The sequence below is a fragment of the Lottia gigantea genome (genome assembly GCF_000327385.1).
Source record: "Lottia gigantea unplaced genomic scaffold LOTGIsca_34, whole genome shotgun sequence".
In the NCBI taxonomy this organism is placed as follows: domain Eukaryota; kingdom Metazoa; phylum Mollusca; class Gastropoda; family Lottiidae; genus Lottia; species Lottia gigantea.
Genome location: NW_008709146.1, coordinates 702,037 through 773,502, shown reverse-complemented (window position 1 = coordinate 773,502; position 71,466 = coordinate 702,037). Strand labels below are relative to the sequence as shown.

Genomic DNA, 71,466 nt, shown 5'->3' with positions numbered 1-71,466 from the left:
GACCACTATACTACCGAGGACACGACCGAAAGCTGTCAAATAAGCCAAGTCCACCCGCCGTTGAACAGACACTTGGTCGCGGCAAAAAGGGCGGTTGTGCAGAGGTTATTATGCTCGCCCCACACGCGAGAGGTCCGGGGTTCTACCCCTGGACGAACCATTCTCGTTTGTAGCCAATTTCGTGTTTCAGATCATGTTAAATATGAAGACGGGGTTCTGTAGTGTTGCGGTTATCGCGTCTGCTTTACACGCAGAAGCTGGCGAGTTCGAGCCTCGCCAGAACCTCTCGTCTTCTTTTCCCAGCCCCTCTCTTCCGTTCTGATAGACAAAAAGTGGATAAATTTGAGACTCTGCAACCGCATCGGTGGTCTAGTGGTAGAATACTCGCCTGCCACGCGGGTGACCCGGGTTCGATTCCCGGTCGATGCACAGATATCTTTTTTTCAAAGTTCACAATTCAATCCGAAATGGCAGACAGGTTTCTCACTGCAAACAACCGCTCGCCCTCACGTCTCCGATATGGTCTAGCGGTTAGGATTCCTGGCTTTCACCCAGGCGGCCCGGGTTCGACTCCCGGTATCGGAACACATGTTTTCCCCTCAGCATTAATTTTTCTCAAAATGATCACTACTTGCCAGCAAATCGACCAATTCCGCTCCGAACAACCCGCACTATCATTGCGAACTCTGTTCCCTGATTGCAAACTTTGTTCACCAACCCCACTGACACCGCCGTATTTAATTGGACAGTCTGCGGCCAGAATAATTACTAAGTCGAACGACCTTGGGAATCGGTATAATTTTTCTTTGGTTTATAATGGAGGTCACGGTCTGGGCCCCATCACGCGGTTCAAATTTACATTGATCTGCATGGATGCCCTGATAATGGATTATAAATATGGTCTATTTATAGTAACAATTGACGTATCGTTGTATACGGCATTGGCTAAGGGAAAATTCCTATGTAACTGTCAATCAACACTTTTTCCAGTTATACGTCAGTAGTGTATTACTTCAAATTTGAGGCAATCATTTTTTTTTTTTATGAAACATGTTGATCCTAACTTATAACTAATAAATTCATAATGCATTGTATTTATTTCTTTCTTGTCTATATTGTGTAGCATGCTTCCAAAATAATAATCAGTTTATGATGAAGTTACCCTATCATAAGATGTATTAAATCAAAACCCAAAACTTAAACTTGTAATACAAATGACATTTTCAGTTACAAAATTGTTGTTTAATTTCTTTTTAAAATTAAAATTAACAATACTTACATGAATGTTCATGAAATTATTAATTATGAATAGTACAAATATCAAAATACATGTACCGGTATCTCAAGAGTACATCAAGAAAACTAAACCTCCCAATGCATGGGATAGGATCTTCCATATGCATTTAGCACCAAAGTCACACTCATAAACATGCAATAGAGAAGAGGGGTGGTAGCCATCATTAACAGGGATGCAGAAGATGATTTCTAGTATTTATTTCCATAATCCTACAGCGACATTTAGGAGTAGAGATCACATATTTGTATAGGCATCAGGGACAATCTTGGGTTCCAATCTATTCCAATTCCAAGACTGACTTCAATGGAGCTTGATTATTGCCATTTTAACAGAATACAGAGAATGGCGAATATATATCGAATCTTTCTGAAATCAGTACCCACAGTTGTCGAACCAAAATTTGGAATGGTCCAAATGGAAAACAATATTTGTATCCAAAAGACTATAAACCTCTTTGTATCCCTTTAAGAGATAAACTTGAAATGTCCTTCTCAATAGAAGTATGTAATTCTTCATTCATTTGCATTTTATTAAGACAAATTTTTTGTAAACACAATTTCATGACAAAACTTTCAATTCTCATTTAGAACTTGATTTGACTAATATTTTAAAATTGTCATATTTGTATTGTAGTTCACTGTATCGTTTTTGAAGTTCGTTTTCCCGTTCCATTTGTCTCTGGACATCTTCAGTGAGGGATTCCAGTCGTTTAGGTATAGCACCAACTTCATGCTGACGTAGATTTTCGAATGTTTTTAACTCAACAAAAGTTTGCTCTAATTGTTCATAAGTATCTGTCACTTGTTTAATCAAACCTTGAGCCCGAGATTGGTAACCACCTAATAATATTTTCAACTTCTTTTCTAATTTAGCAGCATTTTTGGCATCCCTGGTCATGTGATTTCTGTTAGTTTCAAGACGTTTATCCAGAGATTCAATACGGTCTTTCTTGCTGGCTAAGTTAGCTCTTGTGTATCTATTTTGAGAGGGAAGGTAAAGAACTTGTGAATAACACTCATCCCACACTTGGGAAAAAACATCAATGGATAAATCTCCATGTCCCATACCATCCTTGACAAATTTCATTTCTTCTTGTAACATGTTGTCAGCCTCTTGCAGTTCCTTCTCAGTGAACTTTTGGTAGGGCTTGTTTTCTAAGTAAGCCTTGTGGTGAGCTAAACTTTGATTAGCTTTACCTTGAGTTTGTTTCTTGCTGTTGGGATTAACGCCAAGCTGTGATGGTGTGGGACTATAGACAGCATCAAAATGGAGCATTGTCAACATTTCTTTCTTAATCAGCTCTTCAGCTTTTTGCAGGTCAAGTAAGGCTGCGTCATTGGGTCCAACAACTCTCAAAACATTGCTGTTGACATCAGTTGGTCTGGGAAGATCTCTCTGTACAGATTGAGATCTTAATTTCAATTCTTTGAGCCTTTGTTGTTCTAATTCATACTGGCTCTTATCATCTAGGTCAGCCTGATCTTCCACCATTCCATTTGTGTCCATCATTTCAACATGGCCATCATGCTCATCTTCAGGTACAACTATTTCATAGTCATTCTTTGGAGTAGGTAATCCTGCCAAACCTTGGCGTAACTGACTTTTCATTTCATATTGCTGGAATTTGTCAACTAGAGCTGGATTCATGTCCTCTCCTTGATTGATATTGAGTTTGTCTCGTACTGGAGTTCTAATTGGGGTAATGCCATCAGCAGATATTTCAGAACCTCCTGGAGTTCTCGATGGTGTTGATAATATAGTATTTGGTGTCTGGGCTATTTGATGTCTAGGTGTAACCCCACTAAAGTCACTTTCATGGAGAGGAGTGTTTAGCCCTCCTTTTAGTGGTGTATCAACATTAGTGAGTGCCATAATATTCTGTGCTTCTTGCAAAATATTATCTTGTGTTGATGGTGTTCTTGCTGTTCTTAGACTGACAGATCCAGGTGTTGTACTGCTGTAATCTTGAAGTAAACCTCTAGATGCAGCATCTTCTGGTCCAGCCTCCAAAGCCTGCTGTCTAGCATATTCACTAGCTTGTCCAACTTTCACCACTTCTTCTAATTCCATATCAGATATTTGTGGGGTAGGTAACACCAATTTACTTCGTTTCTTAACAGGTTCTTGAAAATTTGTTTGACTGGCAATAGCTCCAGGTAAATCATTCTCTTTCCGTTTTTTCTGTTTCTTTTTGTCTTTTTGTCTCTCCCTATCTTCTTTGACACTTCTCAATTCACCATCTAAATTCTGTTGTCGTAATTTTTTATAATTAGGGTCTAATGGGTCATATGTCTCATTTGAAGTATCATGAAAACCTGGTGCTGGCTTCTTTTCAAATGGAATCTCTGTATTATAATCAACCCCTCTTTTCTTTCTTTTCTTTTGTCGACTTTCAATACCAGCAGCTCTTAATTCTCTTCTCTTTTGAAGAGCTGCTAATCTTCTTGCCTCCTCTAATTGCTTCTCTCTGGCCTTTCTTTTAGCTTTTTTACCCTGAGTGTTTGCCAATCTGGCTCGAGCCTCCGATAACATTTCCAATTCATCTTCATCCATATCAACTGGGTCTGGCCGTGCTGGTTTTGTTTCAGGATTGGGGTCAATTTCCCCTGGCTTAAGTTTTCTAGGATCGTCTTCATTGTCTTGATCACGGTTCTGGGCTTTATCAAGTAAATACTCATAATGTTCCAAACACTGGGCAGCTGTACGTCCAATAATTGGAGCAATGGTTCTCCATTGTGTTGGCATCAATTTGGCGAGATGAAGCAGTTTTTCTTCTTCTTCTCTGCTCCATTCTGTCTTTTTAATACTTGGATCGAGCCATTCATACCATCGTGCTTTGCACTGCTTTGATGATTTTCTGTGAAGTAGTGAAGCAATACGTGCCCACTGATTTTTGCCATATTTCATTACAGCAGCTTTCAAAATTTCATCTTCGGTGTTCCGCCAGACACCACCCTTGATCATTATTCGAGGCATCTTTGTTTTTTAAATGAATATTTATATGATTGAACCAAATCGGTATTATAATTTTCTAGGAAACGTTTTCACAACAAGCATTACTTCCTTTTAACTTCCGGTGAATATGCGCATTCGTAACAGTATAGGAATTTGTGTTAACGCGTACAATCCCTGTTAAACCTCGTCCTATTATTGTTTCTTGGTACAATTCAAAGATTGGATTTTCGTAGTGTATTCTGGGTTATTGAGTTTTGTTTATTTTAAAATGATATGATGAATTACATGATCAGAAAATTTCTACGTCTTTTCCTTTGAATCGTTATTTACTGTATTCGAACACGACATGTTTAGGGATACCTTCGGAATTATCAAGGAAGTGATCATGCACATGCTTTACTATTGATTTACAATTTAACTAAATGTTTTAAGTTTTTCCGGGGCTAAATAACCAAAATTTGATTCGGACACTATTGATTATATCTTAAATGCAGTGTATCCACTGATAGGTAATTAATTCAGTCCGGGTTCTAAGAACGAAACGAACTCGCCTCGTCTTATCTTCTAAAGCAGTCACGTGTGTTCCTGTCGGCTTTTGTTGCTAAAAAAAAGTGCACGAATTTGGTGTTTTTAAACAATATCGGATAATATTCATTTGCCTGTAAATTATAATTAACTTTTGGTGAGTATTTATTTTTTAAATAAAGTTTAAATTGATGAATGGACAAAAATGTACTTTTTATCCTTGTTCGACCATTTTTGCGTTTTTACCGGTTGATTGATTGGTACCAATCCCTCTTGTTATTTTATAGCCATAGGCAAAGGCCATGTTTCGCTTGCGCCAGGCATGTAGTGATTCCCACCCCCCTTTACAGGTTCCACCCAGTGGTTTCCACCTCGTTTTAATCCTAGTGGGTTCCTCCTCTAACTAACTAACCTGTTAATCTTTGTTTATCAATTATTGTGCCAATTTCTTCTGGTGATGGATGAACAATTTGAATAGTAATGAATCAGTAGGATATTGGAATAAATTGATTATATATTCTAATCAAAGATTAAGATATCTATTAGTAAGCATATAACATGTAGGATTAGGGTTGCTCCATTCAAATTTGACTTGTATAGATCTGATTTATTTTCAAATTGCAATAGTTTTGTTAATATTAGATCAAGACAGCCTGCCATTACTTGTGAATGTGATATATGTGAAAATGGTGTCATAGAAAATGTAATACAGATAAATGTCAAAAGCAATTATCGAAAAAGGCATGTATTTGATTTCTATTAATGGATTTTATCACTAATGGGAATTGAACAAAACAGGTTCCACTTTGTTTAAAGAGAAAAGCACAAGACACTTTGGAGGTGGCTATCTATTCATACATTATTTAATGGCAAGAGAAATTAGTAAATATACACACAAAACACCTAAAACAACAAGCAATAGAGGGTTTGATTAATGACAATCAATGATAATGGCAACTGGTGAATCAATAAGGTTGATGACAATATGTATGATTGAAATTGATTATGGCAATGGAATGATTAAAAAAAGCTGCTGGTAAAAATATATACTGCTCAGAACAGAAAGGGATTGGGTTGATACTCAAGGTCAATTGGCGGAAGAGACTAGCTTTGATAGAAGACACAACATCTACTAAAATGCAATATCTACTGTGCAACTGTTGAAAGGGACTAGCATCACCTATTCCGGAATATATAAATGAATTAACCTTATCAACAAGACAGACAACTGTTATATTCCCCAATTTTCAAACCTTTGTTCATTTTTGTATAAGCTTTTATTTTTGTTACTTCAGCATAGCAGTCTAATTAAAATTAGACCAAACTTTCTTTTATTTTTAATATAGCCACTTCAGTTATGCATCAAAATCACTGGATTAACAGGTAATTTTACATAGTAAAAATTCCGTTCCCAGTAAAAATCGTGCGGATATCAGTTTCTGGATTATCAGCAACCGGATAGATGCAACTCCACTGTGATAGCCTTTCTTAGACACCATGAACATAAAATTTTGAACCAATCTGGCCTGTGCATGTATGAAATATAAAATAATCAAACCTTTCGTTAAAGGTTAAACAATTGATTTATCTATTAGAATTTTCACCTTGACTGAAAGACATAAATATTGATTTATACTTTAATGCCTGAGGAAACTAATGAAGATCTTCCATTATCATTTTTATCCAGTTCAATATTTGAGCCATAGTCATTATATTATGTATAATGTGTAATGCTGGTTCAAGTTCTATTATACACACTGAATATACTATGAAGTCATGTACCTTTTATTGAAATGAAAATGTATAGAGATTTTATTCAAAGCTTTGGAAAGGTAATACTTATCTTATATTCTATAAATTTATGTCATGATCTTGAATTGAATTAGACTGTGTGTTTAGGGTGGTTTGACAAGGGACTTTTATGTGTAAAGATTTTGACAAGATTAATTAAATGTAAAGATTTTGACATGATTAATTAAATGTAAAGATTTTGATAGATTTAAATGTGTTTTGAATAGGGTTCCAGTTTATTTGATTTTTGTGTATTGGGAGACCAAATCTTATATCAGAGGAAAGGTAAAACTTGCGCTTAGTGGTCTTAGTAGATGGTTAATTCTAGAGTAAAAATATTTATGTGTACATATTACCTGTTTATATGTTGTCATGTTTCATGTCATCTATCCTCTCATACTAAATGTTGACACACCAATGTCATCAAAGTTGCAATGGTAGCTGTTGAATGAAGATGAAGCCTTGGCCCTATCAGTATTTTAGGCAATCTGTAAGGCTCGTAAGAAAAGACAAGCCAAGATTGAGCTTTGGATATGCCCCTGGAAGGAAGCATGAATATGGGGGCCTTCAGATTGGGCTGGCTTAAATTTGTATTTATGAAATCATAGTCACAAATAGGGGATAAGCCCAACTTCTGCACTAATTGCAACTTGCAAAGCCATGATATAGACTAAATGGGCAATTTCCAACTAGATCACAGATAATATAAACTACTAACAAATATCACATACTTACTGGTATATAAATATTAAGCTAATTTACAATTCCATTAGTGTATACGAGGAATATATTTCAACTTACTTTGAATACAAGTCATGAAGTTTAATACTTAAATACTATACTGTGTATTAGATATTTTTTGCCATGCAGTTTTAGTCACATAATAGAAAAGTACAAAATAAAATACAGAATTTGATCTTTCAATGAATAACCGAAAACACAACATTTTTTCTTTTGGCCTAGAAATATATCTAAATAAAGAAAAAATATGAGCAGGGGATACTTTTTGTGAATAAGGGCAACAGAACAACTTTAAGTGAGTCAGCAAATATTTTGTATTAATATTTATGACCAATTCATTTTATTCTGTACACGATATAGTATTATTGCTCTTGATATTGCGTAACTAAAAGTTTTATTTGATACGTACGGTTCTGTTCGAATGTATAGAAACTACATTAAAAATTTTGAAAAGGTAAACTTTTACTTTCTAACTTTTGATATATTGTAAACTTAAATTGTGGGCAACCATGTCTTTCCGTAATCTAGATCTGTCAACATCAGAAATCAGAAGATAGATACCAGCATGACCTTTACAGAGATGAAGTTGTGAGCCAATCACATGCATACTTAAACCTGTGATTATTAATATGCACATGAGGTATTATTATATATAAAATATTCTAGTTAATAGAAATGATTTCTACTGCAGCAACAAGTGGTTATAATGTTAAACAGTGTTTTTTAATAGTTGATTAATATATATAATTCACATATATCTGTGTGTGTCAAAGGTGGCTTATATAAGGTCTTTCTCAAAATTGTATAAAATTTAATTTAGATATTCTAAATTTATCACAAATTCTATGCAGCATTTCGGTTTCAGGACTAATTATATCTGAACACATTTATTCTATCAGAGGAAAAAAATCGCAGGAAATTATAAAAGTTTAAAAGTCATTTCAGAGTCCAAGATTGTATGTATGTTGTTTATAGTGCCAAGATGTTATTATGGGTCAAGATTTGTGATTTTAAACAAATTTATACAAAATTGACAGAAAGTTGATTTGGTGTAGAAATTGACCATTTTCAAATGTTTGTCTTGATCTTGCATGTAGTGAGACTAATTATGGATAGTAGTATATATATATATATATATATATATATATATATATATATATATATACGATAGTATATATCACAGTAAGATACATGTTTATAATGATATATAAAGGATATCTTATCAGGACCTAAATAATCCTTCAATTTATACCACGTGTATGAAAGCAGGATGTATCACCTTGTTCAGGACATGTGATGTTTAAAACTGTATTAGACAGCTGTGGTTAGTGTGGTAGCTAATAATAGGATTAAACATCAAACTGTCATTTTTAGTTTTAGTTAGTTACTTCAACAGTGTTCAACAGGTAAGGTTGTTGCAATACAGTTATTTTTCTACTTGTTTTATATCGATTTTTGTTCTACTGTAAATTATATTAATTGATTGTTAATTAGATCAAATAAGAACTTTGTCTGATAAAAAGAATATTGAAAGTGCAATAGTTGAAATAAGTAAACACATCACTTTTTTTCCATAAAAATTGGGATTGTCATAGACTGGGTGTCGCCAATCATACCAGGATGCAAGGGTCACATTACGATACATATCGCGATGTTGGTTAATGGAATAAAAGATAACATTTGTCTTCAATTTGTCTTCGCGATGTTGGTTAATGGAATAAAAGATAACATTTGTCTTCAAAGTTTCAATTTGTGATTCCATCCACGAACTTATAAAAATTCTGACTTTTTATGGAATGAAAGGAATTGTCTAGTATCGATACACGACCTTTCGATACAATATACTTAGATTCATTGATATAACATGCCAACACTAGATTGTCATATAACTTTGTGCACATTTTGTTGTTTATTTGTTTTCTCGCACTATCTGAATTTCTTAATTAACAAATATTGTATTGTGTTTGAAACTCAATAAAGAGAAAAAATCATAACAGCATTATTTTATGTCATATAATTGTTAATTTGATATTAAATTCAATCAATCAAATTGTATGTGGAATAAAATTATATATATCGTTGACAATAAGACTGGAAATATTAATATTGGTTTTTATTGTCAGAATTATTATAGACCTATACAAGGAAGTATATGATGAGTTTGATAAGCTTTGTGAATTTTAAAAAATAAAACCACTAAGGCAAGAATTTAATATTAGTTACTAAGTTCAATGACAGTTACATTATATTCTCCAATTACATTCAATAACTCTGTATTTCCACAAAGAAAATTGTTTGTTGTTAGGGACAGTACAGGCTGTACATACATGTTGAAGATCAAAAAGAACAAAAAGGAGGTTTGTGATGCTGTTCTTTGCACACTACAGTTAGATCAATTGGGTGCGGAAAAGAGGATGTAAAACTCCATAACTTCATGTTATTATCTCAATACGAATTATTTATATATTTAACCCTTTTTTTTTCCAGTTTAATATGTCTGTGGGAAATTTAAAATTAACAAAACCAGCACCAGAATTCACTGCCCAGGCTGTTGTTGATGGAGACTTTAAAGAAATCAAGTTAACAGATTATAAAGGGAAATATGTGGTCTTCTTTTTCTATCCCTTAGATTTGTAAGTATTGATTGTATTCCACAATTAAGCCTAAAATTTGAGATATCCCAGTCTCTTGCTCGCTAAGGTCAAAGGTCCAGGGTTCAAACCTGGCATAGGTCGAGATAATAATTTATATATATTTACAAGCTTTAAAGTAATAGAATTCTACTGTGGGCAAGAAATGGATTATTTTGAAAGCTTCAACTAGACAGCTTAGACAGGGAAATTTATTTTGAAGCTCAAAACTTTTTAATTGCAGTACTTTTTAATTGATTTTATAATGTTAAAAACTCAGAAATAAATTCAACTGTTCATGATTTATGATATAGCAACATTGTTAATTATTTTAATTTCCTAATTGATTAGAACTTTTTTTTTTACTTCAATTTATATACTTATTCTTTTCAAATTTCTTGTGTCTTTAAGGAATACTAACTCTTAATTGAACATAAAACTTAACCAATAAGAGTAGATATTCATCAGTGATACCTTTTGAAAAAAAAATCTCACTAAAAATAAATTGCCTTTCTGTAAATTTGCATTACATTCTAATGATAGAGTGAAAATTGTTTACAGAAAGATTAAGTCTTTTTGTGACAAAAAGTGGAAAAATTCTAAAAATGTTTAATTACGACTTTTAACCTAAACTAAGTAATGATTATGTGATATTTACAGTGTTTGAACAATATTTACTCTCTTTATTTGTTTAGCATCATAACTTCAATATACACAAGCTTGTAAATGGCAAAGGATGAAGATTTTAGCAGAAATGTGTTAACTTTTTTTCTTAAAATATTTTACTTAATTTAGATCAATGAATCAAAATAATTGTTCATCCTTTTAAGGTGAATCACATGAAAAGACTTCACTAAACAAAATATTGATAAAGGTGTATGGGTCTCATGAAATAAAATCTACAATATTCTATCAATTCTTATTGCCTGTGAAGTTTAACGATAAAACAGGGCTGTTGATTTGGCTCTATTTTTCGAACATGACCAGTAGGGCAGCTCTAATGTCCAATGATCAATGTCCTCACTGGTGGACATCAGGAATAGGTTAAAAAATGTCTGATTGACAAAAACGCAAACAGCCCTGGGATATATCTATATATAGTCTAATTATGTACTGTCCTAGCTCATTCTCAGTAATGTGTCAATTGAATGATATCAAATGCAATTAGAGTGAAATATATATGTTGTTTTTTTATGACTGGTCCTGACTGTTATAGTTAATAACATGTTCATGTGACGTTATATTATGATATCAATAATAGCTGCTCATTAGAATGTCTTCTGCCTGTACATTTCTCTTATGCTCCATATTTACCAGATTTTACTTCCAAAAATAATAGTTAAGTAAATAACGGGGGATTAAGTTCTTTGTTGAGCAAATGAATATTTTAACAAATATACTGTATTGGTGGAGAACATTACTGAACAGATGATCCTGTTTTTATTTTCAGTACATTTGTATGCCCAACTGAAATTATCGCATTTAGTGACAGAGTAGAAGAGTTTAGAAATATTAATTGTGAAGTATTGGCATGTTCAACTGATAGTGTTTATTCACATTTAGCTTGGTAAGTGGCTAAAGAAATTCATTTATATTTTCTTTGAACAATTTGCAAATAAAGATAGAAAAGATCCTTTACTGTTAACTGACAAATATCTTTCTAATATGTCATTACTTCACCATTTTAGGAGGTTGATTTGGGTCTTGAATACCTGTAAATAGTCTTCCAAAGTACTAGAAATGTACAAAAATCACATAATTCATTTAAAAATACTTCAAACTTAGAATTTTACATTCTATTTCTATCTTTTCTATATATTACGAGTCATCATTTTAACATTCAATCGCAGATAATTCTGAACATGGATTTGAAGGGTCAAACTTCGTCGCTGAGCTGTGAACACTTTTGCTGATTAGCTTAGCTAAAAAAAATCCAGTTTCTGTGATTAGGGTACTATTGGTCAAAAAAAGGGCACATCTGTCCCTTTAAGAATTCCAAGATTCCAAATTTATTCTGAATATGATTGTTACAGGGTGAATACACCAAGAAAACAGGGTGGTCTAGGGCAGATGAAAATACCACTTTTAGCCGATAAAACATTTGATATATCTAGAAATTATGGTTGTTTGAAAGAAGATGATGGTGTAGCATTTAGGTAAGCCGTTTTATTAAGGTAAAGCCTAACAGGTAGACTTTGATAAAAAAGGTAAAAAGCATATGATTATTTGACTAAAGGATTCATTAAATGCCTCTGAGAATTATCAAATTAATCCTCATGTTTATTTGACCTCCAATATATTGAATTGAGCACATGAACATAATAAACATATTGTAGGCTTTAATTAAATTGCAACTTTGAATAATCAATTTTGAATTAAAAATTTAAATTTTGGGACATTGTAGAGCACTATATATTATTGATGATAAAGGCAATCTAAGACAAGTAACAATTAATGATTTGCCCGTCGGAAGATCTGTAGATGAAACTTTAAGATTAGTACAAGCTTTCCAATTCACAGACAAACATGGTGAAGGTAAGATATATTTATATTTTGAAATAAAATAAAAAAGTTTGTGTTTTAACATACTCTAAATAACACACATACAAAATTTTGTTTCTACATGTATTAGTTGTAGTGTTTGTTAAATTGTGTCAGTTAAAAAGAAAAGAAAAAGAAAGAAACAACTACAAGGATAACAACTTAGATTCACAATTAATTTCTATCAGCTGGTCCAAACCTCTTGGCATTGATCTTTCCCTAATTATCTGTACCCATTTACAGCTGGGTCAACTGGAATGATGAGTGAAGATGACATATTCAAGCTCATTGAACTTGCACATGATGATCTGATCAGACCCCGCGGCCGCCATTTGCTCGACTTAACCAAGCAAATGGCGTCATGTAAAGAACAAACGCTTTAGTGCTATTAAACCTCACTAAGATATTAAATTATTATAAAAAAAAATTGTGCCAACAATTGAATATCTTTAATGTCTATTTCAGTCTGTCCTGCTGGTTGGAAGCCTGGAAGTGACACCATGAAACCTGATCCAAAGGGAAGCCAATCTTACTTCTCCAAAAACAAATAGATTACTTGTATCTCAGACAATCTTGTCAACCATCCAAACTATTTAATTATCCACATTTTTATTAGCTTCAGGTCCCTATCCAATTGGTAACTGTTTATTTTTGGTTAACCTTCAGGATTTTGTTGAGAAATACAACGAAGGAAATACTTTTTTTATTTGAATGAAAATATGTTCTGAGAAAGATTTGTCCTTGTAGCTTGAATTGATGTCATTTTATTGTTGCAAGATTTGTTATGTTAAAGATACAGTTGAAGGTAGTTTTAAGTTTTAGTAGATTATTCCAAACCATTCCAGATTGAAACTTATAGAATTTAGGGAGAATCAGCAAAATATTACAAGCAATAGTAAGATTTGTGGAAAGTTTTACGAAAAAGATGTAAATTAGTTATCTTTTGAAATCTTGTGTTTATAGTGTTTCAAATGTTTTACACTTGGTTATTGGAAAAGTATTTGTGCACACGTGGTCAAAATCAAAATATGTTTTTTCTCTTAGTGAATAATACTACACAGAACTTCAAAATTATTTATGAAAAATAAAGATGTTATCACTTTTGACTGAAAGTTTTTGAAATGCGGCATATCAACCCCATATATTCTTTTTGTCCAGAAATATTGTTGGAACTCATGATTGCCTTTTGTATTGAAAATGCTATAGAATGTTGAAAAATTGATTTGTGAATCTAACATGAAGATCAGGTTTAAATTTTGGTGCTTTTCAAATATTAATCCCCATGAGTTTAACCCTATTATATTGCATTTTTAAAATGCTAAATGAAAACCAAGTTAAGGGCAATAAGTAAAAAAATAGTTCAATATATTTTCATTTTAAATGTGCATTTTATGTTTCATAAAAATCTGATGACAAATGTATTTTTCAATGGTTATATCTCACTAATTAATTTGAAGTAGTTTGACCAAAATAGAATCAAGAAAGAGCTCCTTTTACCAGCTGCATGCCGAAGTGGCATTTTTCCTTTCTCTGTATGCAAATATGTAGTGAACCAGTGCACCAAAGTCCCTGCTTATCAACAAATAACACAATTCATTTCACATGTTTACTAAATGAAGTGATGAAAACATAACAAAAATAAAAACACAGTCAATACAATTCATACTGCCAGAGCAAATCAAATAAAAACAAACAAAATAACAAAGAACTGCTGGCTTAAACAACAGGATTGATGTAAGTCTCCATAAATAGTAATGTAATAACTTTTAAGCACACACCTTACCTTAACTGTTTAGTTTCTTAATCTTCCGCTAAATAGAAAAATCACACATGATGTTAAAAATAATAACCATTTCATTAATTTATTTGGAAAGTTCAGTGTATGTCCCATTCAACTTAATCACAATCCTTAGTTAAAACCAGATCAGCCAAAAGAAAATCAACAATAAGCCGTTTTAGAACACACAAACACAATTTATAATTCTGCACCCTGTACTTACACTTAGGCCTAGCTATACATACAAATGAAATTTGAATCTACTGTGAACATCAAACATGATTAAATGAGTGATGAAGTCTATAATTTAAAAGCCTGAATGTTTCTGTAGATGATCCTTTAAACTCTTAACAAATCTGTAGAAAAGATCTTGAATTAAATTAAGTCATGCATAACTCGAAAGATTTAATATTTGATCTGTTGCTTCCTTTCGAACAGATTCAATTTTTTAGACTGCATATTCAGATCTATGCTTAAATTCAACAGAAATTGGAACATTCAAAATTCCAATAGAATATCAAGTAAAAAATTTAACATTTCCAATATGTGTAGAATTATTCTGACAAAACCAGAAATTAAACCAGATCTTTACAGTGTTTAAGAAAACTAAATGCCCAATGAATCATTTACAGTAAACACACAAAATTGCCTAATTAAACACACACAATGTAAACATCAATAATTATCTTAAGAATGTCACCTTAAGATAACACTTTGAATATATTCAACTTTATGCTCTTGGGTCAAAATTCCCTGGGGAACACTTTGAAGAAAAATTTTGTCATATCATGGATGGATTTTAATCTGATTGCATATATCTTGATATGCATGGTATATTTACACCTGATTCCATGTACATATACATCCTAAGTCTATTATGGAGTTATCAGAGATCCCAGACAATTGAAATGAATTAGATAAGGAATAATTTTGATTTTTTTCACCATGTTTTGAATTCTCAAAGATGAATGCTAAATATTTTCAATATTTATACAATTACAGTACCTTGAGTCCTTAAATAATTACATCATTTAAAATATATACCACATTTTACAATCATAACCAGACAAAATTTGGAGACATGTTCAGGCACTTTAGGTAACTTATGTGAAGAACGTTATTCCAGAATTTAAAATAACTCTGTATTTTAGGCCAGTTCTAAACATTCTGTACACTGCTTGAATCTTAATGAATCAAGAATAAACTTACCAGCTATGACAGAATGTGAAGCTACTTCTCCAAATAAATTTGTCAAAATGTTGAGTTTCAGTAAATAATGATTATGAGATCTTGATAAATAATCAATTCATGAAAGCTTTACTAATCAAGACTCTCACCTTGCTTGATTCATAGCATGATTAAAGAGCAATTGTTCATGTTAGTAGGCCAAATATGAGCACGAATTCGAAAGACAAAACTTGTAAAACAACCACCCTGTATCTAGCAGTTCAAATAAATGCAGTCTTAAACTTATAAATCTGAGCAATTTATTACACCTCTCCTTATATGATTATATAAACCTTAAGTTAAGCCTTCAATGGTCCTACACTGTACATGTATCTACAATTAATAATGTGTTCTAATAGATGCTGCCTGCAGCTGGTCTTTAAAACTATATTCAAAAATAATATGTGCATAAAAAATGTACTCAGAACAGTAACAAGTTATTTTATCATTTTTCAACCATTTAAAAATATTAACCTGAAGAAAATATTGTTGACAAAACAGATATGATTTTTTTGGATCATGCATCACAGTTATTGCAAAATAATATTTGAAGGGTACATAGATACTGACCCTTTAAAAAATGTTCAATTGCTTGCTGAATAAGATGTCTACATCTCTATAATGAAATCCAGTGCTTTTTGTGTTTTTTAATTGGTTAAAACAATAAAATAACTTGACTGAGCTTTCTATAAAATTACATCATTTTGATTAATATAAAACAGTTTTTAACTAAAAGGGATTAGAACAAACCAGCACTTTTATGATCTACATTCATACTAAAACATTAAAACTCTCAAAAAATAAAACACACAAAAAATGAGCACGAGAATAAGCTAAAAATAAAAGTGATACTGGCATAAAATTGAATTGCCATTTTAGATAAAAAAAATTTCTAGAGAAATATTAAAATGTTTCCATCATCATATTATGTCTACGTACAAAGAAAAGGAAATTTAAAATGTTCATATGAAAGAATTCCTAAAAATGGAATTTCTGAACAATATTAAATGAAATTTATAAAATGTGTAAGTGTGAAGTGTCAGTAAGTATAAAATCTAGTATCAAAATAAAGTCAATTTATGCACCGAGGTAATACTATTTTAACAACCTTCTCTCTCATCTTGTCACGCTAAGAAAACTCATACTTGAAATGCTAGCATTAGTGACACAACATAATAAAGAGTTATTTTTTGGTATGATCAAATTTAATATCTTATGCATTTTGGCAGTAGGTAAATTCTAATGTATTAAACCAGTGTAAGTACTGATGAACATATATTATGTAGTGAGTATGTGTAAGTAAAGTATAATTATGCAGTCAGAGAATTTCACATTTGAAATTCACTTAAATAAAACTTTGGCTGTGACAAGATGAGGAAAGTTTTGGCACTGTTTAAAAGAACACAATAAGATTATCTCAAAGATAATTTGGCACTTTGTAAAGATGATTGAATATCTTTATATGAATATATATTATGATATGAGCTGTTCAAAGACAGGATGGATAAGTAAATCTTTTGAAGTGGGTCTGTTGTCTGAGTTTTGTTCCAAACATCGTAATAGTAAATCTCGTAAAGGTTGAGATAAGTTGTCTGGAATTGGAGGTGGTTGCACTGAAGATGCAATCTGAAGAAAAAAATCATTGAAAACAATCAATAATAATGTCTGCAATATCTGCCAACTATTCACGCATTAAATCTGGCATTAATTGATGGCAAAAAAAAGATTGAAATGGCCTGTTTTATTCCATTTCAGTGAGATCAAGAACTTTATTTATTGTCAAACTCACCTTAAATATTAATGCTAAATGATTTGATACATCTTGAGCATTCCATGGTGGTCTTGCTGTAGCCATTTCAATAATCACACAACCTACACTCCAAATATCACAAGCTCTACCATAACTATATCCTCGTAAAACCTAATATGTAGAAATTAAATCCATTACATTACAGTCTCCCATTCTTCCAGTTTTCTGAGAGGCATGTCCATTTGCTAAATTCTTTGCATTTCTAACATACCTAAACAGTTGAAAGAAAAAGGAATAGCCTAATGCCGGGGTCCCATACATATTTTTGTCACAGAACACTGCATGGATCTGCTCGTATTCATTAGCCCAATGTCAAGCAGAAAAGCAAGTCTTAAAATATCATTTAATATTCTTTAAAAAACTCAATTATCTTGTACAAACCTCTGGTGCCATAAAGGCAATGGTTCCAAGTAATTGTCCCTGAAATTCACCAGCACCTGTTGTCTGGGAAGCTAGTCTGGCAGCAGCACCGAAATCACCTATTCTTAACTTCTGTCCTGTGCTATCTACCAGTAAATTAGCACCTTAAAAATCAATTTTCAGGCATAATTATTTATTTAAGCAAAATATCCTTTGTCAAATATATTTCTAGATGTATTGAATTAATTTGGAATCACTTTATTCTAAGAATGGATGAACCTAAATACAGTGCATTATTTACTCTCATAGAAATATGTTTACCTTTTAAATCTCGATGAAGAATTTGTTTATCGTGAAGATAGGATAGACCTAATAAACACTGTTTAATATAATTCAATATAACTCCTTCAGAAAAACTACCATAAGTTCCTAATAAATAGGCTACTGAACCACCTACAAAAATTTTAGGAAAAATTGAGTTTATATTAAAGAAAGTAAAAAGAAAGATTTCTGGGGAGACATGTAATATTGCATATTATCCTCTATTTCTCTATATATCATCAAACTTTCAATTGATCCTGCTGATAATCAGTATAGATTATCTAGAAAAGTTTCTCAGAAGTCATTCTTTTCCAAGATCTGTACAGGCATGTCTGGTATTTTGGGCGCATTGTATTAGATGACCAAGATTTTATATTTAAACAAAAATTTCATCAAATCCTTACCAGGCATCCATTCTACAAACATGTTAAAATGACAGCCTTGTTTAGTAGCACCAAATATTCTGACCACATTGGCATGATTTAATCTGGACATCATGTGGATTTCTTCTGAAATAGCTTCTACTACTTTATCTTGTTCCGATGATGAATTGCGACAAAATGAAATCTGAAAAAAACAAGAGTGTTGAATAGAATTCATTCTCTAACTTGACATAAAATATCTTTTCCTTTGGTAAACTTGCCTTACTACATTAAATGGTGCAAAAAAATTAAGATTGGTTATATAAACACTCAATTTCTCTGCTCTCAAAGTTAGGTCTGCTGTCAATTAAGGAAGGCAAAGGCTTGAATAGACTGAAACATCTATTCTCATGTTGACTTTATGGCAGACAGAAAAATCATAAGCTATGTCTTGTTGTTAAAGCCTTACTTTTATTGTTGTATAATATCATGTGTAAAGTAGTAATAAAATATTGTTATATAATAGCTCAATATTCACCTGTTTAACAGCCATGATAACACCAGTTCTAACATCTCTGGCTTGATAACATGTACTGAAGGCACCAGTACCTAAAAGTGGTCCTTTTACCCAATGTATCTGTTCCAAATATATACTAGGTCCATTATCATTCACATCATTATAGTTCTAGAAATACAAATACTAAGTGTGGTTATAATCAGCAAGATCCTTAAAGTAGCTCAATATATATTATTTTGAGCTATGTCCTCCATGACTCATTCACAGATCACAGTCACAGGTAAACAAAATTGGGTTGGATATCTTGAATGTGTATTGAATATTTGGATTTTGTAAATCACTGACCTCTGGTTGTATTCTGATAGTAATAACTTCTTCTCTACTAGTTGGTGTTAGACCAGGTACTACAGGGCATGCATCAGTCCTCTCAGAGACAGCTAAAGCTTTAGCCAATACTGCTGCTTCTTCCTTTTCTACTTCATCTTTACACGGACAATCACTAACTTGGCCTAAAATATTCATTTATAACAAAATAGAATAATATCAGGTAGACTTGTATCAATAAGGATAGTTTTTAAAGAGATTTATTACATGATTCATCTTGGCTTATATGCAGACTAAAGTGATGAAATAAAAACTTACTATGTTCTCTAGCATGATTAGGGGAAGTTGAAGGAGACTGGGTAACTTCAGTAATAAATGATACAGGTCTATCACCATTACTACAACCAGCTGGTTGATACACCATCATCTCATCACTATTTTCTTCATCAGCCTGTTCAGTATGATATACACATACCGATCCTTCATCAGGTGTGTTGGGTGCAGCAACAGCACCAGAATATGATGATGCACCATCAACTGGTTGCTTATGACAATTACAGCAACACACTTGAGAGTCTTTAAGAGTTATATTGGGAAGGCAAATATTCAAGTCTTTCTTATCACAGATTGATACGTCCTCACTTTGGACACCTGAAGATTGGACACTATCCACTATATTAGTATCCTCTTCACACATAATACTGTCTTCAATATCACCAGTATATTCTGGAATACTTTCAAGATCAATATGGACTCCACAAATACTCTCTACATCCACACCACTTACACTCTCATCATGAATAACGATTACAGGAATGCTTTCCGAATGTAGTTCAGGAATGCTCTGAACCTCATCCTCGGATAAACTCCCCATTTCTGGTTTAGGAATATTAATTGAGTCTTTCGGAATCATGCGACATACACTTCCAGATAGATTTATGCTGCCTGAGTTTTTACTCGAAAAATCTTGTGATATGCTTTGTCTGATTTCCTCAGAATTTGTCATGGGTTCATTTTCTGGTACACAACTAAGGCCATGACGATGAGGTGTTTCTAAAGATTTATCACGGCGTAATTTACGTAGTTGAGCTAAAGGTATGTGAGCTTGTATGATATCATCAAATTCACCATTGTGCTTGCCATTTAATTCAGGTGAGACAGCCTTGTCAATAACTTCTTTGGGAATTTTACGACAGCCTCTTCGTTGTGAACGATGGGTGGGTGTATTAGGTGGCACCTGAGGAATACGAGTTGATGCATTTTGTTCACTGGTATCAGTGACAGGAGAGTTGCACCGGGGAGTTGAAACCGGTGAGTCCATTGAAGTTTGGGTAGGAGATCCTATATCAAAATGTCCATTGCACTTAGAACCATGATGAAGTTCCTGAACAATTTTCTCAGATATGTTATAATTTTCTACAATTTTAGCCAATTTACGTTTGAGTCCTGTCACTGCTGAAGAGTCCACCAGAGCAAAGAGCTTTTCTATCTCCTTAATCACACTCTCTACATGTAAACTTAGTTTTGCTGCCACTATGAAGATACGTTTGGCCAAAGAAGAGATATTAGTATGAGCATTACAAACAGCCTTGATGGAAAATTGAGCTACATCAAGAATCTTGTGAGAATTAGTGGGCAAGTCAACTTGGGGTGATTCACTTTCCTCTGGTCCTGCTGCAGCACTTCCATCATTGGTGATACAAGGATAAGGACATGGTAAAGAAAACTGATCTGGAAATGTCTCGATTAATCTATCAATAACATACAGTCGTCCTAACAACCACTGCCATTGTACATTGTCGGTATAATCTTCTGTTGTACATCTTAACACGAATGATAAACCATCTACTCCAAATGTTCCTGGAATATAAATTAAAACCAACTAGCATGAATATAATCATAGTCTAGAATAAAATGTATTATTATTCTTATAATAATAAATAAGTATATTAACAATGGAAATATTACTGGGTAACTGTTAGACAAAATCTGCTTAAAAAGCAAAATAGATTGAGATTTTACCATACTTTCACTCTCTGAGCACTGAGCATGTCCATTTAGACTCTACTGACCTGGATCGACTATTTCTCTACCAACAGCTAATTCACCAGTCTGTCCTTTAGCTAGTTCTACCAATGTTGATATGGATAACTGACTAGTACGTCTATAAAGATATCAAATTTGATCAAAATACAGGAGTGGATTTTTGTTTTATATTATTTCTGCAGATTTCTACTCTTGCCATGCATGAGCTGATGTGAATCACAAATCAAATATTTACATTGATAATTATGAGCACGACAACAATATCATTAAGTTTTGTCAAACTTAAATACATACCTATTGCCATCAGTACATTTAATTATGATAGCATCCACTATAGGTCTTAATAATTTCTGCAATCTTAACATCTGTTCTTCATCTCTACATGGTGTATAAGACAGCATTGTTCTCATTGCTCGCTGTAAGAGAGAAAGCAAAATCAAGTCAATTATTAACCCAGCAATGAGGCACTTTACAAACATTTGAGGCATATTATACTCGTCTATCACTTCTAATTCTAAATATTACCAGCAAATCAACTCACCAAACTGGCAACAAAAACTCTGTAGACAGGATCAGCACACATAAAGGCTAGAATATTACAACAGGTCTCCAGCATGGTATGATTAGCTTCTAACTGGGATGATGAAACAACTACACCACTCCTTCCTTCACCAACACCCCTCATCAACGTGCCAACAACTTCTTTACTTAAATGTTTTAAGCCTGTTTCACGTATTGACCAATTCCGTGAAAACAGACAATTCACTAAATCTTCACCTAAAACCTGATATAAATAAATTACAATTAATAAAACTTATATACACTGTATGGCCCACTAAACCATATTTAGTTGAATCAATTAATAACACTCACAGCTCTTAATTTCTTGAAGTAAATTCATGGATCAGCTTGGCCAAAAAATCCACAAAATTTAGCCTTCATGGAAATTCAGGCTTTTACTGTCAATTGTAATTATACTATAAGATCCATTCTTACTTGTATCCATGGCGTAGCAATATCAGTATATTCTGATGGGATAGGCTCGGCATAAGGTAATCTCATATCACCTTCTATACCAGGATGCTGTGGTGAGGAAGCCCTTGTGTTAGGTGGTGCTTCTTGTCCAGTATTTAAGGTGCTGTAAGGATAAATAAAATTTTCAAAAATACTGTAATATATTAAACAAATTTAAAAACAGATTCATTAAAGTTGTTCTTCAGATGCGCAATTACTACCAGGTCTTTATCAACAACACAGGATTGACAAATAGAGACAAACAAAACTGTCACAATAAGTAAATTTTGTATTGGGGAATTTAAATTTTACCTTTTCATCTCTACAGTTGAAGTAGTCCAATGTGCTCGACATAATGGACAAATTAAGGGCTCACTTTGTCTTCTTCTATCCTCAAACCCTGAAAATAATATATCATTGTCAGAATAAACATCAACACAAACTGCATATTGGATACCTCACTGGCCATTTCAGTCTTTATCAAGAATCATATCTGCCATGGCTTTAGCTTTCTTGACAAATGAAGAACAACATAGGTAGCTGAATATTGCACTGGGTGAAATGCCCATTAATTGAAGATAGACTATATTTTACAAAAATTTCTGTATCAGATTTCATAATTTTCAAATTAACTTACATATTGCTATACAATGATGATGAAGACGATTTTGACAACCATTTTCACATTTTAATAAGCTTTCTCCTTCGAACATCTCTAATAAACATATTGGACATGTTTCTTCTTCTTCTCTTACACTTCTATAAGACCAAAACACAAATAATATATTCATTTCTATTTAGTTTTAATTCAAGTTTTCAGGTCTATCATTTACTTTAAATTTGCTTTACAAAAAAAAACAGCCTATAACTTGCATTTGTTTTCTTCCAGTAGGTTATCTTTTTTTGCAAAAAAAAGGAAACTTTATTTACCCAGCATCACTTTCGTTATGTAAATTTATACTTTCAGTTGAATTGGTCATAACATCATCTGAGGTAACTTTAGAACGTTTCCGTCGAATGTTTTTACGTTTGTTAATCCGGGATGATTGTTTATCATGATACACTCGAAACAGATTCTCAACCTATCAAAAGAAAAATTATGAAATTTAGTTACATAACAGAAAAAAGTGGAATCAACTGTACATATAACTCTTCACACAGTTTGTTATATTAATACAGAGTACTGATTCAAAATGAATCCAATGAACTCAAATTCAAGACATTAAATGGAATATTCTATCATTATTGCCAAAAGCTCTGTGTATTACCATACACATAGCATATATATATCTTTGTATTGCACAGTTAACTTGACACTAAATTTAAAGAAAACAAGAACAAGGAAAACTCACCTCGTAATTTTTTAAAGTCTTACTTATGAGACAAGAATCTGTTTCACTGAGTTTAAATACTCGTAACATAACAAACAATACATGTACACAATGTGGACCTCGGCCACAATTACATGTCTGAAATAAAATTGAAATTCAAAAATCATTTCAAGAAATAAAACAGCTTCAGGGATCTTTTTACCAAATGATCATAACCAGATATGACAACAAATGACTAAACTAATTTAAACTCTTTGCCAACCAAAATTATGGTTCTACCTTCAGACAGGAGTAAACTTAAGAGTTTCCAATTTTGAAATATGGAAATACAAATATAATATCTACCTGAGGTCCAATTATGACTCTAAACTTATGGTCAGGTGAATCTCCACCAATTAGAAAAGAATTGGGTCCAGTTTGCTGTAGAAGATATAATCTAGCTCTTTGAACTCTTTCTATTCTTTTCTTTGTCAATTCAGCTGTGTTGGTAGCAGATCCACCTTGGTTACTTTGTCGAAACTGAAAAACACCAATGAAAAAATTAACAAGATGCTTAAATTTGCAAAACTTCTTTACTTTATTACGCTTTAAATTCTTATTTCATTCCATTTTTCATTACACTATTACATACTAAACGTTCATGAACAACTTACAGAATTGGAAGGTGAAACCCTCTTCCTCTGAATGCCTTGTACAGGAATGACTACTTGTTGAGTAAAGGCAGATTCCGCACCGGAGGTAAGGCTGCGTCTTTTTGGGGCCTAAAATAATTCAACAATACACAAATCAATTTTGCATTAAATATCACATTAATTTCTAATGGTAATCTTTTTTCTATAAAATGTTAAATATAAGTAGGTATGATATTGCTGTTTTAATCAATTTTTTTTTAGAATTTAAAGTAAATTTAAAAAACAAATTTGAAACTATTGGATAACAAGATTCTCAGTCTACTGCTGATAACCCAAATAATCTTATAAAGCCTCTTTTGTGGCTTGACTGGCTTAATTAATTCAAGCAATTCTAGACAGTAGGAGCTAATTAACAAGGGTTCAACTTAGAGTCAATAATTTGATTTTAACAACTTGTAGTAGCATTTTTCAGTTTTGGATCATCAATTTTAAGTTTGATTCAAATATGACAACAAATTGGGATCAAATAAGAATTCTTAGGTATTAGTAGCTTTTGTGATACACATAAAAAGTTAAGAAAATCAATAATCAATAGGTTCATTAAAATAGTGTTCACTATTGAAGGTCATGGTAAATTTAGAAATCATCTGAAAATTTTATCACAAATGGGTAATTTTGACTCACATATTGTAATATGATACTCCTTAAAATAAACCCTGTGCATAACAGGGAAAAAATTTCTTATAAAAAGAAAGAATAATTCTCTAAAGGGAACAAACCTGTGCTGTGGTAGGTGATGCAGCAGACTCTTGACTATGTTTAGCCACCTACAATATTAATAGGATCACACATCTACTATATTAAGATTTTGACTACAAGTTAGACCAAAACTAGACAATTTCTATTCAGGAAAGTGACATGCAATAATACAACAAATCTGCACAAACCTAAATCGATTTATAACAAATTAACATATGGTAATATTAAATTTCCTATGTGTGTTTTTTTAATATTCATTTATTAGCAATACCTTTATCAATACAAAACTGTCAATTTTTGGAAAAAAAACAGACAATTAAAATGAGTTAGTATTGCATTCCATTTAGGCATGCATAAAGCTTCAAAAGGGTTAATAATCTAAAGCTTCCAACATCTAAAAAATACTTAAGAAACAGTTTTTTAGAGGTTTTCTGACATTCAATAATATTCAACTATAAAAGGAGGAATTTTCCAAACTTTCAGACACTGAGAGTTTCAAGAAAAAAAAGTGTTTCTCACCACTGGTCGAATCCCTTTTTTCTCTATTAAAGCTTGTTTCCATGTCGGGGTTTGAAGAGGTTTTGACTTATCTCTTAATTTGATGTCATGAGGTCTAGGAATCTTTTTGACATCTTTGGTATCAGGGCTGAAATCAAGAGAAATCTTTATATAGAATCTGAAATCCATGCAAGAATTTTTAGTATTTAAATGTATTCGCTGAAGTAGGGGATAGTATGTAAGTAATAGAGGGTGCCATTTATAATGCTCTATGTTATAATCATGAATTTAATTAGCCAGATTTCATCAGCTTAAATCTAAACTTAATCTATATTTGCACATTATGATAAGAACTCATTTATCAAAAAAATAGTCTCATATACTGAGTATTTCCCTTCATACTGCTGGAAAGGAAAAAAAAATCAATAAAACTTGACATGTCTTTGTTTTAAAAGAAAAGGACTGTCACCTTTTCAAGACAGGCTTATCTGCCCTTGAATCCTTATTTTCGTCAAAAGAATGTGAACTGCCATTTATCGTCAATTCTTCAACATGTCGTAAATTGTGCCTCCAGTTGTGGGGTCCTTGAAAATCGTTTCTTTTGTCGAGAACTTCGCAGGATGCACCTTCTGCGTCGTCGACAATTTCGGGTTTTGCAAGTGCATCAGCCATTTTTGTTGAGAAAGTTTTCATGCGAGATAGCGTTTTGTTTTGATCATAATTCGAAAAAAATCCGTGGTTTTGAAATCTGACACTTGTTTCTGAGTTTCATCTGTCACCTTCCTCCAATATCTCGCTTGAAAATTTATCCAAATTGACCTCCTAGATTAATATTTAACAGTTTTTCCGGTGCGGGAAGAGCCCGCTTTCAACGATGTTATTGTTTCAGCCTCGTTTGGAAGTTTTGCAGGTACTTGACATTAGATTATCCAGTTTTTACATTAGACACTGTTAGTCTGAAACTCTGTCTAAGTACATGCTTTTATAATCTTATAACACTGGAGAGAAATGCCCATATCGCCAGCATAGGCATCCACATTTAACATATATTATTCAATATTCAGTGTCTCGGATTATGAATTACGTCAGTCAAAGACTGGATAATCAAGTAGTTATTTTTTGGTTTACTGTTATCTTGGTAAGAAATCAGTAATCGAGGTTACTGTTATATCTGTAGAATCGTGTCAAATTACAGGTATTGCGAAATTTTCCTTTCTATTTTGGCACAGGAGCCAAAAGCTTAATCATATATATATTTTTTAAATAAAATTAAATCGATGATTGCACTTTACTACTTATCTAATTACAAGGTGACATTTAATTAATGACTGAAAGACTTTCTCTATTTATGTTTATTTTTCTAGTAGCAGACGATTTTTTTCACCTCGAGGCTATTGTTGTTGTTGACAACAAGGTAACGGGATATCAGATAAGTGTTATGTTATCTTTTTTTCTGCGTTTTTTCACGAGTGGATGATATGAATAAGGACTACGAGTACTAGATCATGCTTTGCAATTTCTTTGACACATATTTTGGTAGGTAGCTAAGCATCTTTGACAGTTTTGTTGATCCCACACACTGCTGATTTTTAACAAGGGTATATAGTCGTAAGTGTTACATTTTACAACATTGTTTTTAATTGATTTAAAATTTCACTCACCGATACCTTGTAGCAACATGTAAATAACAGTTTGACATTACCTTACACAATAAATTTCATATATTGATATTATAGATTACAACTTTGTTAATATTAGTATTCCTACGTTATTTATACTATTTTTCCTGTAGATGAAAATATTGTTGATATTATTCCTAGATTACATTACAACTTGTTGAAATTATTATTTCTAGATGACAAAATTGTTGATATTTTTAATTCTATGAATGACAACATTGTTGATATTGTTAATTGTTATTGATGGTGGATAACCACAATGTTAATATTACTACATATGATGAGATTGTTGATATTATTATTCTTATAGATGAAAATTTTGTTGATATCAGTATTCCTAATCCTAGATGACAAAAATTATCAATATCATTATTCCTTGATGAGATAAAAAAGAAATTGTTGATATTCTTATTCCTGTAGATGACAAGTCATGCAGAAGCAGTAACTCAGACACTTTTTTTAAGATGTGTGTTCATTATGCTTGAACCTGAGGGTCCATATTGAGCCAAGATTGTGACTTCAATCTGATTGTTCCTCTCAACATTGCAAGGGCTCTCATAGCAAAATATTAAAGATCCCTCTGCAGTTGGAATTTGAAAAAGAGTAAGCTAATGCGGCTGTCCTGGGAAAATTTCCCTCACTACACAGTGCATGGTGTTGCCTGTCTTCATTAGCCATAGGTGCAGAAGAGTAAAACTCCATTCATTTCATTTTACATTTTACATAGCAAAATAGTTTATATTCAAATGGACCACAGTCTGTTCATGTGAAATCTTTTGGTAGATGGAAATCACTGAGTAGAGTAGGATACTGCCACATGACATGTGTTTACTTTTTTGTAAATAATGATGCCATAATTTAGAATTACAGTAACCATAGGGTTTGACCTGGAAATTGAAATGGTATGCTAGAAGCTCTAGTGCCAAATATGCATACAATTCATGGATGCACTCCTGTTACCTCATGAGTTACCCACTATTTTGGCTGGAATACCAAATATTGCAAAATGCTATAGTTGCTCATGATTTTTTCAGATATTATTTGTATTGAGAATAATAGAAATAAGTTGTGAATTCAGATTAACTAAATAATATCTCTTAATAATAGTCAATATCTGTTGATTGACAGATAAATAGCCTTATCTGATTTCATTTATCCACCATATTGTTAGGTATTGACTGCTATTGATTGATTGAGATATTTAAATGTCTTTGAATAGGGAATATTATTCTGTAAAGTTATTTAGTGGTTCGAACCTAATGATGGTATGTGAAAAGGAACAGTTCAGTCCATTTGATCTTTAGCAGAATGGTTAATTTCAAGATGCTTTCAAATTTTTATAGTAAAGCCACTAGCTATATTACATCATGTAATTTCCAGCTTTCCAACATTTGAAACAATATTTATTTCAAGAGGAAATGATATAATTTTGCAATATGGATACTATTATCAAACCGGTGTTAGTATCATATTATTTCTTCCAAATTCAAGTTCATAATCCAAACTCCTTAGATATGTTTTATTTACTTAATTGTCATTCCAACACATGTATGATGTTATTGTTGCATGCAACAAGTGCACAGTTGTACATTACGGTAGGATCTCCAAAGAAGATGTACTCTCTTTGTAACACCTGATGATACTTCTCTTTGGAGGAGTCCACTGCTATACAACTTTTACTCTCAATTTCGCCATACTTTGGATTAGATTTTGATAAAAGAATTGTTTTGCTAATACAGCTTTTTATTAACAATAGAATAAAATTTGGTTGATTTGTAACTAAAATAAATGAATAGCCAATTTAAATTTTGAAATTTAATATTTCTTTTTGGGAATTAATTGATGAATTTCTGAAATATTGTTTACCTTATATCAAACTGGAACATAACTATTTCAACTAATGTCTTAGGACTCTTTTTAATGACATCTCCTTGCATCTTGTAAAATCAACATCAAGTAGACTAAAATGCTTCTAAAAGTTGTCAGTTCAGGTGTTTTTGTGAACCGCGAATATTTTTGAATAGGTATAATGAGGCCAAGTGACCTCTAGATATGAGTAATATCTATTAATATAAGATAGTGTGTTTAGTATCTATAGCTAGCCTACTGTAGGATATAACAGGGGCTGTTGACATAAATTTCACCGGTCTCTTCAGGGTGATATACATGCACAAGTGGGAAATATTGAATTTAGAAATGAAACTTAGATATTGAAATTGAAAAATTCTTTGTATAGCTTTTTTTTTTTATCTTTTTATAGAAAGATTGTCAAACAATTCTATGTGATAATCTTATACCAATCACTTTCCCTGCTCTAAAATAAGATTAAAATCTTGTAAGAATTTTCATTTCAAGACTAGTAATATAAGGTACTCTTTTTGTAACACCTGATGAAAAGAAACACATTTCTCGAAATTTTTCTCTGTAAAAACAAATTTCGAAGAAATAATGTGTGCTCATGTTTATCTTTTTATCCACACAAAGACATTTTATGACTAATATTGCTATTCTAATTCTCGTCAAAATAATTAAAAAATTCAAACACCTTTTTAGTTTGCTTAGACAATAAGAAAATGTTTTGTTCTTGCAAGAATAGAATAATCTGTTAATAAGTGACAGTGAAATACTAATGTCAGATTATACATTATTATTAATAAATCAAAGATTGATCTATAGATTTGATCGAAAAGATATGAGACGGATTAAAAAGATAATCCCCAAATCTAATCCTTTCACTATAAATTTATAGCTTATATATTTACCTAGTGACTGGTCAATATTGAATTTGTGTGAATATTTTCTACACTCTACATTAATCTGTATTAGACAGTCAGTCTATGAGGACACTATGTGGAAAATATAAAGCTTTAAGAGAATTTATAAGGAAAAAAGTTAATAAGATGTATTAAAGAGAATTTATATCTGTATGTTTGTAACAGTATATTTATTTTTAAATATTTCAAAGTTGTAAGTATACATAGAACTGTACACTGTTAGAGCAGTCAAAAAAGCTGTATAAATGTAGGAGCATTTGTTAAAAAAAAATCTTTAAGTCATATGTTTGAACATTAGTTAAAGAAAAGTGTTCGAAACATTATAGTTCTGTATTTAAAAAACAAATTAAAGTCTCAACTTTTTTTGTACGTATTAATAGACATTTATCAATTAAACTTTATGATATTTATTTTTATCTTTACAGGATTAAAATGATGATCTAATGCAGAAGTAACTCAGGATGACACAGAGATATATATCAGCCATTAATATTGCTGATCGTAGAGCTGCTGCTATATTGAGAAAACGTGCTAAGGTCATTTATACTTTTATTTATCATCATGTTTTTACATAATTCACAACAGATTGTCGTTACAAAAGCCTTGCTTAGATGACTGACCAGATTTTTCAAAACCTTACTGAATTTCCAAGATTTTTCCAGTTGTTTGGATAAAGATAAAATAGTGTAGTTCACAAGAATTAATGATACACAAAAAGCTTACATAAAATTCTGTGTCCATAACTTCTTTCAAAAGAGATGGATCAGATATCACTCATGGGTGAAATAACGACCTCAATATATATATGTATATGGGGAATGCTTATATAACAGAAAGAACACCAGAAAGCAACAGTCAATTGTTTTCTTTTTATATCACAGAAACGTCCATTGGGAGATATTGAAAGTAAATATGGCTATACACCTCCTCAACCAGTGTTATCGTGTCGTACTGTGGACGTTGACTTAAGTGGTACTCGAACCTATAGGCCTAAATCTTCAACAGATATATTACAAGAACAACATCAACTAATTCATAAAATATATAGTAAAAATAGGTATGTTACTGAAAAGAAATGATTTGTTTAAAACTGTCATCTGTCAATAAGAGCATCTTCAGAAAACCTATAGTGTGTAAAGAATATACAAGCATCCCCAATGCACATAGAAAGATAAGACTAGTTTTCTTTTGGATCAGAAATAGATTTGCTTGTGTTTTGTACTCTAGTTGACTTGTGCACCTTATTGAAGATCTTTATTGTTGTGATTTTATGATCATGCTTGGAATGGTTTTTTTTATGTTTACAGAAATATTAAATCTGCTCCATTAAATCAGAAAAATCAGAATGAAGGTGATATGAATTTAAGAAAACTTCAACGTATTAACAGTAAGTTCTAGTAATGTTTCCTCCATTGTCTTTTAAACCACACCCCCTTGTGATATAAATGGGATTGTGGTATATTTTATCCAAATAGCTTTGTATGAAACAACAAAGAGTAACCAATTTTTTCATTCACAAATTTCTTGCATGTTCATATATACAAAACAGACTGTAAACATGGCTGTGTGCAATAGTTAAAAAAAATCAGATAGATGTATAGTTGGATCAGGGTTAGTATGAACTTTGAACTTTAAGATCCTTTCTCCATTTTCAGTTGAAGTACAAGGTAGACCCTATACATCTTTATCTCAAGTCTCCAAATCAAACACTAAAACACCATCATCATCAACTAAAAAGCAAAGACCAAAAACAACAGGTACATTTTTCAGTTTTAGTACTATTGAATATTGTGCCTTTATCGAATTGTTATGAATCAGTTCTCTTCACACACTAACTCCAAAAACTTATGTGTTTAACTTAGTCCATCAGGCCACAAAATTCAGTGTGAATTTCACTAGAAACCACAAAATACCTTATATATCTTTTAAAGCGAGAGCTAGGCGGAGTTTAATCATTGATTTGAGGCCAAAAGTTTTGATGTATCCATTGTCATCCATTTGACATTATTATCCATCATTCTTTAAAATAAAGCATTCTGAAGGTCACCCATCTATGTGTTAAATGTGCATAGATCTGTAAAGATCCTCAAAAAGCATTTGAATGAAAATACCAAACTGATCGATGTTATTTTCATAAAAGTTAACTGATCATAAAACTGCATCATGAGAAAACTTGCAGCAAAAGTTTAAGATTAAAACCCCCTTAATTAATGCTGTACTTTCTTTTGAAGGTTCATCCCAACCTAAGAAGACTGAAATGAGAGACTCATTTATGATTATTCGTGTCGATAAAGATGTTTTAGACTCAGCAAGATCTTCTAAACAATTGACCAATCAAATACATGAGATGTGGCAACCTGAACATCATGATTTGAATCAAGGAAAATATATACGTGGACAGAAAAACGCTAACAACTCACATCCTGAACAATTTAACACTTGGTTAACATTTGGTGGTAATCAAGATGATGAAGAACATGGTTTAGTTGATGCATTTACAGGTAAATTTGATCAGGTGTTGCCAAAACTTGTGCATGATTTTATTGTCATTCTCGGTTAGTAACCAACGGTTACTCTGTGAAACCAGAAAAATATTTATTATCTTTTTCTTGGCCTATTTGATATTTGAATTGCTGGTGAAAGAAATTTTATTTTTTTGTAGCTGAATTTAATGTCTAAATAATATGGGGACACTGATAGCATTCCAAATTTCAGTCACACGTCTGTGGCTCTTTCACAAAAAGCTTTTATGACATCACTATTGTAAAAACTGCTATTGATATATCAGAACCTTTGTGATGGTGACGTCATAAAACCCATAATTTAAGTGGAATTGCACAAAAATGATTGACGTCTGATTTAAAATAATTGGAATGGTGCAAATCTATGCTATCTTATCAGTAACCCTATAGACATAAATCTTTTAGAAGACCTCTTTACAATCCCTTTAAATAATGAAACAGAAAAGTAATGATTAGTATAGAAATAATAATAATGGGAATTAACCAATGTGAATGAATTATAGAATTGATTGAAAAATCATTAGGTCCACTGTTTATACATAATAAAATATGTTTGTCTAGGTGTACACAACCAGAATGAGTATTATAGTATTGATGGTAATGTTGGTAATAAAGTGGCAGCAACATTGAAGAAAGGTGATAAAGTAAGAATAGGAGTTAATGGTGTAGTACATTCTAACAGAATACAGAGAATTAAAAAAGAAAGTATACAGCCTGTATCAAAAGAGGAAAGTGAATTATTTGGTGGTGATATTGATGCTTTTAATGACATGTAAGTGTACAATTTTTTATTTGTTTCTATGAGCTTGACAAACCTGAAAATAAGTATTTATTATTGTTAAAGATGGTTTTCCTTATTTTTTAGTGTCAAATTAAGCAAACTATTGGATTCTTTTTTTGTTTTTATTGCATATAATTAAGAGTTTTAACCAATCATAAATGTCTATCTATGTACAGTCTGGATAAACAAAAAAAGACTTTTTGACCTTTCTTGATCGGTCACTCATTACAATTCTTCTGGTAATTATCTTTTAATTTAGCTAATTATGAATTAATTATGGACATGTGAGACAAACTGGTATTTTTCCAAGTCATTAGTACACCTGTACTTTCTATTCATATAAGTATTAGCATTTTCATTTTCATAAATGAAAATTAGGGAACCCATCTTTAAGCAGAAACTGTTTATGCTTCTTTTTTTAGTGTTTTGGAAAACTTTGATGATTTAATGGCTCCAAAGAAGAAGAAAGCTGACTCAACTCCCTTGAATTGGACTGATCAAGTTGCTAAAACTGATGTTAAAGTTGTAGAATCTAAAGGTCAAGTTGTGTCTCCAAGAGTTGTGGTAAGTATTTTGAGGGGTTCTGCAGAACAGTCAGCTAGAGCGTTAGCAACTTTACATGACATTTCTTAGTTACGTTAAATGAATGGTGATTGTGGGTTCTAATATCAGTCAGCATGTGAAAGTCTGGTGACTTTTAATAAGTAATTTTTTCTCATTATCCAGTCTACTCAGCTGTGAATGGGAACAGATCATCTGGGAATGATTAATACCTTTTTGGCTTTCATGTTACATACATGAACTCTTGTTGGTGCAAATCTATCCATATTTTTACAGTTAACACAACCTTACTTGGGACCCATGAGAAGTTCATGAATGCAAAAACCTCTTAATGATCTGTAACCTGTTTATTGTCATTTGATACCCACTGTCTCATCTTACATCATTTTCTTTTTTCAGAATCTTTGTGAGTCTCATCCTGTGGTTTTTGAAAGACTGGTCAAATCTGATGAACGTCCTAAACTAGCTAGAGGCAACACAGAATCAGGATTTAAAGTTAAACATCGCCTACAGAAACAGCCAGAATCCTCACAATCCAAATATCACCATGTTAAAAATATAGAAATTGATTCAAAATCAACCAAGGAGGATCGTGATGTTGACAATATGACTCTTGATGATGTGTTAAGAAATGCCATTGCACACAGGAATCAATACAATGTACAAAGTTTTAATTTTCAAAAAGACAAATTTAATAGCCCAAATACTGAGAACCGAATTAAAAGTGCCAAAGTGTCTGAAAATGGAAGAGAGAATAGGTTGAGCAGCAGCAATTCTTCTAAAAGTCGTGCAGCAAGTGATGTAGTGCACAGCTCTGGAACTGGTAACCTCTTAATACCAGTAATGCGCTCTGTACCATCAACACTACCAGCAACAATTAATTCAGATGATCTGTCAGTATCTGCTCCTGGTGCCAGACAATCATCTCCTGTAAATGAGATGCCAAGAAAATCCATATCACCAAATCCTAGAAATTCCACTTCTGCAAAATCAAGAGCCAGTAGAATCAGTTCTGCTGCCAGTAATAAACATTATCAACCACCAAGTGATGCACAATACATTAAATTCTCATCCTCTATTAGAAATCCTAAAGGTGATCATTCGCACATCTCTAACAACAAACAGACAGTTTGTGTCAGATTTGCTGGGGATGTTGATGGAGAATCTGTGTTATCATCAAAACAAGATTTAGATATAGATTCTGTTGGTGGTTTATCTGATAGAAGTGTAGCTAGCCGTCCCATGTCTCCTCCACAACATAACTATAATGGATATTCTATAAATATTCCAACAGCAGACATGTTATCAGACCGTGACTCCATGTTGCAATCACCTTACAAACGAAGCGATGATGGTGAAGTGTTGACCAATCGACAACAGCGAGACAAAAATATGCGAGATGAACAAATCAATCAGATCACAACCATGTTAGCAGGATCTGTTGTATCTTCTGCCGAATAAAAATATTTTTAAGATTAAATGATCCTTACAAAAGTTACAAATGATAGATCTTGAAAAGTTATCTTATCAATAATAAAACCAACATTTTTTTAAGGATTTATTATTTGAAATATGAATATCATTGACTGATAATAGATCATTTTGCTCTCTTTCCCATGATTTTGCTTTTGAATTATTTAACATATTATACAAAAAAACGCCAATGTTAGTAGTAGTAAATAGTAGGCCTATATAAAACTGATAGTTATAATTTTGTTTATCTTGAGCTGAATATTTGTTACATTTTGTCATTTGTTATATTTTTGTTACTATTATATTTAGATGAAATACACAATAAATATATAGTTTTTGTAGCGAGAGTTTAATTTGAATAACAGCTGAAGTAATATAGTTGTACCATAAAATAAACTCATGTTAACTCAATTGCAACGGTGGCCCCAGAGATTTGTAAACCAAATTGGCTTCTCAGGTCAGCCAACTCTCGCAGAGCCAACAATGACTAAGATAAATATACAGTATAATTGCTAATACAATGCGCTCTCAAAAAATCAAGAACTTGGAACAATGCAGATATTGTTGTCCGTAAACATACATTACGAAATGTCCTCATTACTTTTCTCACTCACGTACACCATTATGTAGTCAGGCTTTTCTCCAATAATCCTTGGCAATTGCAATCAATTCCTCTGACCAGCGTCACTGATAAAACAGACGAAATATTTGTCTATCATCTTTGTCCGAAACATGACATCTGCGATGATGCACGCAATTATAGAATAATAATAACTAGAAGGATCTATACAAGTGTCCGATGTCCATAGTTTCTTAAGCAACAGCACAACCAGACAACCGGATAGCATTGCAAACAGATTCTATTTGTAAGTTTTAACACTTTTAATGTATTTACCATAAACCGCTGGTCTATCGTTTATATTTACACTGAATAAATATCTTGAGTTTTTTTCTAACGGTCTATATTTGTATCGTTCAACATTTCTTTTACATTCCAATTTAAATAGGTCGGTATCGTTACTAATGTGGCTTGAATCCGATTGTGAATATACAGCTGGTGACTTTGTTCCATAATTGGTGTCTGTAGTTCCAAGATCTCTGCCACTCTCTGAATTTTTAGACTTCTGAATTTTATCTGAGGGACAGATTTTCGGAAGAAATAGTAATTTATCAGCCGGAAAGTGATCACCATATATATGAATTCCATTGGTCTCATTATTGATATTATATTGACTTAAAAACTGTTTAACCCTCAGTGACTGACGGAAATATGAATTTCGATGGTGCTTTGTCGATATTCGGCTTTCGGCAATCGAAGAACTTTCTCCAAAATAGTTTAGTTTCTTTTTCAACTCTGTGAACTTATCCTGGTATTCCACCCTTCTGTTACGAATTTTCTTGATTTCCGATTGAAGAGAATTTTTGGTTCTCTCAAACATCTGCGCCTGTTTCTCAAATCTTCTTTGTAGTTCCTCGTGTTGCTTGTAAACTATGGAACTGTATCTTGACTGTCGCATCGCCTCATATCTGGCTTCCTGTTTCGAATTAAAATCTAACCATTCTTGTTTTCTGTCTCTTTGAACTCGATTGGTCATGATAGTTCCTTTTACACCATTGATGCTTTTAAATCAGAAAACTTTATGAAACACAGTATGCATCAGAAACGTTCTTTTGCGTCAGGAATGCATTTTCCTTCTTTACCACTATCCATATTCATCATATTTTCTCGTTTAAATAGTGTATAGTATATTATACATTACGCAGTCATTTGATTCCAATAACTTTGCAATAACTTAAAGCTATCAATCACAAGATTGTCAATTATTTTCCACTCACTCTATTATGCCTGTAACATGTACTTACAAAATAAAATATAAGACATGTTTCAGAGTGCCTTTTTGTATGGGAACATGTTAATTCCATTTAAGGCATACATGTGGGCTTGACTATTATATCATATCCATTACTTTTTTGCAGTGCAGCCGATACTCGCCAAAAATAATTATATATATATGTAGCTTAATGGTGGCAATTAGATCTGTATCACTTTCCAGAAAAAAAAATCTGACGTTTAATTCTCTAAAAATCCAAACTACCATTTCCTGGGCGTTATCAACATTTTAATGTTTTTTAATTAATCATTAATTATGTCTTTGGCATAGCTACATGCCCGAATATAAAGAACAATGAAAGTGACCAAAAAGACTTTGACATTTTTCATTTGCATTTGCACAGGAATCGGGAGTCATATGCTGAAAAAAAAAATTACGGATCATTTCTCAAGGTAACAGAACAGATTCTATTCTTTATTTTAATGAGACAAATAGGCTACCACTATAGGCCTACAACAATATGCACAGTATAATAAACATATATAACATAAAAATAAATATATTAATACATCACAACAATTTCAAGGGTAGATCTACATATAATCAATCGATATTCATATTCATAGTTCTTGTCCTTATGATATATGCTATGTTAATTATGAGTATTATATATACATGTACACATAAACATACGACGGGAACTTGCTTGTTGCAGAACCTACATGCAGTAGCCTTTAACACCCCATATAGGGTTATATAAAATTGAAAATAACATTGCAAAGCAAATATCAATAGACAACACAAAACCATTCCACTATAGAATTTTCCGATAAAAATAATCTTGTTTGCTTTCATGAGAATATCGTCTACAAGCTCCACGTTTGCTAGCTTTTGTTCGTCCATAATCGTACCATGGGGTGTATGTAAATATCAGATAATCCGCACGGATTGTCACACGAATTTATCATAGATTTCAGTATTTGTCATCTCACCGCCTGCTAGCTTCTGTTCGGCTAGATTAATGTTGTGTAGAAAAATTCTTATGTTATCTCCGTGTAATATTTTACTATCAAGTTGTTAATGCTTCAACTTAAATACTGTTCCGATTTTCGTAAAGCTCATTGTTTTAATATTTCGTAAAGCTTGACAGTTATCCGCTTATTTTCTATAAGCACAAACCTTATCCGATTGTTTAGGGGTGTATGTAAATTTTAGATCTTCCGCATTTCTTATATTGTCTTGCATATGTATAGACGGTGTAACACATCAACACTTCTATTATTTATAAAACATAATGATAGATGATTGACAAAAAAAAACGAGTTGTGGGTTTTCTTCCATGATATTTACTGTTTAACATCACTAACCAACTTTTCTAATTTGTTGTTTCATCTGCTTGAGTAGTTATGTTCTTGCTGATGGGTTATGCTACCTGAAAAGAAGACAACATGCCACCTGATGCATTACTTAATTTGTGTGCTAGTTACATTGGAAAAATGGGACCATGTCTTCCAAATAACTATTTTGAAGGTCGGTGATATCAATACTATTTTGATGTGGTTGTAACAAATATATATTTTGGTTTAATGTTGGCATCTGGTCAATCCCTCTAGTATGAAAAGTGTACCAATTTATTTATCTATTTATTGAAGGGGCATAATCAAAATATCAATGGAGTTTTTAATAATTTGAAGATATTTATTTAACCTGCTTAGGAAATAATGGTTGAAAATTTAATTTTCTTTGATAGAATTACCAAGAGAAGTTTTGGAAAGGTTGATAGAGTACATGTGCGCAGAAACATTAAACAGAATAAAACCTTTAATTGATAGATATAGTAAGTTTGATAAAGATATATTAACATTTTTCCAATCAATCAATTTTATTTCAGAATTTACTGAAATTTGGAAAATCTTACATATCCATTAAATATTTATGTTTTCATTGGTAGAATTAACAGAAGTCAGTGAGATATATTGGAGACATCACTTAAGTGGCAGATTTTGGGGAATGGAAAGATCAACATGGTTTAATGGTTCCATTACAGATGAATTTTTAGAAACCAGAAACATTAGCAATCATCAGCTATATATGAATAAACATTTTAATAGTATTTGTTCTTGGTTATTAGATGATCATTTACATGGTAAAAATCTTTTTCTTTAATTGGAAAACCTGGACGAAATGTGGGGGAGCTGAAAATTTACACTCAATAACAATTTTGCCTAAAACAACTGTAAAAACTAGAATATGATCATCAAGTACTCTATCTCCTTTTTATATATAAGCTTTTCTGTTAAACAATACAGTGTTATGTTATTTCTGAAATCTCGAAATATACAAAAACTTGATAATAACTATAATCTGTGAAATTCATGTTTCAATGTCTTCAATTCTCTCTATATTTCAGGATTTTCAGAAGATCCCTATAAAGTTTTTAGATCACCTATTCGTACTTACAGAAAAACACAGAATTTAGCTAATATCACTGATGAGGATAAAAAACTAGATTTGAAAAATATCATCAAACATGTAACAAAGTTTTCTCTGCATGGTCGCTATTGTTCACAATTCTTAGAAGAATCTTATATATTACATTTATTAATACAGTCTATAACACATCTTGAAGTTTCCTTAGTGTGTGACAATAACTTTAAAAGTGTAATTAAGACTCTAAGATTATTTATGAGTGCTGGTAAAATTACAAATATCAGTTTGTGTCAAATATTAGTCTCTGATGCAGAACTTTTACGTCAGTTATTAGGTACTTGTGCTGGGATTTGTGATGATCTTAACCCTACAGAGTTGCAAAATAATTTCATAACAGGTAGTGACTCAAGTTGTAGTGACTCAGATAGTGAAAGTGACTTGAGATCAGAGTTGGATCTTTTAGATGAAGCTCTAATTCCTGATAAACAAAGGAACAAGCCAAGGAAAATTTGTCATAAAATATTAGACCTAAGCAGACGCAAATGTGAAGTGACCAGTCTTTCCTTCAATAAATATGATAATTTAGAAATGATAAATGTGTTGGCTGATATATTTCCTTCATGGACTTACTTAAAACAATTGTCTGTTTATGGACTGGCAGGTACTAGCATGTTTTATTTCTTTTATCTATCCTATCATTTGTTTCCATAGTGAACAGTTAAAAAATAATTTGACGCTTAAAATGTTTTACAGTTTGTGAATTACCTCTTGATAAGACTTTCTGTACATGAACAAATAAACCATGAAGTTTTGAGTCTTGCGTATTTGAACAAAATCTGTTGACATTAACCTGTAATATTACCAGTACTTGTATTCCAAATGTGATTAGACCCAAAACACATCAAATTTATTTTGTTTGATCAAACAATTTTCCTCATTTTCCTGTAGATAAAGACACTGATAGAAGATTGATAAGAAGTATTCTACCTTTGATACAAACACAACAATTAACGCATCTGTGCCTGAATCTCTTACTACCTGAAGCTGGAAATTTAGCCTTGGTATTTAATGAGTTAATAAAATCCTACAGTTCATTTAACATGTAAGTTTAAAATTCTTATGATTAAATAACAATTTATTGTATTATTATAGAAACAATTATCCTCTAATCTTTAAATTAAATGAATTTTATCTGCATATGATTCTACTATACTAATGAAAACTGGCGCTTATGAGGGAAATTAGCCAAGCTATAATACACAGGGCCTTCGTATATTGTACCATTTAAATGACTAGATGCTTTTTCCATGGTTGCCACTAATATGGGAAACTTTAACATTAATATTTAAGATCCTATGATAGAAGTAAATATTTAGAAGTATTAGCAATTACGCCATTTCAAAGTATAAGTGGTATTGAAACAAATATCACAGAGCTGAAAAGATTTCAAAATCTTCAAATACCAGGTGAGTTGTATTTTGTTTTTAGTAAATTTATAGTTCTCAAGTTTGTTAAATAAGAATTTGATGTTCATTCCGAGAGGTAGTATTCCGTTATAAATATAGGTTATGTAGCTTACTTAGTGTGCAACGTGTTTTATATTTCAGGTGTATGTAACATAGCGAAGAGAATGAAATTACATACAGGTTTATTTAATATAAGATCTGTTGGACAAAGTAAATTATATGAACTTCTTCAAGCTAATCATATATTAGAAGATTTGGATCTGGAAGTACATTGTGTAAAGACATCTGAACAGCTCATTCATCTAATATCTAATTCAAGTAAGTTAAAAAAAATTTGTCACTTTCTGATTACAGCATTTGATTTTATAAATGTTCTTATCATACTCAAACCATTCTTGGTTAATCAAGAAAAGAAGAACGTATTTCTTCAAAATAGGGGATTATTTCAAATGTTTTACCTATCTGGTTATGTAATATTATGCAAGTAATCAATGCATAGGTAAAGTTTACATATTTACCATTCTGTTCTGTAATTTAATGCAATGATATCATCTTCAATCCTACATTACAAAGAATTAAACTTTGGTTGGAAATCAGTACAAAAAGACTTTCAGCCATTCGGAGATGTAACCACAAAATTCTGTAAATAATTCAAATAGTCTTAACTATTATTTCCATTTCTGGCATTTACCATTTTTTTCATTATTGAAGATTGGCAGTTGAAAAGATTATGTCTTCAAGATAGTCTGAGTAAAGTAACGATTGATGGTTGGATAAACTTAATCAGGAAGAAAATAACCTTAACAAACCTATCTCTTTCACACACACTAATTGATTTGAGCGACTCTAAAGGTTTGTGCAATTTATGTTAATATTTTTAATATTATCTACCTAGAGTGTAATTGTTGTTCCAATCTTACCAGTTTTGTATCCATTGTTCAGTTATATTGCCTTTTGGGGTTTCGAATACTGCGAAACTTAGTGACTGTATGACTCACCTCTGATACATGTGTTGATGGAGGTCGGCCAAATGAGAGTCAGTCCAAAAAAGTGCGGTGAGATAATGATCAACCACAAAACTAGTCAATCTATTTTATTAATAATATTATTATAATACACAAAAAATTGAAGTTGAATGTAGTGTTGCAATTTTTTTCATTTTTATCCAAAACCGAAAGGGGTAGAGATCAATGAATTCATTTTTAAAATCTCTTTAAATTGTGCCCATAATTATTGACCTCATGCTAGCAGATATATAAGCTGTATATAAGAAACTTGGTAAAAATCAGTATGTTTGGGCTCCTTCATGAATGACTTTCTACACTACTAAACAGTAGACACATGAAAGTCTCATGAAATGATTGTAATTTCCAAGCCTTTAGCTTTATAATGCATTACTCTTGCTTCCTTTCAGATTTATGTACTGTATTCATCAGAGAATTGTGTAACCATCCTACTTTGAAAAAACTTGACATTTCTTCCAATCATTTAGGTAAACTTGTTTCTTAACCTAATGAATTAATAGCTATAACTGATAGGAAACTAGAATAATTGCAATCCATGGATTAAAGTTCAAAGATAACAAAATCAAGACATAAAATAAGGCCATTACTATTCAAGTTGGAGCTAATGTTAAAGCCAGACTATTCACATAATAATTAGTAAACGGTTTGCTATTGTTGTAATTGTTGCCTTAGATTAATCAAGTTTTTGATATAATTTTCAGGTAAACAAGCCCTGATTATATTAGAAGCTATATTGCAAGGAGATAACCATATTGAGTGTTTAGATATAACGTAAGTTTGTATTTATTACCTCTTTTTAAAACTAGGGCAGTGCATCAGTTGATCGCACTCATTTGACCTTGGTTAGAATTGACATACCTTTGGATTATTCAACTCGATTTCCCCTTGTGAAGTGCTGCAGGTCAATGAGGCTGTTGTAAAAAAACAATCTAGTTCGGATTGACAATTAACTGTGTTCCTTGGTGCTACACACGCCTTACAGATTCCTTGACAGTTTGAAATCTGAGAGGATAAGCTAAGGCCACTTTATTTTTCTCATTGCATACTGCATGGGGTTGCCCCACTTCATAAGCTCTATCAGGTAAAGTATGGTAGAAAATTCTGTTAGGATTTTTTTTTTATAGTAGGAAGTCACATAAGCGGGTAGCTTAAACTGTTTTACTGTGGTATATTGCAGCTATAACCAAATTTCCCTCCAGACAATTTATAATTTCTTAACTGATCTGAGTCAGAAACCAATCAAACATAAATTAAGAGAGCTGTACATGGCAGAGAATATAGTTGATTATGACAACGTTCGGGTACAGGAGGTTTCTAGAGAAATATTTAAAATCACAAAAACATTTGTGGGTGAGGGAATTATGAGGTTAACTATGAAGAATGGTGCTCATAATATGGTGGAATATGAAGCAGTTATGTGATATATCAATGGTGAATCCTGTGGGGAAATCTGAGTAGGATAATACATTGTACTTTCGAAATATATTTGACTGAGGTAAGTTAGGAGTTTCATTTTTCAATTTATTTTCATTTTTGCTATGCACAACATTCCCTTGTTGTATTTGTATTTAAAAGGAATTTGGTGGAAATAAGTACTAAAGGGTGTGCTTGAATTACACAACATTTTTGAATAATTAAAACAATACTGGAAAAGTGGAAGAAAAGTTAGTTGTTGTATTGCCTGTTTTATAACAAAGTTGTTTCCCTTTATATTTTGAAGGAAAAAATCTTATTTTGCTCTTACATCTTTTTAACAAATAATGGTTAGTTCATAGGGTACAATTGTTTTTAAAATGATTATAATTGATTTATATATGATAAACATTAAAGACAACTCAGACCAACTTTTAAGTTTGACTACAAAGTTCTTGTATACAAATGTATTGCAAAGAAACAAAAACAGTCATTTCATAGCCATCAATGTCTTAAATTTTGTCTTATAAAAAGAGCCTTTAACCTTGGTCAGAGTCTAATAAAATGGGGTCTGAGATGTCTTTAACCTTGGTCAGAGTCTAATAAAATGGGGTCTGAGATGTCTTTAACCTTGGTCAGTCTAATAAAATGGGGTCTGAGATGTCTTTAACCTTGGTCAGAGTCTAATAAAAGGTGGTCCATGTTGTCTTAAATGTTAGCCAAGTCTAAAAAAAAGTTGTCCCAGTTGTCTTTAACATTGGTCCGAGTCTTAAAAAAGCTGTCCGAGTTGTCTTAAACTTTGGTCAGAGTCTTATTTAAAGTTGTCCGAGTTGTCTTTAACCTTGGTCAGAGTCTAATAAAAGGTGGTCCATGTTGTCTTAAATGTTAGCCAAGTCTAAAAAAAAGTTGTCCCAGTTGTCTTTAACATTGGTCCGAGTCTTAAAAAAGCTGTCCGAGTTGTCTTAAACTTTGGTCAGAGTCTTATTTAAAGTTGTCCGAGTTGTCTTAAACTTTGGTCAGAGTCTTAAAAAAGCTGTCCGAGTTGTCTTTTACTTTGGTCAGAGTCTTATTTAAAGTTGTCCGAGTTGTCTTTAACCTTCGTCAGAGTCTAATAAAAGGTGGTCCATGTTGTCTTAAATGTTAGCCAAGTCTAAAAAAAAGTTGTCCCAGTTGTCTTTAACATTGGTCAGAGTCTTATAAAAAGTTGTCTGAGTTGTCTTAAACTTTGGTCAGAGTCTTAATAAAAGTTGTCCGAGTTGTCTTAAACTTTGGTCAGAGTCTTATAAAAAGTTGTCTGAGTTGTCTTTAACCTTCGTCAGAGTCTAATAAAAGGTGGTCTGAGTTGTCTTTAACTTTGGTTCAAGTCTAATAAAAAACATGGTCCTAGTTGGTCTTGTAAAGAGTGGTTCTAGTTGTTGTTTTAAAGTTGGTCCTTTTGAATGATAGTATATTAGCTATTAACATAACACATAATTTGAACAATTGAACCGAATAGATTGATTATGTTTACTTAGGAATATTCAAGATACTTGTACGTACAAGTAAAAGCTGGGCTCTTATGTTGGTATATATAACTGTGCCGTGCAGGTATGGGTTACTGATGTGAAATTCAATATTACAAGATAAGTGTATGAATCGTGATGAAAAACACAAGCTTCGTGTTTAAACAACAATAAATATTACTCATGCTGAGATTTCATGGCCATTTCATACAGGTAACCACTTTGCATTTACACAATAATATGATACTTCAGTGGGTTGACCTATGACCTTACCTACTTACATATTAAAGAGTATGATTCACTGTGTTAGTATGTAGAGGAAACCTGTATTATCAGTTGATGTTCTAAATAAAGAAAGGATTGGCTTATCAATTGTGTACTTGCCATAGATCATATCTGTCTAGTGTTTGGGATACCCAGGCCAGGGTGGTGGGATATGATTACTTTACAGCCTTGATATGAGGCCGGTTGTTATATCTTTACTATTGTGACATGTTATAGAACCTACTAAACTGAAAGTGGGACATATAAATTAGGCCATCTAAATTGGTCTATATGAAACCTGTTTAACAGATTTTAAAAGTATTCTTTTACAACAACAAAATCATTGTATGTCCTAGTAGTGCTACATTTACAGACCATTCTGACCAATTAGTTTCTAAAGCGCACTTTTTGATAAAAACCAATAATATATACGTTTTATAGCCTTACTTCTAGTCTTTCAAGGCATTGGACAAGGCAGGAGTCACCTGAATATATGCTGGTTTGAAAGAAGTTAAAGTACACACTGAAGAAATTTTCGAACAACTAACATGTGGCAAAAAAAAGTGCAAATGTAAAAACTTCCTGCAGGTGTTACTGCAAATCGATTCTCTGCCCTGTATACAAGTTACAGCCGATATATATCTTGGCTGAAATAATAGTAATAGAGGTTAAAAGCTTACACCAGGCCAACTCGTGGCATCCATCAGATTTTTTCTTTTCTTGAGGAGGTTTAGAATCCATGGCACCATGGCAAGACGAAAACTTGCTTCTGACTGAGTTATTCAACATCGAAACTACAAAACTAAGTATATTTTAAAGTTGAATAATAAATGAAAGAAGTCCCTTATTCGGCAACACCATGCAGTGTGTAATGCAGGAAATTGTTTATTCTCTCATCTGAATAACTAGAGGCTTTGCCTTATCAGTCCTTCAGACCTGCATCACTCACAGTGGAAAGTGTGCCAAAAAATCAGGTATCATTTTAACCTATGCCATAATTGAACCCTTGACCTTCAGTTTAGTGAGCAAGCCTCTAATTCACTGAACCTTTTGAGAGATGTATATTAAACTTGATAAAACTATGATGCGAATAGGTCTACTCTAATCATGATTTTAATTAAGTGAGATGCAGAAATAAGAATTTGACAGTTAGAGGGATATCAAAGTTGTATTTTGAAATCAACATTAAAACGAGAAAGATTGCCGTAAGAACAATATAGAGCAAGTGAGAAAATTGAAACTTGGATAAGTAACTTCACCTCACATTGTTACAGTACATTGTTTCAACATCATAAGATTGTGTCAAAAGAGACCTGTATAGCGAACAAAGTAAATAGTAAAGGTGAAAGGTGTACAATGAGTTAAATTTAGGAGTTAATGTCAGCTAACAGTAGTTTCTTTTTATCTGTTAGTGTCTATTGTTTCTATCTAAGTCTCACCTTAATAACCCTTGACCTTTATAATTAGGCTACTCTCTCTCTTTTTACTGTCTTTGTTAATAGCCCCATTGTTTTCATATCTCTTAATGTTTTTTAATGTTTAAGCCCTTTATAATACATTACAATACTTTCACTTAAGCAATTGGCGTATAAGAAAGTACGAACTTTCCCTAATAGATCTGATATACAAAAAAAAAAAAAAATATGGCATATATAAAGACCTGTATCATAGAAAACAAAATTATGGACTTATTGATCTTAAACAATTCAAGCAACTGTCATGAGATTGGGCAAAACTTAAAAGTGTACTGTAGTAACTTTGTACCCCATAAAATTTCGCAATTTGACCTACATTGAATGACACCTTTCACAGACTTGTGATCATCAGGCATTTCCTGTCAATCATGTATGGTAAATAGAACCAAATCAACAGCCCTGGTTAGTTATTCACAATCAGTTATTAAAATAATTCAAATTATGTAATCTTAATCTAAGGGGTTATCATTAAAATGTCAAATATGTCCACTTATCAAAATGTATTTGTGATAAAATATGTCTTTGGCGAAAATTCTTGCAAATTGTTGACAGTTTCCTAAATTTCCATATTCCTTGAATATTTTGATAAAACATTGCTGTGTCTATTCCCAGAGAGAGAGAGATGCCATCGGGTTTGTCATAAACATCATTTGATTAGATAGAGATAGGTGATGTAAGGTGTGACGTCATGCCAAATCTTTGTAATTGCTACACAAGATTTTAATTTCAATGAGCCTATAGCACATTGGGTTTCAAATTATTTTTCAATCAAACGACAGGAAGCTTTTTGCATGTCAGCTCCTCTGACCTTTACACTGACAGGGGGAAGCTGGGTTGGAGGTATTATCTTGCCAGGATGGAAGAGTTTGTCTAATCAAATCTTCATGAGAAAGGTAGTGTAAGGTCATCATGTCCAAACCTTGTTTTTATGTTTTCATAATGACCTTAATAACAATGATGCAAATGTTTAAAATATTTCAAGAAATAACAGGTGATAGTATGAATTGTTTTTATGTCAAAACATTAACTCGCGTGATCTTATCCAAACCAACCAAACTTGTCTTACCACTCTTAAGAAATTGAAAACGTAATCGCTAAAAATAAACTGGATCATTGGGAATCCTTGTGTAGAGTCTTTATTTTTATTATCCAGACATTAATCAATATCTTTACCATAAGAGTCTGGATGATCAAGACTATTTGTGACCGTGGTTAATATTCAGATAAGTGTGTTGGCTCAATGCCAACCAGGGTTTTCCTATAAGTATAAATATAGATATTTAGTCATAGTGAAATGATGTGTTCATGGGCTTTTCTAGGAGTGACTCATCATCAGACCTCATAAGATAGGCCAAATACATGAATAAATAAAAAAAAAACATTGAAACTTTGCCAAGAAATTTTAAACTCTTGAGCGATAGATTGTAAGATAAATGATAAGTATTGTCCGCCTGAATAATTGAATATTCAAATCGACTCGGGTTCACTTATAGTGAGTGTAAAAACTTCAAATAGTAACTCTCTTGCCCTACTTTCAAACTTAGTTCACATTTAGCTTTGAAGTTTTTAGAGATTGAAGAAAAGACATGATCTCTAACACGTGTTCTAGTGATGATAAAATAAACAGGAGTTTCAGTTTCACACATATTTCCTGGAACTTTCATTTTCAACTTTCATTTCCTATCCTTTAAAGTTACCACTAGTTTAAGTGAAATTGTGAAATGTAAAATTTAGTCAAAATAGTTTCTGAAATGTAGTTCTAAATCTATATACTGATAAAAGGGGAAAAAATTAAATAGATTTCTAATTAATAGTTGTATTTTGTTTAACTCACCTAAAAACATATTCAGAAAAGATTAAAAATGAAATTGAAATCATTGAAATCTACAGTCAAATTTTATTTGAAATTTGAAAAATTTGGATCATGAAAGTCAAATTTAATTTAGAGTATGTATTTAAATTGTTCAAGTCAAATGTAATTGAAATCTTTGAAATTTGATTTAAATTATGAAATTAAAAGCAGAAAATTCAAGTATAACTCAATTAATGTAATTTAAATCACAAATGTTAAGTGTAAATGAAATCATGAAAGTTAAATGTAATTGAAATCATGAAAGTTAAATGTAATTGAAATCATGAAAGTTAAATGTAATTGAAATCTTGAAAGTTGAATGTAATTGAAATCATGAAATTGAAATAATGAAAATTAAATGAAGTGAAATCATGGAAGTAGTAGATGTTTTGAAAGTCAATTATAAAAGAAATCATTAGGGTTGAATGGGAGATCAAGATTAGTTAAATAAAATGTTGCAAATGATGAAAATTGAATAAACCATGTCAATAGATGAAATAAAAACCTGATTAATTTGAATGTTATAATAAATATGAAATTTAGAAATATCTTGTTTCTGAACATCTCATTGTTATGTTATATTCTTTGCATAAATCTGACACATTTGAAATGAACTAATGAGAAATAAATGCAATATGGTGCATGATTACACATAGTCTAACAATGTTCTTATCATATATAGAATATAAGCACGGTGATTCAAACAGGTGGAATGGAATCAAATTGTTGAAATTCCAGAGTAAATAATGATACTTATCAATCAATAGAAAGTATTGATTAGGGAAATTCCCATTTTAAATTCTGCTCTGGTTACTCAGCTTGTCATATCAATTACAAATAATTGAAATATGAATTTGAGATTGAAACAGCTTGAGAAGATTTATTATGACTGTTTTGTCTTGGAGATTTTAATTGCTTTGAGATCAAAATCTTTTTGTTTTTAATTTATTAAATGTGTCAAGATGAATTGTTTGTTTTTGTTTAAAGGGACAAGTTTGACAAATCGTGCCTTAGTCTCAGAAATGGGAATTTTTTTAGCTAAACTAATGAGTAATAGTGTTCACAGCTCCATGTCAAAATTTGAGCATTCAAGTCTGTGTGTGTCCAGAATTATTCACAATAAAAAGTTAAAAAGACAACTGTCATTTCTGTATGCCATATATAGAAAATACATTTATAGAAATTGAAAGAGAAATGCCTAGTTTGAGGTATTTTTGAAAGAATGGAAATAATAAAAAAAAATCTATTTACAGAAAAGTTGGTTTTACAGTGATTTAATTTTATGATTTTATGAAATATTTCCAGGAGAAAGGTTATTTTAGTTAATCATAGGTGTAGATGATTGAACTTGAGTTACTATAAATGAACCGTACAAATCATAAGTTAGTTTTTGTTATGCATTCATCAATATCTTACAAAAATTTGTACTTTCAAGTTTGAAATTGAAAAATATACCTGGGTTTGTTAATAGGCCAATCAAATAACTGAAACACTAACACTTACATAGGTTTTAGTGAATAAGGTCAAACCTGATGTTGTAGGTTATATTTAAAGTAAAATTGCTTGTTAATGTACTCTCCCACTCTTTGCCCTGGTTTTAAACCTAACATATGTTAACTTTCAATGGTTTAAAAACCAATAAAATAAAGGCCAGATTAACTTTTTAAATGTCAAAATATTGTACAATTTTTACATTTGTATGTGGTATATTGCAATCATATACTAAAATATTTTACCGACTCCTAACCTATCAGTTTAAATTTTGTATGAATATTTTCAATTAAGTGTTGAAATTGCTGATTATGAGGTTTCTTCACTTGGTTAGTAGTCTTTGGCTTTTAGTTGTTTATATCTTCTGGTAGTTATTAAGTAGTTGTTTATCAACTGATGGAGGTCATTATGTAACTACCTGTAACCTTTTTCACAATTGAAAATCTACAATAATTAATTACAGGCAAAATATCATAATGAAAGTAGGCCATAAAGCCTAATAATTTTCAGTGGCATTCTGTTTTTCCCTGAACTGAAAAACTAAAAAAATCCTGCCTGACACCAAAACTATTCTCTTAAAAATAGTATATTTTATACTGGTATTGTTCGCCCTAGCACCTAGACATCAGTGAATTTGACGTTGCTAGAAAGGTAAAAATATAATCCCTGTGGGGAAATAACACAAGTAAACAAAAATAATATAATATACTTTGTTTCTTCAGCTCTGTGACTTTGACTTATTTTTCTGCTCAAAATAGATGGACCAATACAATAAAATTGCCTAAAGATGATTTTCTTAACCAAACATGTAGCTCTTAATGGTTCATCTCTTGAACTGTTTTGATGTAGGTCAATCGTCTATAGATAAAATTCAGAAAAGCATTCAACCAAAACAACTTTTTATGACCTTTTTAAACTGAAGATATTTATGTAGATTATCAAGCTGTATAATGTCTTCTTATTGTTTCACCTATTTTTCAGAAAAATAACACTAAATGGTCTTGAAGGTGTTTAAAGATTAAACAGAAGGGCCTTGAATTGGGGTTGTTGAAGTAACCATTGCAAGTCTACAGAACAATTTCTTATTTAGAGACCATTTTTTGAGTATATTTATGATGATAATGATAATATACAAATCTTTGCTAAAATGTGAATTTCCCCTTGCTTTGACTGAAAAAGAAATGTTATGTTTACATTGGCTTTCTGAAAAATGTTGTCCTATCAAACAGAAACTGAAATAGATAACTGAACTCAGATCTCAATTTCAATTGTTTACATTTAGGAATTATTTCAAGTGATTTCTTTCAATTACAATGTTACAGTGACCTGAAATATCAGATAATAAAAATGTTAAATAATCATTTTCACAATAAAGTCATCTTTTAAGAGAGTATATTCATTATGGCATGAAAGTAACAGATGGGGAAACCACATGAATCCTTTCTACATGAGAATGTTCCATGATGTGAAATGAATATTCTGGAAATGTTCACACTTTCGCATTAGGTTAGACAACTTTACCTGATAAAAAATATTAAACATCAAAATTGAAAACTAAATATTTTGTTAAAAAATTTTGAAAATCGGACTGGATTTGAGAATGATATAACTAAGTGAAGTTCATATACGTACATGGATTACTCCCTAATGAAAATAATGCAAAAACCACATGTATGCAATCATGTATGTGCATAATACCCATTTATTGGTCATCAACAAAAAAAACCATAGTGTTCATTAAAAACTTGGCAGTGGACAGGTTACTGTTAAAAATATGCAAGACCTTCACCAGAAACTTTGAATTATTGTTTTATGTTTGGGGCTAAGATGACTATAACCCTTGGCACGTACACGTGTGGTGAGGTCTTCAAGCACCCTGGTATTCCATTGCTCCTTGAAATCGGTTCTGTCGTTTTGGTCTTTTTGGTCAGTGTACTTTGTGGCTGTTAAACGTTTGGGAAAACCATGCATTATCATTGTAGTTTCTCACGGCTATCTCCGATTTCTTGACCTAGCATTCGGCATTTTATAAAACACCTATTATTGTCATCAAATCATATATCTCGAACCTTGTTTCCGCATTTGAAATGTTCAAGGTCATCTGGATAAAAGTTTACTCAAAGATAATAGGTGATAAATAAACCGTATAATCTAATCCTTATGATATAGGTATAGTAAATTGGGTACGTAATTGAGAATGCTTTCCTTATATAATCAACTGCTGAACTCTGCCGGTCAAGTTTTAGGACCAGCGACCTTGGTGTCTTTTCGAGAAGGATACTTTTGTAATTGTCATTTCCTATGAAGAGAAAAACCTCGATGTCATCCGGTGATTTTGCCGATTTTTTTTTCTTCTTTCGTTTTTGCGGAAGGACATAAAATGGACTTTCAGATTTGGTGTATCATCTGGAATACCATTTCGAACTTAGACAAGAATGGATGCGAGTCATAATCATTATCTTTTAGGGTCTGCGTTCTATCGATCTATGAACCAACGACCTGGGAGAATCCTCATGAAGCACTTTGAATGAGGTACCCTTTCGTGATTGATGGGAGCCTTTGTGTTCTATCAAGGGTTTGTGGTCTGTCGATCTATCAGATAATATCATAATGGGACATTGCTCTGGAAATGCCAATTTCAACTATGGCTTTGGTATTCCTGTCATGTTTATAGGGTCAGGCGGACTTGCTTCATAATTACATTCGGCATGTGAGCTTTGGACATATGAATTGCAATTCGAATCAAATTTATAGTTTTCTTCTTGCACACTAGTAAAATAAATGAAAGAAATTCAATATTAAATTTGTAACATTTTTTTAATAAATTTGCATGATAAACGATATTATAAAATGACTCTTTGTAATGCAATATATATACACAATAATGATAAAAAATTAATAAATAAATAATAACAGCACCTATTGCATAAGTCTTCATTATTGATGGGGAATCTTTCCCCAAATATCAGATCGATTTGTGCAAGTCTTGGCATATTATGTTCACCATAATATCATTTGTAAAGTCAAGCTTTAAAGCTATGCCTTTCAGACTTATCAGGCAATTCGTGATAGTTAGCAAACTGGTGCATCAGGAAACGCTGCTCTTTGAAATAATCACATCACAATATAGCACTGTTTTAGCCATGATAGATCACAATTATGTTAACTGGTAAAGTTCTTGAGGTTTAAAGGTTTTCCAGTCAGAACGATATGTTTTGTGCCATCATTATTTGGCATCCACCATTTACATGGTCAATAATTTGTCTTTTTAATTTACACACTTGATCACGTAAACTGCTGGCAGTTTGAGAAAGTTCATCATTTTGATCTTTTAAACAGGAAACTCTGTCTTCTAAACGATTTATTCTTTCCAATTTTCGGGTGCGACATTTTCGGGCAGCAACTCGGTTCCTAGCTCTTTTACGATCTACTTTTATTCTTTCCTGGGATTCCATATCAATTGGTGACATGGGTGGGTTGGAATCTTCTAATCCACTAAAACATGGCACTGTTTGGGGTTCCTCTTTAAATTTGGTGAGAAGTGGAACGGGACTAACTGATTGTCTATTTTCATGGGATTTGTTTGTTGAGAGATTTAAAAGACCTCCAGGCAATGAAGTAGTGGTTGTAAAAACTTGAGAGGTGATTGGCGCGGAGCTGAGTAAACTTTGACTGGAACTGACGACTGAGAATGGCACACTGGTTAATGGTGGTGATTTTGATGGGTCTTCATCTCTTAATTCCTCTAATGCCACTACAAATCCTCTGGAAAAGGCTTCCTGTTCCTCTGTCACAAATTTAGGAAATATAAACTGAGTTGGAGTTGGTGTAGTCGTAACCATCCCATTGGCTTGAATAATCATTTTCTCAAGTTCCGGCGACGCCAATTTCAACATATTCAAATCTGGAGACTGGAGTAAATTTGAAAATTTCGCTCGCTTTGTTGTATCCGAAGAATTAAAATCTAAAGTCATATTTTGTTTCAACTTTTGAACCGATGCTGGAGCTTCTGGTTCCACACCTTTCTTGTAATACATCGCCTTCCTTTTTAGTCCTTCTCGGGCAAGTGGGCTTTCTTCATACATTGTTGCAGCCATTTATATATTCATAGAAAAGTGAAATAATATCCAGGTAAATTGAAATTTCAAAATATAAAGTTCATAAAACACGTTGTATTCCTTTTCAAACAGGTATGTTTATCTGAGTAAGTCTGAGTCACAATTAACGTGGTTTCCTCAAAACTCTTCGATATAAAATAGCTCTTGGCTTTTGAATGTAGTATAGTATAATGGTGAAATACGGATCTCAGTGTATTTAAGAGATGAGTCAGGCTTCTAAAAATAGAATGACATCACATTCTCAGCATTTGATTGGTTTAAAGTGACATCATTGTCACGTGCTCATCGACTACGAGAAGCCCATTGATTGGGTATAAAAATAGAATTGATTGCATTATGGGAAGGGTGTATTCGTTTATCCAGACAGATTTCTATAAATTTACTTATAGCATTAGAGACTGGACAGTCGAGCCTTGTTTACGTAGTAACACTACCATATTTGGAAAAAGGGAAATCCCTAAATCAATATCAGTTGTAAATCTGGTTTGCTTTTTGTTCAAGTAAAACGAAGGTTGTTTGATTAGGTTATTGTAATTTTAACGACGAAACTTGATACGAATAGATAAATTATTCGCATGCAGTGCCTTTCTTCAATCTTTGTACAATGTGTAATCACAGAAAGTTTATGGAATGAAACTTGTCGTATGCTAGTAATGAAAGGGGTTTCCCAATTTGTCGTGCGATGGACTAGTCCAAAAACAAGCTATTTTTAGAAGCATGACTCATCTGACTGACAACGTGGAGATTCCATGTAAACATTGACTTATTTTATCTCCAACACATGAGACAGTATTTATATATTTCAAGGCAGCATACGCGATTATTTTCAAACGATTAGGCATGGACCTAGTAGGCCTAAGGCCTAAATCTAGTAGTACTAGTAGGCATAACTAGCTAGTCTAATTTGACAGTAGATGTAGATGTACTGTAGATATAGCCTAGTCTAAGTATTATATTAAAGTTATACATAAAAAGGTCTCCGTATTCACAATGCCAAGCTAATACGAACTGTGTCTAATACCTTGACTTCATTAGGTTCTTTTCTTGTATAGCAGAATGCAGCAATTTGATTGGATTGTACTACAGCCAACCAGAAACTCGACATAAGACTGTGCCATATTCATTATGTTATGGTTTACAGACTTTCTGTGGAGCTGGAGGTCTTAGTATGATTAGTTGTACTAAGTACGGTAGTTTAGGCTACAATTCAATCAAATCATTGCATTTCAAACTTGATACAAGTGATACAAGAAAAGAGTCTAATGAAGTTAAGAAACCGGTATTAGATGCAGTTTGTAGTAGGCAACTCATGACTGTCATAATTATGTTATCTTATCACAGTAGCCTACTTAGTGTTGTAAACTCAAAGTCTAAGACTGGAAAACATCCCACAAAATGCATTCTCATTTGTTTTTTTATTGTTTCCATTTTCGTTTGTTTGAAACTTGCATTTCTCCTAAGTAGACTTGGTTAGTTGTGCTTTACAATACCACTTAGAAGAAAATTTAGTGCAGTTACACCATAAATAACCAAAAAAATTAAAAGATTTAAGGAGAGACAATATATATGGATTGGAAATGGCCATACTATACATGACAATGGAGCATTAACTTCAAGTTTCAAACTAGGATTTTGTATGGCCTCTCTTATCCTTGTAGGAGATTCTAACAAGTCTAGCAGACAATCCAACTAAGCCTAATCTATTCCACTGTCTATAAGGGTTGATGAAAGCTAGTGGATAGTTCTTGCAGAAGAACTGAGCAATCAATTAAGTCATTTCCAAACATTTGACTTCATTTTTAATTACAATACCTATCAATTTCAGAACTAAAAGCATGTACAATCATTCAAGTTGTCAATCTGATGGTTCATCATCATCCACAAGTATTAGGTCAAATAATATCAGTAGACCAAAAAGCAGAACACCTACCACCACTTCCTCAAACACAATTGAAGATATCATTAGACCAGATGATATAACAAGTATAAGGAATGTTATAGAAGGCTCCACTGACTCGGAAACTGAACAGGCATGGTTTCTTCTCTTAATTTTTATCATGCCCCCCACACACCATCCCCCTTTTCCAGATCATGATTTTTTTTGCTATTTTGGACCTATCCATTTCAGTCTAAGTAGCTTTATACAATTTCATTTTAGTCTGAATCACACTGAATAAGCATCTGGTAGGTGATATAGTTTGAATAATAAGTAGGGTTGTTTTGACTTTAATTAGCATGTCAAAACCCTAATGTACCTTAAATGATATTGCCTACTAACCCAGTAACCTACATTGTGCATGTTATATCTAATTTCAATCGCACATTTTCTTTCAATAAAAAATTTGGGGGAAATTGACTTATATCTCATAAGATGTTTAAATCTTTATCAACAGGACACAATGTAGTTAGAAAGGAAGTGGTGTTGACTTTGATCTTCCTGACTAAGTAGATTTATCATTATTTCTGATGAAATTTATATTGAAAATTGTTAATAGTAAATCTATATTGATTCTAAACTATTTCATTGAGTTTTTTTTGTTTTTTTTGAAAGCTAGAAACAAGCTCAAACACCTGCTAAAATAACTTACATAAATTTTGTAAGAAATAAAATGTATGCAGTATACTGTCAAAATTTAGAACACGTCAAAAAATATTGCAAGTGCTATAGCTGTTTTAATATATTTTTCGTACACATTTCATAATACCTGATGAAAGTGTAATATTTTAATCAACCACATGCCAACGTCAACCAAGTGGACGTATTTGGATATGATCTACCATCTATTTCATTCCAATACAGTTAATTTTCACAAAAGAAAGGGTTTAGTTGGGTATAGATTTTCCAAATACGGTACGGTGAAGCAAAACTTTTTTTTTCATTTCTTTTAACTGAACACTTCAGCAGGGTATCACTGTATCAAAAAAGATACAATGAGTTCATTCATCCATTCATTTGTTCATTCATTCATCCATTTATTCATCCATTCACAGTTGTATTTGAGTGTGGTATGGTATGGTGGAAAGCTGGGTTTAGCCTACTATGATGTGGATACCTTACAGATACATGTTATGTTAGATACAATGGAGACAGATGATTTTAGTTATTTGAAAAGAGGTTTAACCTTTTTTTGCTTTTTAATGATTTTGAAATGATAGTCAAGTTAAGTTAATAGGAAAATCTTTACCTCAGATTTTACATAAAAGCTTATATATTGAAAATAATAGTCTACCGAGAGTAATGTCCCTTATTATGTTCACTTAAATTAAATTACAGCCATAAAGCAAATTGAGCCAGCAGAAATTATATTGAGTTCCAAACAGGATGATAGATTATTGAAAGCATTAAAGAAAACAGGTCAGTGAGTAAAGATCTTAATTTGTAAGAATTGATATATCATGTTCTGAAAAGATCGAAGTGTTTCTCTAGTTTGCCAACTTATTTTGTTTTTTTGTAATTTGATGCAAACAACTTTCAAAATGTGGAAATAGACTACCTTTTTTGCTCCCTTTCTTTTTATTGTACTTAAAGTTATTGTAGCCATGAGTAGCTTAGTTGTGTTCTAATTTCTTGATTACGCTTTTTTTCTTGTAAAGTGGAAGAAGTGTATTGCGGTAAAAGAACTGATTCTAATCCAGCCTCTGACACATCATCAATTTTACAGTATATGCCTAGTATTGATTTCTGTAAGTATGAACATTATCTATCAATTGGTGTTTTTATATCAGAGTTTTCCAATGTTACAGTGTCATAATATAGTCTGTCAAGATTCAACTTTCCAATTTTCAACCCAGTGAATTCTGGGTCTTTAAATAGGAAAAGAACCATGAGTTGCAGAGTTGGTAACTTTAGGGCAAGGTTTTTATCTTTTATGGCATGTTAGGAGAAGCTCAGGCACATACGTTTAAGGCTGACTTTTTGCCAACCCTGAGAGCTGGTCTATGTTGCTCTTGCTGCATTGCTAGTCTATCTTGAATCTAAGACAAACCTCTATTTTATATTTTTAGCTTTAGAGATTTGTAAAAGAAGAATATTATCAATAGATTTACCAGCTATGCCCAAACACTATACAGATACAGAAAGGATTCTTTATATGTCTTCATTAATATCATTTGATAATGTTTCAATGGTAAGTGCTTTAACTAAATCAGGACTGAATTGCTCATTGTCACTGGAGAAGCCACATAACCGCTAGAGGAAAGGACAAAAAATGATAAAATTGGGATTTGTTGAATTCACTTCTCAGGGTTGATATTTTCTATTTATTTTTGTGCACATTGGATACCTGGTAGCTACTTCAGGCAAGGACAAAAAAGACTTAATATAATATACCCTCTGGTAGAATGGCAATCTTTACCAGATTTACCTGCTATGTATGGCTATCTGTTTAAAAACTCTGACTTTTGACTTGAAGGTAAAAGCAACTGGTGGTCTGTTGAAGTTTCTGGAAAAGAAGAGAATTGGAGTAGAATTAGAGAGTCATGATGTTAGAGTTCCAGTTCTAGGTTTTAAGAACTTTTCATTGTAAGTATAATTAAAGTTGGAGAGTTCTTGCTTTAGAGTTGTATAGAATGTTAAAAAAAAACAAATCAGTAATTTTTGTGATCGTTGTGTAAAATTAACCAAAATCTTTGTCTTAGTTTCTATAACATACAAATTATTTTCAATTAACTAAACTGAATTTAGTCATTGGTTTGTTTCAGAGAAGATCAGATGATATTAGATGATAGTGCATACAAGTAAGTCAGATTTTTAGTTGTTATTTTCCTTGTTATCTCCATTGATAAGCCAAATTATGAAACAATTTTGAATATCTGTAAGACATACTACAAAGCTGTAAGCTTATGTCAATTTTTCTCTCTTTTTTCCAATATTCTACTGTATTTGTAGTAAGGTTTTTCATGCACAGTTTTTAACAAATTTAATGTATTTTTAGTGCCTTGCTGATATTTCATAAAGAATGTCATCCGTCTGTATATAAATCAGGTACAGCTTATAGTGGTAAAGAAGGACTTAGTCTGTTTGGTAAGTATTCGTTTAAATTTGATCCTGTCTTCCTAAATAGAGTTCATGAAAACTAAGCTAACTTTTATTATATAATTATGGTTTATTATTATATTAAATAATTATAATTTATTATGTATTGTATTATATAATTATTTTTTATTATGTGTTATATAATTTTAATTATGGTTTATTATATTTTATATTATATAGTTATTGTTTATTATGTAATATATTATATAGTTATGGTTGATTATAAAATATATTATATTATTATGGTTTATAATGTATTATATGATCATGGTTTATTATGTATTATATTATATATTTATGGTTTATTAAGTATTGTATTTTATAATTATGGTTTATTATAAATTATATGATATAATTGTGGTTTATTATGTATTATTTTATAATTATGGTTTATTATGTATTGTATTATATAATTGTGGTTTATTATGTATTGTATTATAAAATTATGGTTTATTATGTATTATATTATATAATTATGGTTTATTATGTATTATATTTTATAAATATGGTTTATTACATGAAGCTGTTTCATTCTTTAGTTTACCACGTAATATTGAAGTTTTATCAACTTTACAAGACTGTATGAAACACATCAGAAATATTCCTGTAAGTAATCATTTTTATTTACTTAGCTTGTTTAAAATAAACTATTGTACTTTAAAAAAACAACTATTATTTTCAAGGATGACAACTAAGGTTCGTGAGGATTCGATCTGCCTGCTGGTACTTGGCCAAATATCTTGTCATTGATCCTTTCCAGATTATCTTTAACCATTTGCAGCTGGGTCAACAGGAATTATGAGGAAAGATAACTTATTCAAGGTCATCAAGGACTTTTATATTCAAATTCACAATCACCAAGTATCTCACTATGCCAATCTAAATTTTGTTTGAAACAAACCTTTGAAGCAAACCTTTCTGTAATTTCTGGAACTACAATACTGTATGCCATTATTTTAATAATGTGTAATATATATTGTATTTGTAGAGAATATTATCGAAGATGGTCCTAGCACAAGCTAGTATAGCTGATTGGCAAGTGATGTATAAGGTAAATATACAGGTTTGGTGAATATCTTCATGTGCTACCCAAAAGTTCATTTACAAGGAGAACTTAGGAAATCAGAATTATGTCAAATATCAAAGGACATTTATAATTAGCCTTTATGATCAAACACTTCATTTCTGGTTATGAAACAATGACTGTAACATTACATTTCAATTTTCTCAGAAAATGTAATATGGAAAAATACTGTATAGTTTGAAAGATTTATCCTTTTATGTTATTTTATTTATATTATTACTTTAGACTGTTTATCATGCTATTTATATTGGTGATATCTGTCGTTCTCAAGCTGCAAATATAGCTATTTTTAAAAAGGTAAAAATGCAAATTTATATCCACTATGTCTTATTTATAGAGGAGAGAATCCTCATCACGTCTGTGTATATTTGAAGATGTTTTCTTCTAGTATTATTCTTCAGAATCTAATGAGATTTCAGAACTTCCAACAAAATTTCATTCTTTTTAATGTGATTCATGGCAAAATTAGCTTTAAGATTATTTAAAACATTGTAAATGAATTTCTAGGTTGCTACAAGTTTTTCAGATGATTTACATAGAATTGCTACATTAATAAGTAAAATAGTAAGTATTATATACATACAAATAGAATTATTTTACTACATCTTGACTCCATAACTATGGTTGAATTTAGGATGGAGTGAACTCTAATGGATCTGCTACACAATTAGGACTTTCATCCCTAAAATCTAAAACAGATAAAATGGAAGAAATTAATCTTATTGGAATAAAATTAAAAATACTCCCATATATATATTAAGAACTATTTGAGGGAATATGGATGATGTAATCATTTTTCAGTAAATCATTTGGTCCCAATCTATTTCATTTTAGATAGATTTTGATGAATCAGTAACTCAAAGTAGATTTGTAGTCAAACCTAATGTTGATGCTGAGTTAGATGAAAGTAGGTACAATTATTTGATGTTAATCCTATACTTTCTTATCATTTATGATGCTGATATACTCTTCTTGATTGAATAGATACAAAAATAGCTCAAAATTGAAGGTTTTAATATGATGTTTTCTAAATTTCCATGCAATACTTCATCTTAATTTTGTTCACAGAAAAACGTACTTACAATGGTTTACCAGATTTTATGACTAAAGTTGCTCGTGAAGAATTGAATAAATTAGGAAATAATATCACTGAATGTAGTGTTATATATCTGCCTCATGTAAGTTTAAATTAGCACCAACTTTCAAGGTAATTTGTACTGGAATATACTGGGTCAAAAAATTGGTCTGTTGAGTTATGATAAAAAAAGTTTTTCGTAACCATAATTTATATGACCTTTGTCAATGCCAAATGTTTGCGCAGTTATGAAGTAAAGATAGTTTGAATTATGTTTTATTTTCTATATATTGTCTTTATTCTGTGTTATTTTTTGTAGCTATGTTATTTACTAGCCATACCTAAAACTGATGCTATGGTCAATGAAGAAGACTATGAAATTCCAGGTCTGGATTTCAAGGTGATTGTTGTGGTTTTTAATGTATAAACATTTACTGATCAGTTAACTCGATAGATAGAAAAGCTCTTTGAAAATATCGATCTTTGTGACTGTTACATATATGATTTCTTACATATTTTGTCACTGTTTGCCACTTTCCTAAGTAAATACTAAGATCTATGACTTGGAATGACTATTTAGTAAATGTTTTACTATATATGTCCATCATCTCTTATTTTGATACATTCCAGTTTATGTCTAATAATATGTTACATTATAAAAGCCCTAGAACAAGAGGTATAATTTAATCAAAATATCAAATTATTGTGTTTCAATTTGAATTTTTATTCTTGAATTGATATTCTGATGTTCGATGTTTTTGTTCAGTTGATTTGGATTGTTTCAGATTAAGTTCACACTTGTTTAATTTCCTGCTTATTTTGTGGAGGAATTTTTTCAAAATGATAGCTATGAAATAGATTGAATTATTGAATTGGATTTTTAACACTGAAAATGTTATATATATTATTTTTCCTTCATTTTTGTTCATTATTTTTTTTAAAATAATGTAAGATCGTAAGTTCTTTTTCTAATGATCTTCAGTAATCACAGATTCTATTCATATCAGGTAGAAAACTTTATGATTTTCAGTTTATATTTAGTCAATGTGTTTATCAAGAACAATTTTCTTTTGTAGAATTGGATACATTATTAGGTGATACACAATGTGAAATAATAGACCATGAAACTAACATAATGCACAGATTACAGAACACAATATTAGAACATTCTAAAGTATTAAATGATGTTATGGAATACACTGCTGAGCTTGATTGGTAAGTTTTTGCAAATTTTAAGCCCAAGGTTGAACCCGAAAATGGCAAACCATGTTTTTTTTTTATTGAAAACATTCTTTACTAACTTCACCTTATATGCAGATATTAATGAAATATGAATCTTTATCTCTTAGTAATTTAGAATATCGAAATTTAGCAATTTGATTGAGATTGTTTTATATCTTATTTGTTTTTTTTATAGTTTAATGTCTTTATCAACTTGTGCTAGAGAATTTGGGTATATAAAACCTGAAATGGTAGAAGATAATATTATAGATGTTGAAGGTGGCAGGTGAATACTTTATCCATGGAGTTTTTTTTAATAAGAGGCAGATAATATAAAGTTAAAAAATAATTCAGTATTCTACAGCAGTTTTGAAGATTTGTGCAAATCAATTAAAGCTTTTGTTGTAAATTTTAGATCTTATTATTTGCCTTATCAATATTTTTTGTGGTAAATTTAAGACACAATAAACACTAATTATGTCTAATTCTAAATTTCAGACTTCTGCTCATACCATATCAAATATATCCAATTGTACCTTATCAAGAATAATTGTAAATTTCAGACATCCAATTCAAGAGTTATGTTGCAGTCCATTTGTACCTAATGATTATTGTAGCAACAATACTGATGGCAGAATTAAAATATTAACTGGACCTAATGCTTGTGGAAAAAGTGTTTATTTAAAACAGGTATATTATTAAAATTATTATTCTTGATAAAACACAGAAAAAAAGATAGTGAAAAAACTTTTGGATTGTTGCAGATATCATAATATTTGTTTGCTTTTCCTAATTATTTATGCATTTCAAGTGTCTTTGTACAGAAGCTTAGCTTAAGAAGCTGAAAGCTTAAACACCATTCATTTGTGTAATTTCAGATAGCACTAATAGTATATATGGCACATATTGGTAGTTTTGTTCCAGCAGAAAAAGCTACTATTGGTACCGTTGATAGAATTTTTACTAGAATAAAATCATTGGAGAGTGTTTCTGTTGGTCTTTCAACTTTTATGTTGGATATAACTCAGGTAAACTGATTGGAATTTCTGCAAATATTGTTGAAATTGTAAAGAAATTCCTGATATGTAAATTTAGAAGACGTGTTTTGTTTGTTGAAAGGAATATATGTCACATTATCTTACATATTTTTTTTAAAAAGGGGGTAGTCAAATCCTTTCACATATTTTGCTTCCAAATCTGTTTTGTCCATTGTAGATGTCAGAGGCTTTAAACAGTGCAATGAGTCGATCTTTGATTTTAGTGGATGAATTTGGAAAAGGAACTCAAACAGTAAGTAATAAAATGTATATCTGAAGCTAAATTAGCATTAGTCTAGGATAGAGAAACAATATTTATACATCTGAACACAAGCAAAGTTTAAACTAGACATTGTGAATGGAGCTGTTTTTTATAAAAAAAAATCAATATTTGGCTCCGATTTTAGTTTAACTTTGGATTAATTTAATTAATTTCAGATTGATGGGTTATCTTTATTGTGTGCAACATTAAGATATTGGTTGGCTATGCAGAATGCTTGTCCACATGTTATGGTTTCAACTCATTTTCACAGTATTGTACATGAACAGCTCCTTCCTAAATCACCTCAGCTTAAATTTCTGGTACATTGCTTTGGATTAGTTAACTTGATGGCTTAAGGCAATTTAGCTAAAAGGTTTTAGTTTGAATTTGATGAATTTTTCTTGCGTCATCAGAGTTTAAATATAATAAATATAGTCACTCAAGGCAATCCAAACAAGAATTTTGTGAAAGATTTTTAGCACTTTGGACAATAAATATTTTCTACCCGTATATAGCTCATTGTTGCTGAAACACCTGTGATATTAAGTGGTTTGTGAGAATTTTTTTGGATAAAAACATTGGGACTAAGATTGGTATTGTGTATCACTTTATTACTATTGCTCTTACATGCTATTACTCATTGCTGTTATATATTATTTGAAACTTGGTATACATATTATATCTGACCAACAATTTCTATTTATTCTGTAGACGTTAGACACACTACATAATGGTGAAGATTTGGTATTTTTGTATCAAGTAGTAAATGGTACTACAAGTTCTAGTTATGCTAGTCATGTTGCTAGTAAAGTTGGTCTTCCAGAAGCACTTGTGAAACGTGGCATAGAGGTGAGATTTTGACCCTAATAGATGTTTCTGACTAAGTACCAATTTAAATACTACATCTTTGTTCACTCTATACTTTCTTTATAAGAAAAAGATTATTTTGAAGCATAACTTTTGATCTTTTCAGGTTGAAAATGTGCATTAGGCATAAAAATACTACCATTAGCTATTGTCATTGCTATGAAAATACTACCACTAGCTATTATCATTGCTATGAAAATACTACCACTAGCTATTATCATTGCTATGAAAATACTACCACTAGCTATTATCATTGCTATGAAAATACTACCACTAGCTATTATCATTGCTATGAAAATACTATCATTAGCTATTGTCATTGTTATGAAAATACTACCATTAGCTATTGTCATTGCTATGAAAATACTACCATTAGCTATTATCATTGCTATGAAAATACTACCATTAGCTATTGCCATTACTATAGATACTACCATTAGTTATTACCATTACTATAGATACTACCATTAGCTATTGCCATTACTGTAGATACTACCATTAGCTATGAATGCCACCATTAGCTATTGCCATTACTGTAGATATTACCATTAGCTATTGCCATTGCTATGAATTCTCCCATTAATACCATTAGTTATTGTCATTGCTATGAATTCTCCCATTAATACCATTAGTTATTGTCATTGCTACGAATTCTACCATTAATACCATTAGTTATTGTCATTGCTATGAATTCTACCATTAATACCATTAGTTATTGTCATTGCTATGAATTCTACCATTAATACCATTAGTTATTGTCATTGCTATGAATTCTACCATTAGTTATTGTCATTGCTATGAATTCTACCATTAATACCATTAGCTATTGTCATTACTATAGATACTACCATTAATACCATTAGTTATTGTCATTGCTACGAATTCTACCATTAATACCATTAGTTATTGTCATTGCTATGAATTCTACCATTAATACCATTAGTTATTGTCATTGCTATGAATTCTACCATTAGCTATTGTCATTGCTATGAATTCTACCATTAATACCATTAGCTATTGTCATTGCTATGAATTCTACCATTAATACCATTAGTTATTGTCATTGCTATGAATTCTACCATTAGCTATTGTCATTGCTATGAATTCTACCATTAATACCATTAGTTATTGTCATTGCTATGAATTCTACCATTAGCTATTGTCATTGCTATGAATTCTACCATTAATACCATTAGTTATTGTCATTGCTATGAATTCTACCATTAATACCATTAGTTATTGTCATTGCTATGAATTCTACCATTAGTTATTGTCATTGCTATGAATTCTACCATTAATACCATTAGTTATTGTCATTGCTATGAATTCTACCATTAATACCATTAGTTATTGTCATTGCTATGAATTCTACCATTAATACCATTAGTTATTGTCATTGCTATGAATTGAATTTGCAGTTAAAGTATCTTTACTATTTTATTTAGGTATCAGAACTGATAAGGAAGAAGCAACCAATTCAAAGACTTGATTCTGAAAGTACTGCCGTGAAATTCAAAAAGTAAGCATAATGCATTATCATGATGTTAATAAAAGTAATTGTTTTTGTTTTTTTTTACAGTTACTATAGTATAGGCCAATTTTATAGTAATCTGCTTAATATGTTTTAGGTGTAGGAAGATAGTGAAGAAGTTTTGTGAATTAGATTTTGAAAAAGATGATGTTGAGCAATTTTTGAATGAAGTTGTATTACCTATTTACAATAAAGAATGAAATTATTCCGTTCATATATATCATATCCATTGGAATTCATCATATTATGTTATATTATTTGCCAAAGTATTTGCCCTATAACTTATCTTTCAAATATAAATAGTGAATATAATGAAAGATACCTGCATATATGTTGAATTATGTAAAATACTTGTTATTTATCAATAAAGAATATACAATTGATAGTTGCCTATTTAAACATTTATGATGCACTATCAAAAAGACTTTGATATAGCCATGTCATAAATTGCAGTTTTAGTGGAACTGCAAGACCCACAGACGTTTGATTGAAAATTAGAATGGATTATAAAGTTACTCTTTATATTTGGGAAGATGCACAAATTCTCAAAACCTGGCCCAACAATAATTCTTGTTTTTGTGATCTGTTTTCATTTTCATAAAGGATTTACTGATATGGAACCCTAACTTTTCGAGTTAACGACTGATAGTATTGTATTTGTATAGGGTTTATAAAGTGTATAAAGGTATTTAGAACTGTGTCAGGTTCTGCAATGAGCCGATTAATACCTGAAGTATTAGATTCCCTCTAATTAACAGACTTTTATATCTTGAACCAAGCGACGATGACAAAAAAAGTTCATTCACAAAATATAGTCTATTGTTTTTTTCCCTGGTTTGTAAATAGTTGCCTTGAGATCGTGACGTTTTCTGTGTACAATATTTGTTTACTGTACGCTTTTAGTAAACAACCTTGTTGATATTTGGCCTTCGAATTTGAAATTTTTACTTCCTGTGAATCAGTGACGCTGTGCACACGCTAGTTGTTAAATCTGCTAATTGAAAAATATATTTAAAATCTATTGTTTTAATGAGATGATTCGTGGTATTTTACTAATCTTATTCGTCTACGGAGTTGATCTTGGTAATGGTAAGGACAACATTCATTCTTATTTCTATCTGTACTAACATCTTAGTTCTAGTAATTTAAGGACAAGTTGATCCATGGTCAAGATTGATAGCCCTGACTTGTCCTTCAGTTTATCGAAATTATGTTAACATGATTGATCGGAATAAAGCAAACGCATAATACTCTTATGCCTTTTTCATATAGTACTTCTTATTCACATGTACTTATTGATCAATTCAAAGGTCTTAACAGTTTGAGACCTATTTCAGACCTAACTCGACAGTGGACATGATAAAGAAATTGACAAATGAGGACTGGAGCTGAAGATGTCTGAATCGTTCAATAATACGTCATAGTGCGTCTTGTTTCAAAACGGGAGTTGTATATGATATATTCAGATTTAGACTCATTTAAGTCAGTATTTTGATTAAAACTGTATGTCTATGTCCAGGTCATCCTCATTCTGAAGATGTAATGCTGCACCTAGATCATGAATCTCACTTATACCATCATATCTTGGATCATTATATAAAAGAGTTAAGGCCCGCCTCAGCTATTAATGATACCGTTATTGTGTCTGTTGATGTTTCTGTAACTAGTATACATGGTTTGGTAAGATTACTTTTTTTATAAAACATTTATTAGTCAACCTTCGCAATTGGATTCGACGATGAACTCGATTTTGGAGCAAGTACATCATCGTATCCTGAATACGGGTTTAGACTTGGTTGGTCTCGCGAAAGTATGACGAATAGAGTTGTGGTCTGGACACATACAAGTACATATATTAACGACACCAATGTCGATCTTAGCTCTTTTTGTAACTGCATTTTGATTCTCGCAAAGGCAAGGCCTGTCTGGTATTATGGATTTTGGATTAAGTAAAGCCAGGTGTGATTACTCTGTTATTTTTTTTTATCTATTTGTTTGTAGGATGAAGATAAGGAAGAAATGAAGTCCTCAGTTGCTTTATCTATCGTAAGGGGATTTCTTCTTTTATTTCCTCCCTTGAAATTTTCTCATTACACTGTACATTAGGATTGATCACTAAGTCTTTAAACCACATTTGAATGACATTTTCATAATAGAAATTATCTTTAACTGGAATTTAGGGATTATAAAAGGGAGTTTTCAATTCACAATATCGTTTATATTTCAGGGTTGGGATGATCCAAGACTATCTTGGAATACTTCCGACTACGACGGGTTACATTCTTTTACCATACCAGCTTCGAAAATTTGGCGACCAGAACTAAAACTTGTTCATTCGTAAGTATAAGATCAATTAAATTACACCGGTGTTCACTTACATACTACACATAGATGGGATAGAGAACCGAACGTTCGAGTGTTGTTTCTGTCCATTTTTTGGTTATCAGAATCTTGTTATCATAATGACATGGATTCATAATATAAATATTTTTAGTTCATATATCATTAATCTTCCTTTTCAGACAATATGGTTCCTTTCAACATTTTGGTAATGAGTATGTTACTATTCATTACGATGGAAGCGTTTATTGGTCGTCACATGCTAAAATACGAAGTTATTGTCCGTTGAATATGGCTAATTTTCCATTTGATAGCCACGTTTGCCATTTAGAACTTGCCGCAAATGTTTACAACCAGCAACAAATACAACTTAAATTTTTCAAACGGGATGGTGAAATCGTCATTAACGAAGGTGCACTTTTAAGTAAAAATTCACAGTGGTCTGTATCTAAAAAAGACTTGGATAGCCAGATTGTAACTGTTATGCACCCAGAACCACTTGAAGTTATTGCTGTTACTGTTGAACTCTCTAGAAAGTCTAGCTTTTATAAATGTATTATACTGGGACCAGCAGTTATCCTTGCTTTACTTGTTCCTGTTGTTTTCTTACTACCAACCGATTCAACTGCCAAAATCACATTAGGTTTGTTACCCTCATGCTTATATATATTTCAATAATTGTCATTTACCACGTAAACGTGCCTTTAAAGTAATCAGAACAATAGTACAAAATTAATTCTGCAATTATTGTAAATTATATGAACGGTTTTGATAACCAGTTATTTCCCCTGTGATTATAAACATTCTGCATTGCGTTGACCGTTTCCACTGGCTAAAGATTGACGCTGTGGTAATGAATAAATTTCAGGTGGTCTTATAATGGTGACTATGTGTTTATCTATGAAGACGTTGGTTGATGTTATTGGAGCTAAGATGGCTACTGTGCCAAACATAGGTAAGTTTTCTTAAAGTCCGAATTTCTTTGACAGAGGCTTTACGATACTCGCAACTGGTCCAAAAGGTTCAAATAGGAATCAAAATGTTTGTAAGTTTACTCGTTTATCACTAGGAGGTAATATCTGGAAATACTGACATTGACCCTTTCTAACCCCAAAAAAAACGTCTCAAGCACAGGCAAGGTAAATGTAACCAATATACGCTCACAAAGGTATTGTGTCAAGTGCAACATACTATAGTCAACAGAGTTACAATTTCGGCAACGTTTACAAAATTATTTTCCAGCTATATACTATTCCGTGACTATGGTATTGACATCGTTCAGTATTATCATGTCAGCGATTATCACCTGTATAACAAGACAAGAAGCTTGTAGAAAACATGTACCGGTTTGGTTCAGCCAGGTAATTATACTCGTATTATTGTTTAATATGTCGCCCAAATGGATTTTCGGGTTCCAACTCAAATGAGATCTTGCGTCGTTGATATTATTTAAGATTACTTCTTCGGAAATGTATTTAGAGTCGACCTCTGCTTTTTAAATCAAATCTGATGATTGATTTTTTTTGTAGATATTTCTGGGAAGATGTGGGTTAAGGCGATGGTTGTGTATGGATACATCTGTACCCGGAGATCACCACTCGGCGTTCACTGCAATGAAACACACAGAGAATGAATTTGCTGAAACCGACTCGGATGTCACCGCTTTGAAAGAAGGTGATCATGACGCGAAAGATATTCCGAAATCCGTTCGTGTACTGATCGGGAAATACCAAACTCAAAATGAAAACAAAGGCCATAGTTCAGAATGGATGGAAATAGCTCGTGTTGTGGATCGGCTATTGTTCATCTTATTCTTGGCGCTTTTTCTCTTGACAACCTTAGCATTGCTGAGCTAACATGTTAGTATTAATTTTGTCCATTTTGATCATTTTCATTAAAATATCATTGATTGTATTTGGATTGTTCAGATTTTTGTTTGTGAAACTTGGTAAACGTTTCGCATCACACTTTCAAACTTGCTGTGTGCACGGACAGTAATATACGAGTAACTAAAGTGACCAGGCACATACTCACCTCTGAACGTACAATTTCATATGGTCGCAAGACAATACCGACTGTATCAATTTTTATTTCATGTAAAAGGGCACTCTCCTTTACGTTTGCCGGCGACCAAGTACAGTTTTAGTCGTAGCAAAACCGCAAATGGTCGCAGTCGGGTGTGATGGGGGCCAGAAGTTTGGAGGGCATACATGTATATGGGCAACTTGAATGTAAGCCATTTGCTTGTATAGGTCACTAATGGCTTGAAATAAGATTTTGATACGTCCACTGAGCAACCTCCATAAAAAGCAACAAAACATTTAGTTCTGTAACAAACAAGTTTTACTGTTGCAAAAAATAGCTGTTATGTACAATGAAATGCAATAAATAGAACAATAGAAAGAGTTTGCTATAGAAAATTATCATAAATTAATCGATTCTTGTACAAAAAATTGCTCTGGTGTTGGCTCTCTTCCTATTCTACCAACCTGTTCGGTCGGTCGAGCCGGTTGCATGTGTCCGGACGGTCGAGTACCTGGCATCATTTGTCGCCGGAGTTCGCGATTTCGGCGACTTACTTTTACTCCCAAAACTACCAATACAATAAATATTATAAGAACACAACCAAGTAAGGTTCCAACAATACCAGTAAGGACAGTGCCAGATAAACTATACTCTTCGTCGTTATCACTGGTGTTACTTAATGATTCGGCTGCCATGAAATCAGAATGTAATCGGGAACTGTTACGAATCCAAGAGCTGAATGCAAAATCTGAAAGGGAAATTTATGAGACGAACGTAATGAATTAATGTCCTGTCGTATTCCACCAAAAATGCTTTTTTCATTTACACCATTCAGGGCCTTCATCCACCTACGTTCAAAAATTTCAGATTAGC

At 31.8% G+C, this 71,466-nt stretch overlaps 10 protein-coding genes across 10 annotated transcripts; 5 read left to right on the top strand and 5 right to left on the bottom strand.

Moving 5' to 3' along the window:
* Positions 1-1,083: 1,083 nt before the first annotated feature.
* On the bottom strand, positions 1,084-4,353 carry LOTGIDRAFT_190497 (hypothetical protein). Its single transcript, XM_009058437.1, has one exon. It carries the CDS (start codon positions 4,271-4,273, stop codon positions 1,877-1,879), a length of 2,397 nt encoding a protein of 798 aa, XP_009056685.1. The 5' UTR covers positions 4,274-4,353; the 3' UTR covers positions 1,084-1,876.
* Positions 4,354-4,623: 270 nt separating this feature from the next.
* Positions 4,624-13,894, top strand: LOTGIDRAFT_150310 (hypothetical protein). Its single transcript, XM_009058436.1, has 6 exons — positions 4,624-4,934; positions 9,797-9,942; positions 11,390-11,506; positions 11,973-12,095; positions 12,344-12,474; positions 12,946-13,894. The coding sequence occupies exons 2-6, from the start codon at positions 9,803-9,805 to the stop codon at positions 13,029-13,031; spliced, it is 597 nt and encodes a 198-aa protein (XP_009056684.1). The 5' UTR covers positions 4,624-4,934; positions 9,797-9,802; the 3' UTR covers positions 13,032-13,894.
* A 3,063-nt stretch (positions 13,895-16,957) lies between these two features.
* On the bottom strand, positions 16,958-26,130 carry LOTGIDRAFT_162448 (hypothetical protein; the record flags this gene model as incomplete). Its single annotated transcript, XM_009058435.1, has 21 exons — positions 16,958-17,110; positions 17,274-17,405; positions 17,676-17,818; positions 17,976-18,107; positions 18,380-18,542; positions 18,876-19,022; positions 19,200-19,363; positions 19,497-21,038; positions 21,251-21,342; positions 21,519-21,640; positions 21,766-22,008; positions 22,221-22,362; positions 22,551-22,638; positions 22,876-22,997; positions 23,169-23,320; positions 23,591-23,707; positions 23,915-24,088; positions 24,223-24,330; positions 24,981-25,028; positions 25,480-25,606; positions 25,928-26,130. 21 exons carry the CDS (start codon positions 26,128-26,130, stop codon positions 16,958-16,960), a joined length of 4,314 nt encoding a protein of 1,437 aa, XP_009056683.1.
* Positions 26,131-30,372: 4,242 nt separating this feature from the next.
* LOTGIDRAFT_162447 (hypothetical protein) lies at positions 30,373-35,236 on the top strand (the record flags this gene model as incomplete). Its single annotated transcript, XM_009058434.1, has 8 exons — positions 30,373-30,447; positions 30,793-30,968; positions 31,219-31,298; positions 31,567-31,668; positions 32,143-32,412; positions 32,995-33,205; positions 33,637-33,778; positions 34,175-35,236. 8 exons carry the CDS (start codon positions 30,373-30,375, stop codon positions 35,234-35,236), a joined length of 2,118 nt encoding a protein of 705 aa, XP_009056682.1.
* Positions 35,237-36,108: 872 nt separating this feature from the next.
* On the bottom strand, positions 36,109-36,843 carry LOTGIDRAFT_162446 (hypothetical protein; the record flags this gene model as incomplete). The annotated part of the gene is made up of 1 exon (XM_009058433.1): positions 36,109-36,843. The coding sequence occupies one exon, from the start codon at positions 36,841-36,843 to the stop codon at positions 36,109-36,111; it is 735 nt and encodes a 244-aa protein (XP_009056681.1).
* A 1,685-nt stretch (positions 36,844-38,528) lies between these two features.
* LOTGIDRAFT_162445 (hypothetical protein) lies at positions 38,529-43,422 on the top strand (the record flags this gene model as incomplete). The annotated part of the gene is made up of 10 exons (XM_009058432.1): positions 38,529-38,610; positions 38,831-38,917; positions 39,032-39,226; positions 39,491-40,171; positions 40,459-40,612; positions 40,861-40,976; positions 41,118-41,294; positions 41,688-41,828; positions 42,703-42,772; positions 43,179-43,422. The coding sequence occupies 10 exons, from the start codon at positions 38,529-38,531 to the stop codon at positions 43,420-43,422; spliced, it is 1,947 nt and encodes a 648-aa protein (XP_009056680.1).
* Positions 43,423-53,207: 9,785 nt separating this feature from the next.
* On the bottom strand, positions 53,208-53,558 carry LOTGIDRAFT_79422 (hypothetical protein; the record flags this gene model as incomplete). The annotated part of the gene is made up of 1 exon (XM_009058393.1): positions 53,208-53,558. A coding segment is annotated over one exon (351 nt), but the record flags the coding sequence as incomplete, so codon positions are not given.
* A 165-nt stretch (positions 53,559-53,723) lies between these two features.
* On the bottom strand, positions 53,724-54,035 carry LOTGIDRAFT_120581 (hypothetical protein; the record flags this gene model as incomplete). The annotated part of the gene is made up of 1 exon (XM_009058431.1): positions 53,724-54,035. A coding segment is annotated over one exon (312 nt), but the record flags the coding sequence as incomplete, so codon positions are not given.
* A 581-nt stretch (positions 54,036-54,616) lies between these two features.
* Positions 54,617-66,610, top strand: LOTGIDRAFT_233005 (hypothetical protein). The gene is made up of 26 exons (XM_009058430.1): positions 54,617-54,627; positions 55,942-56,146; positions 57,108-57,231; positions 57,391-57,471; positions 57,711-57,800; positions 58,122-58,243; positions 58,529-58,638; positions 58,818-58,853; positions 59,051-59,139; positions 59,675-59,757; positions 60,140-60,202; positions 60,461-60,532; positions 60,743-60,799; positions 61,070-61,142; positions 61,304-61,413; positions 61,630-61,710; positions 61,941-61,986; positions 62,387-62,525; positions 62,728-62,817; positions 63,095-63,221; positions 63,410-63,559; positions 63,747-63,821; positions 64,007-64,150; positions 64,542-64,679; positions 66,143-66,216; positions 66,326-66,610. Exons 2-26 carry the CDS (start codon positions 55,952-55,954, stop codon positions 66,426-66,428), a joined length of 2,472 nt encoding a protein of 823 aa, XP_009056678.1. The 5' UTR covers positions 54,617-54,627; positions 55,942-55,951; the 3' UTR covers positions 66,429-66,610.
* A 652-nt stretch (positions 66,611-67,262) lies between these two features.
* LOTGIDRAFT_162441 (hypothetical protein) lies at positions 67,263-70,424 on the top strand (the record flags this gene model as incomplete). Its single annotated transcript, XM_009058429.1, has 8 exons — positions 67,263-67,317; positions 67,748-67,908; positions 68,230-68,274; positions 68,456-68,565; positions 68,751-69,211; positions 69,437-69,523; positions 69,811-69,929; positions 70,098-70,424. 8 exons carry the CDS (start codon positions 67,263-67,265, stop codon positions 70,422-70,424), a joined length of 1,365 nt encoding a protein of 454 aa, XP_009056677.1.
* Between the last annotated feature and the right edge of the window lie 1,042 nt (positions 70,425-71,466).

What these genes read in the sequence shown, in the direction of transcription:
- LOTGIDRAFT_190497 (XM_009058437.1), bottom strand. Translation starts at nt 4,273, where the DNA reads ATGCCTCGAATAATGATCAAGGGTGGTGTCTGGCGGAACACCGAAGAT.
- LOTGIDRAFT_150310 (XM_009058436.1), top strand. Translation starts at nt 9,803, where the DNA reads ATGTCTGTGGGAAATTTAAAATTAACAAAACCAGCACCAGAATTCACT. An exon ending in GTTTATTCACATTTAGCTTG is followed by an intron (nt 11,507 to 11,972) that starts GTAAGTGGCTAA and finishes TGATTGTTACAG; the next exon opens with GGTGAATACACCAAGAAAAC. An exon ending in CACAGACAAACATGGTGAAG is followed by an intron (nt 12,475 to 12,945) that starts GTAAGATATATT and finishes TGTCTATTTCAG; the next exon opens with TCTGTCCTGCTGGTTGGAAG.
- LOTGIDRAFT_233005 (XM_009058430.1), top strand. Translation starts at nt 55,952, where the DNA reads ATGTACAATCATTCAAGTTGTCAATCTGATGGTTCATCATCATCCACA. An exon ending in ATATAGCTATTTTTAAAAAG is followed by an intron (nt 60,533 to 60,742) that starts GTAAAAATGCAA and finishes ATGAATTTCTAG; the next exon opens with GTTGCTACAAGTTTTTCAGA. An exon ending in TAAAAGCCCTAGAACAAGAG is followed by an intron (nt 61,987 to 62,386) that starts GTATAATTTAAT and finishes TTTCTTTTGTAG; the next exon opens with AATTGGATACATTATTAGGT.